We start from the raw sequence: 72,089 nt of genomic DNA, 5'->3' as shown, positions 1-72,089 counted from the left end.
CTATGAGATCCATGAAGAACAACTTAAAGCTGCTTAGCAGTTAATCTGCCTCCAATCCCGTGCTCCATTATTTCTAATCAAATCCTTAGGACCCAGAAGAGTGTAGAAGCAGAGAATTAAAGGTGCTGGAATTGGAGTGGATATGAATCCCATTAGGCTATACTCTGTGGGAAAAGAGTGGTTCTTCCTTACTTGGAAGTTTCATGATTCCTGGAAGTTAAAATACGCCGGAAAATGGATAGGAGGACCTACTCCCAGGTCTAGTGCCCCCGCCCTGTGTAGGTGGGTAGGAGCAGGATCAAGTAGGAGCACTGTGCTCCACCTCTGTAATCCATGGAGGTGATTGTAAGAGATCTTTTCCTGAGTCCTTGACCTGCCAGTGAGAGTTCACCTGATGTCTCTGTAGTTGCTGACTTTCTCTGCCACAGGTCTCTGTTTGTATCCTATGGTTCATATAGGTTCGCAGCTCCCCGGGATGCCTGGTCAGCATTCAGAAAACTGGATCAGAGAGCCTTGACCAATTGATGAGAACCTGAATAGTGACTTTGAAGTCCTCGCCTTGAGTGAGAATCTCCATGGGCTGCAAGAAAGGATTCCTGGTCCCAGACACATGGTGTCATTGGGATGATCACATTTCAAGTTTAGGACTGAAGATTAAACCCCTTCAAGTAAATCTTAAAAACAAACAAACAAAAACTTGAAGACAAGACCCTAACCCAAAGTCACGGGCTTCCAGAAGTATCAAGAAGCCATGAACCCAAACCTACAGTGGTTAACGTCTCACATGGGCAGAGTGGGTGACCAAAATCTTCCTCGGAACCTCTTGCCTAGGTCTGAGGACAAGGCCAAGTTTTTGCCTGGATCGATGCAGACTCCACTTCCACCTCTACCTACATATGCCTCCTCTTGCTGCCACTGGAGCAAAGCAGCCATACGGATGTCCAAAACCCAGCCTCACTCCCCTGCAGCCAGGAAACACCCTCTGTTCATTGGGGTGCTGCTCTACTGCAAACACCTCAGGGCAGGACCCAGGGTTTCCACACACTGCAGCCCCAGTGGGGTAGGGACTGGGCTGGCCCACAGCGCAAGTGCCCAGTAGCAGCCGATGGGGGCGGGGGGAGCACGTGGAGGCTCTCGGTCATTCTGAGGCACACCTGCTGTGGCATCAGCAGGCTTTCCGGGACCCCTCCTCTGCTTGCCAGAGGCTCCTGGGGGGAAAAAACCCTGCTTTTTTAGAACAGCTCCCCAACAAAGTGGAAATTCAGCAGAACACCCAACCATGAGAGAATCAAACGAGCGAGGCCTAGAACCGGAACTGCTGCTGCAATTTTCCATCAGCGAGGTGCTCTCTCAGAGGCACCGTCCCACACTGCTGTCCCCTCCAGAACCTGCGACTTGACGTCAGGACTTCCCTTCACCTCTTTATTTCAACCCCACTACCCACTTCTGAAGCGATGGGAAGTCCACAGTGGATTTGCCTTTCTAGCTAAGAGAGGGTGAGGGGATTCCCACCTGTTGGAAAACTCATCAAAGCCAGATGTCGCCTGCAGGGAACTCAGGGGCTCTGTGCGACCTTCTGATACTACTGTCTCCTTTTGATCCCTTTCCCCGGAGCGCCAGCGGGAAAGCCCCGAGTGTGCCGCTCCCAGGGAAATGCCTGACCTCCTCTACCACCGTCAGACCCTTGGCTTCCCCTGGTCCGGGGACACTCCTCCCTTCAGAGGATGGAGGGGCTGCAGGCCTGGCCCTGGGCGCCAGCAGTGCCAGCTGAGAGCTTGCGCAGTGGCAACCTCTGGGGGAAGGAGGGGCGAACTTGGCACCTTGGTCCTGCGGGAGCGGGCCACTGAAGTATGGGCGGCTGAGGACCAGCGAAGCTGCAGATACATTCTCAGCACAAGGCTGTCTACACGTCCAGGCCCCTGAAACTTTATGCGCAGCTCCATGGCTTCATCTCCTACCACAGCCTGACTACTGAGCACTGCAAAGACACTGCCCTGTGAGCTGCCGCCGTCTGGAATGAATCCAGGAGGACCTGACCTTCCAGGTTTGAGGGTTGACCCTTGGACCCCAAAGTCAGCAGTTGCAAACCCAAGACCTCTTCTGGGAGAAAGAGGAGGCTCTATAACCCCAGAAGGTTTCCAAGGCTTGCAAACCCACAAGGCCTGCTCCCCTCGACCATGTGAGGGCCCCATCATGGAAATCCACTGGAGGCCAGTGATAATGAAACTTAAAGGAGGAAAAGGTTGGTGTTCCTTTGATTTAAACATTACACTGATAACCTGAAGGTCAGCAGTTCAAAACTCCCCCACTGCACAGGTGAAAGATGAGGTTGTTAATATAAAGATCTACTGTCAGGAAAGGATTGACATGGTGGCAGTGGACTGAATTTGAGGATGTGGTACGGGGGGCACTTTGGATTTTTTCATGATGTTGGCTTTGTACAGAACCGCCAAATCTATGTCCAAATGGTTTTGATTGTATACATTTTCACCAACAATGAATGATAGCCCTTGCCGCTTTGTTGCTTAACATCGATGGGAGAAGTAATACCCAATGTCCCTTCAAGCAGGAGGAGGCTTTCCTGTATGTTGGACGCATTGTCAGCAGGAGCAAGTCTCTGTGAAAGAACATCATGCTTGGTAACTTTGAGGAGCAGCAAACCACAAAACAAAACAAGAAGGTAGCCCTTGGCAAGGCGGACTGACAAAGTGGTTGCAACAATGGGCTTAAACAGCAACAATCCGGAGGAGGGCGCAGTAAATGCGGTGTTTGGTTCTGTTGTAAACAGCGTCACTGTGAGTCCGAATTGACTCCGGGGCATATAACAGCAACAACACCGTTTGAAAGTTCTTGGAATTGCCCAAACCTGTCCAGGAAATTTAGAATCGTGTGTGAAAAAACAGCAACCACTAAAACTATTATCACGTGGATAATAGTTGATGACAATTCCATGTAGAGACTGTCAACATGTGTGAACTGGCGAACCCAAGACACAAGAGGAACCCGGCACTCAGCATCCCCTCCACCTGTTCCTGGGGGGACTCTATCTTTCCTGTGCCCTAAAATGCACCTGAAACCCAGAACCCTGTAGGTTGAGGTTTTGACCACTTTCACTCCACGGTGTCTTCTGTGCTTCCCCTACGCTGCCCTACATGCACGTACCCGTCTCCCAAGCTTGCAGACTGCTCAGCTGCACTCAAACGCAGATCATGGAGGTCCGACTGTGACAGGGCTACAGATGGGAAAGCAAGGCTCTAGCTAGGACTCCCATCCGTGTGTGTGCTTACCACCCACATCATGTAATTCTGGCTTTCCACAGCCTTACAGATCCAGAAATGTGATAATGCTGAGATGGAAGTCACGTGGTGAAGGCATTTTGAGAAAGATCTCCCACCGTTTGATTAGATTTTAGCAGCTGCAACTCTCATCTCAAACCTGGAAACAAAACTAAATTCTTATTTACATATAAGTGCATAGTTTCACAGTATGTAAAGCCATTTTCTATTCTCCTTACCTCTACGTGCACAACCACAAAATAAAGACTTCAGCTAAATGCTTTACAGTCACTGCCTGACCCCAGCTTTCTCACCATCCCCTCAGGTTTCCTGACACCTCGGGATGTGGGTTTCCACACCAGGCATGTGTCACAGTAATGGGGGACAGTGTCCTCAGGCTGCTATTCTGACTGAGGCATCAAGGAGAAGACATATCCTGGTGTGAAGCCCTGAACAAATGCTGGCTTCCCATTGTTGGCATGGATCCAGTCCATCCACTGAAGGCTTTTTCCTTTTGCCTGCTGCATCCAATTCAACCTGTAACTGATGAAGGTGAATCCTGATGCCCTACAGGACACCTTCACTAACAGCCCTGTCTTCTTTAACTCAGCCTCAGACTGCACCAGCTGGATCTGGGAATGCATACCTGTGAGGAAGGAAAATGGAAGATGAGAGCCCTGGGATTGGCACAACATGTGCCCTAGCCTTAGGTCTGGGTAGAACCTTACCCAGGGCAACTGCTAGTGGGAAAATGAAATTCCACAGCCACCCAGGATGAATAGACTTTGGTCTCAGCAGTTTAGCTGCAACCTATGTGGCATTGATCTTGCTTAGTGATGTATTAGGGGAGATGGCTTCAGCTTTCAACTCTATAAGACACTATATATTTGAATATAACTCAGATTCATGAATGCCCTGTTTCTGGTCTGTATAACCCACTGAAAGTCCTGCCCTGTAATCTGGCATGCCCAAGACTGCCAGTGGATATTGATGGTGAGTACTAAACCTGCAGGGGAAAGTTCCATATACCACCAAGGCTGCTCTAAGTATCCATCAGAGTTGTGATTATAGAGAGGGTAAAAATACTAAAGGAAAATAGCAAACAAAATAAGAATCCAATTGAGAAACTGGATAACCCACTATTGTTATGTTAATTTGTCTCCTAGTGACCTTGAAATCCTTATGGTTTCTTACACTGTAAGTCTTTATACAAGTAATCAGTTTTATTTGCCTTCCTCAGAGTAGCTGATGTGTTTAAGCAACTCAATGCACACAATCTACCATTCAACCAGATGTTCTTTCATTCACCATTATAGATATACAAATCAGAATCAGAAATTAGATATCATATCACACCAACTCAAATGGTAATTATTTTGTAAAAACTGACAAGAAGTGTTGTGTTAGGCCGGGATGACTGGAGAAAAACAATTCAGTGACACTCATATGTGTAAGAGAGAGCTTTATATCAAGAGGTAATTATATAACCAGAAAACATCCCAGACCAGTCAAGAACAAGTCCATAAATCCCCTTGAAGATTCACACAGCACCAAGCAATGATGCAGTATGAAGGGAGACTGTGGGCCAGTTGGTGCAGAGCTGTGTGGATCAAATGGCGGTGTCTAGGGCAGCTCTCTGAGTGCCTCAAGAGCAGGAAAGTGAAGCAGAGAGGGAGAGAGGAGAGGTTCTCGAGACCTTCCTTATGAGAAGGCCATGCCCATAAGGAGGCATCATCAGGCTGTGGCCTGATTGACAGACTAAAATCCATCCCTTCACTCTTAAACCTTCAAGTTGACATGAGATTTTGTAGTTACCACAGTATTGAAAGGGGTGCCTGATTAGTGAGGCCCTTCTCCATTGCTGGGAGGTTGATAAGAGGAATAGTAGCTGAGGTGTTAAAAGCTTATAATCAGCTCTCTGAGATACAACTAGTGGTACCTGCTCATTTGGAGCAAATGAGAAAGCAAAAAATGAAAGTATCAGAAAGTAAACTAATTGAGAGGGCTAATAGTCCATAGAAGCATGTCTCATGTACTCAGGGATGAGAAAAACTAGATCGTACTGACAATCACTACCAAATATCCTGATAAAGGCACAGAAATGAATCAGTATGGCAGAGAAAATGTACAACAGAAGTCAACTTCTGTACAACTTTCACAATTATTTGACTTCCGTTTAAGGCTGGTGGATAATCTGAGATTATATTTCTCAAATACTCTTTCAACCTTGAATGGAAACAGTCCCCTGGAATCAACTTTTGTCCAAAACCAAACAAATAAAGGTGGAACACATGCAAAAAGAATATTACTGTTCAGTATCTCAAAAAACATACACAAAAGGGAGTGATTACTGTAGGCAAGGATGAGAAGACCAGGTGGAGAGTAGCAAGAAATAGTAACAGCGATGAGGTAAGAAAATATATAATGAATTCACTGAAAAATATGTGAGGAAAAGGTTAAATGACAACCTGATTTGCTGAGTTAACCAATAACAAACACTCACTAAAACTTTATCTTTTAAGGGTGCAGTTGGAAAGGGGGAACCAATGACAAGGATGTACATATAACCTCCTCCCTGGGGGACGGACAACAGAAAAGTAGGTGAAGAGAGGCATCAGAGAGTGTAAGATATGACAAAATGTTATAAATAATCAAGGGTTCATGAGGGAGGGGGGAAATGAGGAGCTGATGTCAAGGGTTTAAGTGAAGAGCAAATGTTTGAGAATGATGAGGGTAACTAATGTAAAAATGTGCTTTACACAATTGATGTAAGTTTGGATTGTGCTAAGAGTTGTATGTGCCCCTAATAAAATGATTTTAAAAAAACTAACCCTAACCTCAAAAATAACCATAACCCTTAACCCTAACACTAACCTTAAACCTAACTCTAACACCTAAACCTAAGCTTAACCCTACCCACTAACCCTAAACCTAAACCCTAACCCTATGCTTAACTCACCCTAACTTCACCATCACCCCAACCTAACCCAAATCCCAACCCAAACACCAACCCTACCCCTACCCCTGTACCTACCCCTACCCCTACTGGTAACCCTAACCCCATACCCAAGCCCAATGCTTAACCCTAACCCTAATCCTAACACTGAACCCAACACCAACCACAACCACAAAAAAACCCAAACTTAACCCTAACCTCTAATACTAACTCTAACCCAAACCCTAACCTTCAACCATACCCCAAACTCTAACCCAAACCCTAATCCCAACCCCCAAACTAACCCTACTCTTAACCCTACCACAATCCCTAAATATACCCATACCCCTAACCCTACCCTTTCCCCTAATCCTAACCCCAACACCAACCCTAACACTAACCTTAATCCTTAACACTAAGCCTACCCCAACTCATACCCCTACCCCTACGCTTACCCTTACCCGTAAATCTATCCCTAACCTCAACCCCAATCCCAACCCTACCCCATCCTCTAACCCTAGCCCTAACCGTACAACCATCCCTATCTCTACCCCTACCCTTAACTCTAACCCCAAACCCAAACTCAACCCCAACCATAACCCTTAAACCTAACACTAACCCTAACCACTAACTCCTAACCCATAACCCTAATGCTAACCCTAATCACAACCCTACACCTACCTCTATCCTAACCCCAACCCTATCCCCAACCCTACCCCTAGTCCTACTCCTACTGCAGTTCTAAACCTAGCCCTATGCCTACCCCTACCCTACCCCTAAACCTACCTCAAACCTCAACACCAGACCCACCCCCAACCCTTAACACTAACCCTAACCCCCAACACCAACCCTAACCTTATCTCTACCTCTACCCCTACCCCTATTCCTACAAGTACTCCTATCTCTAACCCTACCCCTACCATTACCCCTACCCTTAAACCTATCACTAACCCCAAACACAACTCAAACCTTTACCCTAAGTCTAACTCTAACCCTAATCCTAACCCCAACCCTAATCTTACCAGTACCCCTATCTCTCCCCCTACCCCCAGCCCTAACCCTATGCTGACCCCTAACCCTAAACTAATCCTGACCCCTACCCCTAAACCTATTCCTAACCCAAACTCAACTCCAACCCCAACCCCAAAGCTAACTCTAACCCTTAACCCTTAACAGTAACCCCTAAACCCAAATCTTAACTCTAACACTAAACCCAACCCTACCCCTACCCATACCACTATCCCTAAACCTAACCCTAATCCTAATCCCAACCACAACTTCAAACCCAATCCCAACCCTAAGCCTAACCCTAACCCCAACCCTAACCCCAACCCAACCATAAAACTAAACTCTAACATTAACCATAACTCTAACCCTAACCGAAACCCCAAACCTAATCCTACCCCTACCCCTGCCCCTAACACTAACTCAGACCTTACCCCTACCCCTATTCCTACACCTATCCCTAGCTATAACCCTAACCCAACCCCTACCCCTTCCCCTAGCTCTACTGCTACCCCTACCATTACCCTAAATCCCTAACCCCAACCCTATCGCTAAACCTAACATTAACCCTAACACTTAACCCTAAGCCTAACCCTAATCCAGACCCCTAACTCCTAACCCTAACCTTAACCCCTAAAACTAACCCCAAAGCCTAACCCCAACTCCAACCCCAACACTACCTCTACCACTCCCCTTTAATGCTTATCCCTACCCCTAAACCTAACCCCACACCGAACCCAACCACAACCCTAACACTAACCCTTAACCCTAAACAAACCTAACCCCAACCCCAAAACCTAACCTCAACCCTACCCCTACCTCTACCCATACACCTACCACTATCCTCAAACCCAACCTTAACCCTAAAACCCTAAACTTACATCTAGCCCAAACCCTAATCCTAAACCCAACCCCAACCCTAAGCCCAACACCAACCACAACCACCATCCTAAAACTAAACCCTTACACTAACCATAACTCTTAACTATAACTGAAACCCTAACCCCAATTCCCAACCCCAAGTCTAATCCTACCCCTTCCCCTAACCTACCAACACCTCTACCCATACCCCTACACCTATCCCTAACCCCAACCCCAATCTGGACCCCAAATCCCTAACGCTAACCCCAACCCTACCCCTACTGCTACTCCTACCCCTTACCCTAGCCCCAAACCCAACCCTAACACCAACCCAATCTCAACCCCACCCCTAACCCTCTCCCTACCCTTACCCTTAGCCCTATACCCATCCCTACCATTACCCCTACCCTACTCTTACCCTTATCCCTAAACCTAACCCCAACACCAACCCTAATATTAACCCTAACCCTAAACATAAACTTAACTCCAACCCCAACCCTAACCTTAATCCTAAAACCCTAACCTAACCCTTAGCCATAACCCTAACCCCAACCCATAACCCCTTATCCCTAACTCCTGACTCTAACCCTAACCCTAAAACCTTCACCCTCGTGCTAACCCTAACCCTAACACTCTAAAACCCTCACCCTAAACCCTAACCCAACATTAACCCTAACCCAAAAGGCCTAACCCTAAACACTGACACCCTGACTCCGTGACCCCTGACCCCAAACCCTGAACATAACCCTAACCCTGACCCCTAAACTCTAAACCCTTAACCCTAAAAAGCTTAACCCTAACAACCCTAACCTCTCTAACCCTAAGAACCCTAACAACTCTCACCCTCACCCTAAACCCTTAACCCTAGCCCTCACCCTAACCCCTAAACCTAACCTGAACCCTTAAACCCGTACCCAAACCCCTAACTCTAAACCCTAACCACTCACCCTCACCCTAACAACTCTAACTCTAAACTCTATCCCTAACCCTCACCCTCACCCTAGCCCCAGCCCTAACCCCTAACTGTAACCTTAACCCTAACCTTTGGTAGCCTGTCAGGCAGTACATTTGTGCAGGTCAGTCTGTGTGTGAGGCTGTCTGAGGGGTGGGGGGATGGGCTTTGGGGAAGAACTATCATCTGAAACTCAGTTTCCTGTCATGATCTCTCCTGCCCAGATGGTGTTCCAGCAGCTCTCACGAGTATGGTAGTCCTGATTTAGTCACCTGCTTGCCATAACATTCATGACCAAAAAATGTGTACATCACACCTCTAAACTAACAGTAATTTAATATCCAATGTGTGCCTTGGAGGTGGGGGTAGGGCGGGCATGTTCTTTTTAAAAATAAATATAAGAATCTGTTCAAAGAAACACAAAACTAACCCTAACCCTTAACCCGGCCTAATCCTAACTTTTAACTCTAACCCTAACCCTTAACCCTAGGGTTAACCTTAACCCTCTTAACCCTTAACCCTTAGCACTTAAAATTAACACTAACACTAAATCTTAATCTTCTCCCTTTCCATTCACCAGTATGTTTAATCCAAACCAAACTCCTAATACTAACCATTAACCTTAATGCTTTAATTTTTTTTATTAAAAGATCATTTTATTGGGGGCTCTTACAACAATCCATACATCAATTGTATCAAGTATATTTCTACATATGCTGCCGCCATTCTTTTCTAGACATTTACTTTCAATTGAGCCCTTGGCATCAGCTCCTCTTTTTTTCTCTCCTCTCCCCACTACCCTCGTGAACCCTAGATAAATAATAATTATTTAATATCTTAACACCAACCACTGTCTCCCTTCCCCCATGGTTTCTGTTGTTCCTCCTCCTGGAGTGGAGGGGTTGTGGTTATGTGTCGATCATTGCCATTGATTCACTCTTCTTTCCCTCCTCTCCCCTACCCTTTTAGTATCAATACTCCTGTTCCTGGATTCCATGTGTCTCTTATCTGTACCTGTGCATATGTGTACCTGTACCTGTTTTGGTATAACCCACAGTGAAAGGCAATACTAGGGTCGTAATAGTGGAAGATAGATAGGACCTCAAGGAACCAGAGGAATCTTGCATGTTGAGAATGAGGGGTATCAGAGCAGAGAACCAAAACCCACGTGTAAACAATAGGACATCTCCTCCCAGAAGAATCACAGGGAAGGGGTAGTCAACCAGGGCTCAGTAAGGCACCAATGAAACCCTTAACTCTTAACCCTAACCATTAAGTCTAACCCTAAAAATTAACCATAACCCTAAACCTAACTCTAACCCTTAACCCAACCCTACACAAGACTAAGCCTAACTTAACTCTTAACATTATCCTTAACCATAACCTTAAAACAAACTGCAACTCTCCACCTTAACTTTAACCCTAATCCTTAATGCTTGCATAACCCTAACCCTTAATGCTAACCCTAACAATAACACTTAACCTTAAAACTGAACCCTAACCCTAGCCCAAACTAACCATAACACTTAATCTTTTTTAACAGTTAATCCTAATCCTAGTCCCTTATCCTTAATTCAGACTCCAACTGTAAGTTAACCATTAACCCTATCCCTAACTATAACCCTAAAGGTAAACCATAACCCTTAACCATAACTTTTAACCCTAACTGTAAACTTGAACCCTAGCTCTAACACTAACCTTTAAACTTAACCTAACCTTTCCGCTAACCCAAACCCTTGCCTACCCTTAACACTTAATCATTTTCCCTCAATGATAACCCAAATCCTAACACTAAACCTAACCCATAACCCTAAACCTTAAACATAGCCTTTAACTTTAACTCTAATCCTAATTCCTAACCCAACCCCCTAACCCTAAAACTTTTAACCATTTACTTTAAACCTTAACCTCCAACCTAACCCCAACCTTTAATTAGAACCCATAACCTTAACCTGTAACTCAACCCTGATTTTAACCCTAACCCAAACCATAACCCTTAACTCTCATCCTACCCCTAACGCTAGAACTACGGCTACTGTTAGGATTAAAGTTGGGTTAGGTATGTGGTTATGGTTAGAGCTAGGGCTAAGGTTAAGACTAGGTTTAGTTTTAGGGTTAGGGCTATGGTTATGCTTGGGGTTAGGTTTATGGTTAGGGTTAGCATTGGGACTGGCACTGGGGCTAGGGCTTATCTTAGGGTTAGTTTTAAATTTAGGGTTAGGTTTAAGCATAGTGTCACAGTTACAGTTAACTTTAGGGTTAGTATTAGGGTTCAGACTAGGGTTAGCTTCAGTGCTGGGATTAGGCTCAGGGTTAGGGTTAGGGCTAAGGCTCAGGGTAGGGCTAGAATCAAGATTAAAGTTAGGGTTAGGCCTAAGGTAAGGGTTGGGGATAGGTTTAGTTTAAGCATTAGGATTAGGGTTAGAGTTAGGTTTAGGAATAGGGCTAGGCTTAACACACGTGAATGATGATGGATTGCTATAAGAAGAAAAAGAATAGGGTTAGTTGTAGTGGTAGAGTTTAATTAGAGTTAGTTAGATTAGATTTTCGGTTAGGCCTAACAATAGGGATAAGAATAGGGTTCCTGTTGGGGTTAAGGTTATGGTTACAGGTCGATTAGATTAGGGGTTGATTTAGGGCTAAAGTTGTGAGTTTGTGAGAGGCTGCTTTCTTAGTTTCTGTGTGGCAGAATTCTTGGTAAGCCTATGTGTGTGTGTGCTTGGTGATTTTGTGTTTTTCCATTGCTTGGTGAGTTTGTGTGTGACCCATATGTCCTGTGCTCCGTGTCATGTGTCTGCCATGTGTGCCTTGTGCCATGTTCTTTGTCCTTGTCATTTGCCATTGATCCTGTCATGTAAGCCATGTTGACTGCCATGTGTCAAATGTGCCGTGTTCCATGTGTGCCCAATGTGCCATGTGTGTCCTGTGTTCTGTGGCATGTACCCTGTCATTTGTGTCATGTGTTTTTCCTGTGTTGCCTGTCATATGTCCTGTGTACTGTCATTTTTTGAATTTTTATGTGTCCTGTGCCATATATCCAGGGTGTCCAGTGTGTCCTGTCATGTTTGTCATTGGTGTCATGTGTCCTGTGCCATAGGGCAATGTGTCCATTATGTCCTGGGTGGCCAGTTTATACTCTGTTGTGTCTCTTTTGTCATGTGTCCTGTGCTATGTGTGTTCCATGTGTGCCATATGTCCTCTGGCATGAATGTCATTTGTACCATGTGTCAAATGTGCCCTGTCCTCTCATCTTTTGTCCCATGCCTGTGTCGTGTGTCATGTCCTGCATGTCATGTTCTCATGTGTGTGGAGTCCTGTGACATGTTTGCCTGTGTATCCTGTGCATTTTGTGTCACCTGTATGGTTCTGTGTGCCCATCATTTTTGTTTTGTCCTGTGTTGTGTGCCATGTGTCCTGCATGCCATTTGTAACAATGTCAAGTGTCCCCTGTAATGGGTGTCCTTTTTGTCGTGTCATGCATCCTACATGTCATGTATGTGTCGTGTCATGTGTTCTGTTATTTGGGCTATGTTGTGTCAGGTGTACCCTTTGTCATGGGTGCCATGTGCATGATCTGTGTGCCATGTTTCCTGTGTCCCATGTCATTTGTATGATGTGTCCAATGCTATGTGGACTGGGTCTCCTGTGTGTCCACTGTCATATGTGCCATTTGTGTTCTGGGTGTTGTGTGCTGAATGTCCAGTGGTCATGTGTGCCCAGTGTCATTTGCTATGTGTTCTTTATCCTGTGTCATGTGTGCCTGTTTCTTTTCCATGTGTGCCATCTGTGTCCTGTGTTCTCATTTATGCCCAGTGTAATTTGTTATGTGATCTTTGTCCTGTGCTGTGTCATGTGTCCTGTATTCTGTTATTTATATCATGTGTCCTGTACAATGTGGTCCACATAGCCAGGGTGTCCTGTCATTTGTGTACTATTTCCTGTGTGTTATGTGCGCCAAGTGTCATGCATTCTTTGTCCTATGTCATGTCCTATGTGTCCAGGGTGGTTTGCCATGTATCCTGTGTCCTGTGTGCCATATGTCCTATCATGCATGCCATGCATATCACCTGTCCTGTCATCATGTGTCAAGAGTGTCTTGTGTCCTGTCATATAGCCTGTGCCATTGGTCTAATGTATCTGTGTCATGGGCCATATGTCTTCTGTCCTGTATCATGAGTTTCATGTGTGCCGAGTCCTCTCTCCAGGGTCCTTTATTCTGTCATGTGGCCTGGGTGTCTTGTCATGTTGTCAATTGTCATGTGTGTCAAATGTGCCATGTGTCCCCAAGTCCTGTTTCCTGTGTCCAGTGTCATTTGTACGTGTCCAGGATGCCAGTGTACCGTGTCCTCTCATTATCTGTTGTCACATATCCTGTGTCCTGGGTGTGTTTGCCATGTATCCTGTGTTGTGTGCCATATGCCCTTTGTCAAGCATGCCATGTGTACCATATCCTGTCATTTGTCACCTGTCAAGTGTGTCCTGTCATATGACCCATGCATCTTTTGTCCTCCCATGTACTGTGCCATCAACTGTGTCATGTGTCCCACTTGCCACGTGACCTGTGCCATGTCATTTGTGCCATGTTTTGTCCTTTGTCATGTTTGTACTCTTTCGTTGTGATAGTTTATTGTGCCAGCCTGGCCAATAAACACAAGTAGGATTAATTGAAGGGAGGAGAGATAAATGGCTTGTTGAGCCTAGCCTTGCTTGTCTCTTGCTCTTTAATCACCGGACCTGCATGTGGCTGCCTTGCTTGTTCTGTGCCTCAATTTAAAGGGTACACTACCCTGTGGGATGCCTAGCCTGTGGACTATGTCGCTGTAATTTAAGGTCCCTTTAAGCCCACATGATTGGAATGTTCATCTCTGGAGCTGGGGAACGACAGTTGGTGACCTGCCTTGCTGTTTGCTGCCTGGGTATATATAGCCCAGCTCTCTCTACAGAAAGGAACTGGTGGCTCTCAAGACTTAAAGGACTGCTAGTGTCTCACTGCTTTATAATTTAACTGTTAATTTCTTGTATTATCTATCTGTATATAATTTAATGGTTCACTTTCTTGTGTTATATATCTATCTTTTAAAAATATACATATATTACTAGCAATCTGGTTTTGTCTCTCTAGAGAACCCTGTCTAATACATTTGTCATGTCATGTGTCCTGGGCCAAGTTTCCCATATGTCTCATGTTGTGTTCTCATGTGTCCCTGTGTTGCCTTTGTATCATGTGTTCTGTGCCATGTGTTCCATCATTTGTATCGTGTCCTTTGCCATGGGTGTTGTGTCATTTGTATGTGTTAAGTGTGTCCTGATGTGGGCTCCAGCTGTATATACGGTTTGGGCAAATCACTTACTCTGGAAGGCTTCACAATATAGGAGAGAGGGAGAGGCTGAGCCCTCACATCCTCTCACCAGGCAGGCAGGAACAGTCTCCCAAGGCTCAACACACTTTTACCCCTTGGGTTTGGGCATCCTACCTCCAATTATGCTCTCTTACCAGTGGTCTGCTTCCTGTGAAGGTGAAAGCAAGGCTCAGAGAACGGTCACTTTGGATGATTTGTTTTTATTTTGCATTTCATATATTATCCAGTTTCACATTCTCACAGGATCAGCAATTAACAATAATCACCTAGTCTCCTGCATCTGAGCACATCAAGGCAGTCCCAGCTGCAGCAAAGGGTCTGCTCACAGAACAAAATATTTTGCACAATTCCTTCATCCCATTTCTTAAAGTAACACCACACACACACACGCACACACGCACACACGCACGCACAGAGAGAGAGAGAGAGAGAGAGAGAGAGAGAGAGAGAGAGAGAGAGAGAGAGAGAGGAAGGCTTATTGCTGAAAAACACAGAAAACCTTTTTCTCCTTCTTTATACCTCAAACTAAACATTAAACTCATCTGACAGGGTGAACGTCTATTTAAAAATTGCACACACACATGAAAAATCCTTTATGATGCATAAATATTTTGTTACACGGTGTACAAAAACACTGTTTCATTTTTTTGCTTGTCTGGTACTCTGGGAAGAATAAAGACTGGTGCCAAGGAGGGCGCACTGCAGTGAGGTAAAGCAACACAGCCAGGGAGGCTTCTCACAGTGGTGGGCTGTCAGAGAACAACCCCAATTTGACAGGGGAAATGCTATATCCTGGTTGGGTTTTGGTTGTAGCTGTTCAACCTGGAAGTGTGTGGGTGGGCCCTGGGGAAGAACTAGATGCAGAGCGGCAGGCAGGTATAGGGGTGAGAGATGCAGGGCATGGGAAGAGGACTAGGAATGATGAGCCATGAGTGGCCGGGACCTGTTGCTATAGCGACACCCATGTGAGAACTGTACACTCACGTAAACCCATGTCTTAGCTCATGCTAGAAAACATGCGAAATTAAATGTCATCCTTTCCTTGAAGTGGAGCTACCAAAGCAAGTTTTGAAAGGAGGTTGGGCCTTGCTTGGTCCTCCTGGGAGGACCTTATAGAAGAGCATTGGGGGAAGGACAGCATAGGGGGAGACAGGCAACGGGAAGCACTCCACTGAGTCAGGCATAAAATTCACTCTTTGGAGAAAGCAGCAACTCCCCACAGGCTGCCCAGGGGCAGTGGAGAAGCTCTGCGTGCCACCATAGAGATCCCCAGACTGACTTCCAAGGGGTCCCCACATGGTCAGGGCTTTAAGCTGCACTGGCAAAATCTGAAGGGCGAGAGAGGTTGCTGTGGGAAGGTGGGCAGCTGAACCAGTCCTCTGTGTTTTCAGGGACCCTGAGGTGCTTGTGTAGATGGAAGACAAGGGTAGAGGGGTGGGAAGAGACAGCAGCCAGTGTCATGGGAATAAGCCTGGGTCCATGGCTGGCCAGGAGCACGCACAGGAATTCCATGTCTAGCTCAAGCACTCTTTCAGGCCCAGGGAGATGGGAGCAAGCTCTGAGTGCTCAGCAAGGAGCCCCACTTTGTGGGAAGCCAGGATTCTATGAGGCTTTTGTCCTGCACTTTGGAGGCAGCACTTCCTGAAGAACTAACAGAATTGGCGATACTTCCATTCTGGCTGGGTGGCATCAGAGGAAGGGTACCAGCGCACCTGCAAGAAAAGCCAGAGTAAGAGCTAGCTGTGTGGTCCTTTACCACAATAGCCAGGCTGAGTCACCTGGTCTCCACTGCCCCTGCCACAGGACTACTTCTGTTACTCGCTGGCTGGCACTCTCCTCTAAGCACCAAACTCTTCAATCGGAAAATGAATTGTATGCCACCTGACCTGCCTACCCTCAGGACAGAGGTTCACATGAGACAAAGTTGATGGCATGTCTTACACACACTAGGCTGATTTCAAAGGTGCCAGGGAGTCAGCGATCCACCCTTTGAGTCAACCATCCACTTTTCCTCAGTTTATCAGGAGAGCAGGAAGTTCTCACCTTAGGAGAAACGTGTGCTTCAATTTCTTTGTGTCTCAAAGTCCTCTTATCCAACCACACATATGGATACATCACAGGGTGGTCAGAAAGAACAAGTTGGAAAAATGCATTAAAGATCCATTTTATATATATAAATACCATAGTGAATGAAGGGGGAAGTGCAGAGTGGAGACCCAAGGCCCAAGTGTCCGCCACTGGAGATCCCCTCATAGAGGGGTTTAGGAGAGGAGATGGGTCAGTCAGGGTGCGAGGTAGTACCGATGAAGAACACAGCTTTCCCCCAGATCCTGGATGCTTCCTCCCCCCAACTACCATGATCCGAATTCTACCTTGCAGGGCTGGATAGGGCAGAGGTTGTACACTGGTGCAGATGGGAGCTGGAGGCACAGGGAATCCAGGGTGGATGATACCTTCAGGACCAGGGGTGTGAGGGGCGATGGTGAGAGAGTGGAGGGTGAGTGGGTTGGAAAGGGGGAACTGATTACAAGGATCCATGTGTGACCTCCTCCCTGGGAGATGGACGGCAGAGAAGGGAGGGGAAGGGAGACTCCGGATAGGGCAAGATATGACAAAATAACAATCTATAAATTATCAAGGGCTCATGAGGGAGTGGGGATCGGGGAGGGAGGGGAAAGAAAAAAGAGGACCTTATGCAAAGGGCTTAAGTGGAAGGCAAATACTTTGAAAATGATTAGGGCAAAGAATGTACAGATGTGCTTTATATAAATTGATGTATGTATATGTATGGATTGTGATAAGAGTTGTATGAGCCCCTAATAAAATATAAAAAAGGAAAAAAAAGAAAATGATTAGGGCAAAGAATGTACAGATGTTCTTTATATAATTGATGTATGTATATGTATGGATTGTGATAAGAGTTATATGAGCCCCTAATAAAATGTTTAAAAAAACAAAAAAAAAGATCCATTCTGATCTGTGTGTGTGTGATTCCTAATGAAGTCAGAGATGAGTCCCAGGGGTCAGTAAACTGCAGCTCAAGAACCATATGCAGCTCTTTCAGTAAGTGGCTCTGAAGTAAAACTGAAAAAAATTTAAAGGATGTCCAGATAATGGTGGTCTCATTTGTTTGTAAAAAACTTATTTATGAATTGTATGAGCCCCAATAAATTGTTAAAATAAAATTTTAAAAAAGGAAAAAAAAAACTTTTTTATGACTCTCAAATAATTTTTTAATTATAAGGGACAAGATTGGCTCTTCAATCTCAAAGTTTGCTGAACCCTGGTCTACAACATAGGTTCCCAACCTACCACCCCCTTTCCTTAAAACAAACAAACAAACAATACCTCTGTACCTGTTGGCATTTAAAAATGTTTATACTAAGAGGAAGTGGGAGAAAGGAAGGTAGGGGTGGGAGTGGAGGGGAACCAACCCAGGGACAAGGGAACAAAAAGTGAACTAAAATCAAGGGAGAGAAGGATGTCTAGTGGGGCTTAATTAAGGGTAATGTAACAGGGAGGAATTACTACACTTGAACGACGGATGAACATGATGGTGAGACAAGAGGAAAGTAAAAGGAAATAGAGGAAATAATCTGGAGGCAAAAGACATTTATAGAGGTCTAAATACAGGCATGTACATATGTAAATATATATAACAAGAGGAGAATAGATCTATGTACTTATATCTATATGTTAAGAATTAAGGTTGTAGATGGACATTGGGTCTCAATTCAAGTACTCCCTCAACACAAGAACACTTTGTTCCAATAACCTGGCATTCCATGATGCTCACCTTGCTGGCACGATCACTGAAGACAAAATGGGTGCATAAGCAAATGTGGTAAAGAAAGCTGATGGTGCCCGGCTATCAAATGAGATAGCATCTGGGGTCTTAAAGGCTTAAAGATAAATTAGTGGCCATCTAGCTGAGAAGCAACAAAGCCCACATGGTAGAAGCACACCAGCCTGTGTGATGATGAGATGTCGATGGGATCAGGTATCAGGCATCTAAGACTCAGAACAAAATCATACCCAGTGAGAATGGGGTGGGGTGGGGCGGCTAGAGAGCATGGAATGGAGACCCAGTGCCCATCTGTAGACAATTGGACATCCCCCCTCATAAGGGTCAGAAGGAAGAGATGAGCCAGTCAGCGTGCAGAATAGCACCAATAAACACACAACTTTCCTCTATTTCTTTAATGCTTACTTCCCCCCACTAACATGACCTCAAGTCTACCTTACAAATCTAACATGCACACTGCTACAGATAAGAGCCTGCAACACAGGGAATCCAGGATAGATAAACCCCTCAGGCCCAACAATGCGAATAGTGAGACCAAGAGGATTAGGGGAAGGTGGGAGGAGAATCGAACTCAAGGATGAACATATCACCGCCTCCCGGGGGGACAAACAACAGAAAAGTGGGTGAAGGGTAACAGAGGACGATGTAAAATATGAAAATAATAATCTATAACTTATCAAGGGTTCATGAGGGACAGCGGGTGGGGGAGGGAGGGAGTAAAATAAAGAGATGACATCAAGGGTTCAAGTAGAAAGAAAATGCTTTGAAAAGGATGGCAGCATATGTGCTTGACACAATGGATGAATGTATGGATTGTGATAGGAGATGTAAGAGCCAATAAAAGTATTTAACAAAAATTTAATATTCTACCTTCGGCTGTAAAGGTCATTAAGCAAATCTGTATGATTACTAGACTAGTAGGCAGATGTTAAATGCTAGTGAATTAGTTCTGGCTTATAGCAGCCCCTGTACAATAAAATTAAATACTGCCTGTGTCTGTGTCATCATCACAATAATTACTATATTTGAACACACTGTTGCAAAAAAATAATAAAATAAAATGTTTATACTCTAGTCCATCCAGTACCCCCAGGGGGCAGTGTTGCCCGCTTTAGGAAACACTTGTGTGGAAGCTGGGACTCTAGCAGCCAAGGCCTGGTCAGCAGGAGGCAGCGTCAGAGCATCCTCACCAGTGCTCCTTGGGTGCCTCAGCCCTGGCTGGGACCTGTCCCCACAGAGCAGCAGTCATTTCTCTCCATCCAGCCCCAAAGCAAGACTCCAGAAGGCGGGTCAAAGAAATTACATGCTCCCACTGGCTGGTGGTAAGGGACGGTGAGCAGGCTGTCCTAAAAAGAAAGGCACACCGTGTGGCAAGGAGCAGAAGCAGGCAGGTGCTGTTACCCGTGGGCTGCCTGCAATCCTTGCTTCTTGGGTAAGCAGAGATTTGAGCATCACCAGACATGGAGGCTGGTGGGAGACAGGCTCCCAAGAGCATGCCGGCTCCATACTTTAGAAGCTGTATCTCATAGTGCAGGGAAGGTTCCTGACATCACATCCTCCCAGGCACTCAGCAGGAAGTTAGGAGCTGGCCAGGATGCTGGGCACCTACACACCATCACCAGGACCCTCCCTGGGCTGTGAGGATCAGTGGACTCTGGAGAGAATGGACCCACCTTACTACCCGAGCCCCAGACCACGAAGAAGGAAGGCCCTGTCCTAAGATGCAGGAAGTTCTTCACACCTTTGAGCTGGCCAGTCCGAGAGGCCATATTTCCAATCTGTCCCCTACATCTGAGGGTGGTTTCCTCTTTCCCTGCTGTCAGCCGAATAGGAAGAAGTCTTGTCCCCTGGACACCAGCTCTTACTTCCTAAGAGGGATATATAAGCACCAGTGATGCAATGACAGGGAAAGCACATGGAATGTGCCTGCTCAGGGCCCCCCCTTGCTGGGCTTATTTCGTTTTTTTTGATGGGAGGGGGATAGTGCATTTTGAATTCATTCTACCAGGTCACTGTCAAGTTTTCTATTTAGAGGTTCTGAAAAGATTGCATATAATAGTGTGCCTGATTTGTGGCAGACGGGGGACTGGTTTTGCCAACACAACAATGCAAAAACAAAAACAGCCTGGCTCTCTTGCCCCATGCAACTTACTCACCTGACCTTTCTGAGAATGAAGAAAGGCATGAAAGGACAGGGATTTGATGACATAAAAGAGGTAAGGGAAAAACTAGGGAGATGCTGTCAGCCATCCAAACAGATGAGTTTGAAAAATGTTTCCAAGAATGGAATCGCAGATTAAACAAATGTATTAAATGTAGTGGAGAGTACTTTGAAGGTGATAAGGTTGTTTGGGTGGGGGGGATTTCATGTTTTGGGTATCCCCTCGTATATTAAAACAAAAAATTAATAAAGCTACTAGGCTTAATAAATAAATCATAAAGTTGCAGGGGCTAAGCACAACAGAAACCGAAAGCAGTTTTTTTTCTATACACCAACAATGAGTAACCTGAGGAAAACCTCTCATAAGAGCATATAATACAGTATGTAGAAAGACTATCAAGGAGGCAAGATCCTTACAATTGCAAAACACTGCCGAAATTTAACTCTCAAATAAATGGAAAGTCATTTTGTGTTCACAGAGTGAAAACCTAGTAATATATATTTAACTTTACTATGAATCACTTTTCCACTCAATAATTCATACTTTTTTCATGTCATTGATTGTGATCCCTAAGTAATAATACATATCCCCTTTCCTCTATGTTTCTCACTTCCATGCCTCCTGCATTCCTAACCCTTCTCTTGCCTTCTGAACTTTGTCTTTGGACAAATGTCCTTTCCATCTCCAACATTGATTATCAGGAGGGTAAACCTCCTACTGCAGTGATTCACCACACAGACCGATCACTTGATGGAAAACGGAGCCACAGGGGCGAGTTCAGTTCCAGGCCCGAGGAGTAACTAAGGACCACAGTCTTGGGATTTGAAGATGTAAGATGTCAGTTCTACCACAAAGTGATCTGTAAAGACCCAAATCTTATATAAAATCCCAGCAGTCCATTTTGTTGACATGGAAAACCAATCTTCATATTCTTATTAAAATTGCAAGGGGCTCCAGATAGCCTAAACCATCTTCAAAACAAAGAAAAAGGTAGTACTCACACTGCTTTCATCTCAAAGTATGTTACAAAGCCACAATGTTCAAAACAGTACAGTACTGGTATAAATAAAGAAGATAGACAGGCCAATGGAACAGTTTTTGAGAATCGTGACACAAACCCACACATCTATCTATGGTCAAGTAACTTTGACAAAGGTGCTGATCCACACAATAGGGCAAGAGGAGTCTGCAACAAATGGGTGTCTTGGGTAACTGACATTCCATCTGCAAAAGAATGGACCTGAACCCTACTCAAATATGCAAACAATGGAATATTTTTTAGCCATGAAGAGAAATGAATTTTCGATACATGCTACAGGTGTAAAAGAACCAAATACTGTACGACCCCATGTACATGGAAGATCCAGAAGAGGCAAAGGCATAGAGACCAAAGAAGACTGGTGGCTGGCAGCAGTGGGAAGAGGAAAATCAAGGAGGAAGAATCTGTAACTCTTGCATGGCTTCTTGTGGGTTGTGCATAATCCTAAAGAAGTCCCACGGGAGGTTTAAGCAAGGAAGAGGAATGGAAAGGAGAAACACAGGGGGAAAGTGGGATGAGTGTTATTACTTAGGGTTTGCAAGCAATGGCATGAAACAAAATGTGCATGAATTATTGGATGAAAACAGATTCATAATATGGGTCAAATCTAAGGGTTTACTTGCATAAACCCTACCTGCATCCTCCCCACCTACCAGGTCTACTAGGAGAGGGTTTCTAGGGAGTAAAATTACAATCTAAAGAGGGAAAAAAAAAAACGTGCTTCTGTTTTTACCCTGAATGTACAACCATAGCAGCAGCAACAGCCGATGCTTTTCAAGCACTCAGCCCTGTGCCAGACCCAGCTCCTGGGTAATTTTCACACTGAACTCATTGAATGCACATCGAACCCTCTGATGTTGTTGTTCTTAATACCTGTACTGTGCCATCTCCCTCATGCAACCCCATGCATGTCAAGAGTAGAACTCCATGGGTTTTCAATGTCCAATTTGATAGAGCAACCAGGCCTTTCTTCCAGGTGCTTCTGGGAAGATTCAAAACTTCTAAGCTTTCAGTTAGCAGCTAAGCATGCTTACATCATCAAGATTCCATCCCCATTATACAGGTAAGAAAACAGAGATAAGGAAGTGTGTGTCATCAAGGTTAGAAGTAAATGGTTCATGGAGGAAAGTAATTTCCCCGGATCAAGGAGGACCCTAGGGTGAAAGAGGTGGTGGAAAATCCTTGCTTTGAGGCTAAAGATCTCTGTGTAAGAGCACCCAGTATACTCCTGCTATGCACACCTGCCTGCCTGCCTGACCCTCTTAAAAGAGAAGATTCTACCAAGATAATTAGGAGGTCAAGACTGAATGACCCGAAATAATAAATAAATGAATGAATGAAAGACTGAATGACTCGACCCTTTTCCTGCTGGCCTGGTTCCAGGGACCACAGACAGCATGTCACCTCTGCATAGGCTGGGTAGCAGCACAGGGTCTGCTGCCACGGGGCATGTGTTGGGGTAGAGCACCGGGGTACTGTTCTCACCTCCTCTTACCATGTCTGCCTGCTCTTAGACACTTGCTTGCCTGAGGCACAAAAGGGCCAATTCATCTTTTCTTTGGTCCTCTGGTCTCCAGTGGCCACTCTCTTTAAGCCTTTCCAACCTCCCTCTCTGGGTCTCCTCACCGAGAGGCTGGGGGCAGGGGCTCTGGCAAGGAAAAGAAGGACAGCCACATGCAGTGTGCTTTTACACCTGTCTCTGTAATTGGTTCAAACAGCCTGTGTTACAGACAAGGAACCGGCCATTCAAAGAGCGTAGGGAGCCAAAGCAGCACTGACCATCACCTGACGTGATCTCTTGCTGTCAGTCTATCTCCTGCAGCAAATGCCCAGAGTCAATATTCGCCTGCACGGAGGTCAGAAGAGAGTTCAGACACGATGGGGTCCTCCAGACTCAAAGGGGACTGAGGGGAAACCAGCCAACAATGACAACAAATTAACTTTTTTTAACTGAAAGCTTGAGGTTCTGAATCCACCCTGAGATGGGGATCCGCTTGTGAAAAGCCACAGCCTTGTAAACGCTATGGAATGGCTCTTCTATGTTCACACAGGGTCCATGAGTCAGACTCGAATTGACAGCAACCAGCAGCAGCAGCTGGAGAAGAGCCAGAAAGCCCCGTGGATAGGGTGGGAGGAAGCTAGAAAGGGAGGCAACAGTAAAGAGACAGTAAAGGTTGGTGTGGAGCTGATAGAGGCAGGTACCAGTTCTAGCCAGCAGGGGCTGAGGAGGGCCATTTTGGAAAGGGCAGAGGTCCCTTTTGATTATTTAAGGTACTCTGTCCCTGTCACCCAGGACCCCTGGTGGGGCATGTGGGCTAGGCACTGGGCGGCTACCCACAAGGTCAGCAGTTTGAACCCACCAGCATGCTTGGGAGAAAGATGAGGCTGCTTTTGCTCCCGTAAGATTTATAGCCTCAGAAACCCAAAAGTGGACAGTTCTGTCACTGTCAGCAGACTGAACTCCATGGCAGAGAGGATGAGTCCCTGTCCTTCAACTTCTGCTCTTTCTTCGCCAAGGCCTGGCATCCCAAAGCAGATGGGCAGAACCTCTGCAGCTGATCTGATCTAACCCTCACCTTTTCGAGACGAGGACACATGGCCAGAGGTAACGTCACTTCCCAGAGACCCGGCTGCTCTCCAAGACATCACATGGCCTGCAGCTCAACCCTCCAGTTGTGGGGAGTGCTCGTATAGCTGTCAGAGTCCCTCTCATGTTCCAGGTCAGAGGGCAGGAACCGTCATGCTGACTCCCCAGGCTCTTACCATTACCGAGCCTGACCATTTTGGGTAAACGCTCATGCACTCCACCCCACCCCAAGAGGTCTGTGTGCCGAGGTAGAGTCTTTGTATGACTCCTCTACACATCTATATAGCCCCCCACATCAAATGATTGGCATGGCTATAAAAACAGAGTGTGTTAACACTAATGGAGGGGACTGGTCCGTTTCTGTCACCACCACCACCCTACCCACCCACCCCACCTATATGGATGAGCCATCTTTGAAGCAGCAGCAGAGAGAGAAAGCGCAAGATCATTTGGTAGAGCATGTTCAAGATCTTGGTCTGAAGTGGCAGAGGCCACTGAGACCAGCTACATCCGAGGCTGCCATGGAGACTCAACAGCAGCACTAAGACGAGGCAGACCCCTTATCCTCATCTGGCCTGAGATTCTAGTGTTGTGGGGCAGAGTTGACAACTGGGCTTAGGCTCAGAGACTAAGAAGTGAAGAGAGACTTGCCTACCATGTGACTGAGAGGCTGAGCACCAGAGAGACACTCGGCTGTTGCCTAAGGAAATCACTGGCTGTGTCCTTAGTGTTTGTGAATTCTGACCTGTGATAACCTATTGACTTCCTTACTAAACCCCCTTAATGAGTATTGTCTGAGTTCTCTGTGGCCATCGCAACGAATTATCGAACTTAGTGATAGATACAGGTTGGTGTCAGAATAGGTATAGGACGATGGAGCATGGAGGCTTGCCTGACCGCTGCCAGAGGAGGTTGGCTGTGTCCACCTCCACTGTTGTTTACCACAGTCTGTAGCACCTTGCTGCCTCTGATCAACTTCCTGTTTGTCTGATACTCTGATGGGGAACAGTGCCAAATTTAACCCCAATCTCACCCTCATACAGAATCCTGTCAGGGGAACCAGATGGACAAGGGAGACACTGAACCTGTTTTCTATCTTGTACAGGGAACCCAAATGTCACTGTGCCCAAGGCTAGGGGGCACTCAAGTGTCTGCTCAGAGAGCCGACAGCTCCCACCCCTGTCCACCTCCAGCTTCCAGTTCCTCTGGGTGCTCCCTTACTGGTTCTCACAGACTTCTCTTCACTTCCTCTCCAGCCCAATGGTCCCGGCCAGGTGCCCACTCAGGAGCACAGAACGCCTTGGCTGGCCACTCAGCTCTCTCCGCCTTCTCACTGCTCCCCAGCCACCTCCTGTGGCTGCTGGGCATCATCCTCCCCATACACTGTCTAGCCCTTGATGATGTGAGGTGCTCTCTACTACAATGGAATAAGAAACCCTATAGAACAGTTGTTCCTTTTGAGGGAGGGTCCTGTATGTCAGGCCAAAGCAGACCAGAGCCAACATGTGCGAGATCAGGGCAGTGCCTGCCCAGGCTGCGCCTCCCTGCCCCATGAACCACCAGTGCTCACAGTCTCTCAGATACCCGGCCCAAGCCCTGGCACCTCGCTCTGGGTATGTGGAGCCCTCCTGAGGCAGCTCTAACTCATCCTTAGGTCTCCTCTAGAAATGCTTGTGTGCCCCACCATTCACAATGGAGGGGTCCAGATTTTATGAAAGCAAGAATACACAGATATGCCAGGTAAGGTTCTAGCACTTAAGGTGTGTCAACATTTAACCCCCAGCAACCCTGAGGTATGTATCTGCTATACAAAATCAAGGTACAGAGGTGACTGAATCTGTCACCACAGGTAAAACGCAGTCGTGGTGTCCCAGCAGGTGGGACCCAACAGGCCTCTGTCAGCACATGGAACATCCCTAGACCTCCTCTCCAGCTTAGCTTACCTTCTTCCTCAGCCAGATCAGACAGCCATGCCTGGGCTTTCCTCCCATCCTGGAGACAGCAGTGGGGTGCTTTGGGTACCAGGTCTCGCCAACTTACCCAGAGCCTCCTCTTTCCACTCCCCACCTCCAGGGGCTCACCTGAGCATGTAGGGCTGCAGCAGCAGTGGCAGCTGGGTAGGTGAATGCAGCATGTGAGATAGCTGGGGTCAGCTCTGTAGTGTACAGAGGGTAGGGCGCCCAGGCCTCTGGAGACGCAGGGATCAGAGCAGCCCCCATCAGGTCATCTACAATGGGGGACAATGAGCCAAACCATCAGAACATAGCTGGTCTCTTCCTCTACCATCCATCCCTTTTCAGACCAAAGAGGAGATTCAGCACTGTGCTTCAGCCACTGTCCTCCCAGCCAGGTCAGACTCCAGATGTCCTGAGGCCAGGAGGGAAAATTGCATTAACCCAGCCTCACCTCATGAATCTCCCCATCTACTTCTGAGATGCTCTCAGAGGGCCCCAAACCACCCCAACTAGAGAAATCACAGAGGACTTCAGGGAGGTCAGGCACCCTGACAGACAACTCAGGTCTTCAGTCCTTCCTAGGGAAGAGAGGAAGTCAGCAGGCATCAGAGATGGGTAGCCAGGAACCCATTGGGAACAGGCAGAACCTGAGTGTCTGCTGTCTATAAGCAACTCCACAAGGGCTCCCGCAGGCCAAGCACCAGGGCGGCGCTGAGAGCTACTCACAGGGGTCCCGTGCAATGAAGTGTGCTCCCAGGGAGGGGTGAGCACTGGAGGGGTTGGGTGTCGCCATGAGCTTGCTCTTGGCCATCTTGGTGTTGGCCCTGGCAAACTCTAGCCTCAGGGTCTGCGGATTCTCTGGGTCAAAGCGAATACCCTATACAGGGAGGAAAGAAAAGGAAAGACTTGACTCTGCAGGATCCAGCCTAGCAACTGCAGTGGCTATAGGAGACCCAGAGGGACTGAGGGAGGAGAAACACTGCCCGGGCCCTGGGGGAGAAATGCCCTTGCGTATGCACAGACCTTGCAAGTCCAGGACTCTGCTGGGAGGGTGAGCAAGGAAGTATACGGCCCTTCCTTGATCATGGAGGTTGAGGATGGGAGTGAGGGGGTGCCTAGAGAGGAGCAGGGTCACAGCTACCCAAGAAAATGTGGGTCAGAGAAAGCTCCAATTGCCCCTACTTACGTTCAATGCATTCTTGGCCGCTTCTGCGCCTGCCCGGTTATCAAAGATCACAAAACCAACAGGCTAGTGGGAAAAGAGAGAGAACACCCTGCATCTCTCCCAGCACCCTACCCCTTCCCAGAGGAGACCTGCCATTTAACTACAAAGCACATTTGTCCCATTGACAAAAGATAATCAAAAGGAGGTCTAAGCACACTGCAGCCTAGAGCCTTCTCTCCCTGGCAGCGCCCCGTGGGGAGCACTCCTGGGCCATCAAGGCATTACTTTCTGCATCAAACACCACCTTCCTTTAGCAGACAGGGAACATCCCAGTGTATCCCAGGGAAGGGGACCTCAATGCATCAAGGAGATGGGAAGGTCCCAGGTTCAATTAAAGGACAGCAGGTTGAAAATATCTCCAACCTCATGTCAACTAGACCCTGTTTGGCCTCAGAAAACTCTGGGCACTGGCCCTTCCTTTTGGGGGCCAGGTTGTTTGGTAAAGAGGAGACATCGCCAATAGTTGTCCTTCCATCAGCCCAGAACAGAGATGGCCCCAGTGGCCAGACGCCTCAGTGCCCTAAGCAGGCAGTCTGGGCTGGGCATTACATTACCTGTCTTGATGTGAGCTTGATCAGGGACCCTTCGTACCCCTGTGGAGAGAGGGGGCCGTGAACAGGAAAGGTCAGAGCCTGTGGGGATATCCGGGTCCCTCCCCAGCAGCCTCATGTTTCCCCAGAACACACCTGCATCCTTCTCATCCCCTACTTGCCTCCCCCACCCCCACCGCCACCCCACCATGCTGTGCATCCCAGGGCCCTGCACACAGGCAGCCAGCACGAGACCGTGCTCACCAGTGCATGGGTAAACACCCATGTGCTACACTGCTTGTAATCCTGGATCACAGACCATAACTTTCTCCTTTGTCAACTGAAAAGGTTATAACTGAATCTCAAAGATCCCTTATATGATAAAGGCTATTAGATTCTCTGTTGTCCCCACTTTACAGAGAGAGTTTCAGAAGGGCACTGTCTATGAAGGAGTACCACCAGCACAGAGACCCAGGTCTGTGACCAGATTCTGACATGCTTTCCTTCTTGCTGCCCCAGCCAAGCAGAGGCTGCCCGCCTATTAACCTCTGCCCCAGGCTCACCTTGAATGGCCGGAAGAGTAGGTAGAGTTCTCTGGGTTTAATGTCCACCGGGAGGCCACTGACAAATAACGTTCGGACCTGGGAACAGAATGGACGTCATCAGACCAGGGACTTGAGTCCTTCTCCTTCTGGAGCCTAGAGAAGAATTCTGTCTACTTCCTGGGCCTCCTTTGGGTATGGAAGCAAATTCAGGATGAGTCAAAAAGTATTGCCACAGTGGGTGGGAAGGGGCATGTCTAGTTCACATATGCACGAGTGGATGGCTGCAGAAACGTGGTCCCAGTAAAACACTTATCTTAGTCTGCCGAGTGTGCCTTCATAATAAGAAAAAAAACAACAAAACTTCCTAGCAAACAGTGGCTCCAAGAGGATCTGTGGGCCAGTTAGAGGCAAGGCATTCAGTCCAGAAAGTTGTGGAGCCTGTTCTTTTAGAATCAAAAAGGGTTATCTTGATAAATTTTCTCAAAGGACACAAGACAATCCACCACAGGTGATTATTAGGAAGTTTTAAGAAAATCAAGAACTTTGCAGGTGAAAAAAAGCGGGCAGGAGAGTTACACTGAGAAATTTTTCCATCATGACGATGTACCTATTTATTTTTCAAAAGTAGTTTTGCTGTTCTCTCAAAATTCCATGAGGGAACCTTATGCCATTTACCCCAGATTTCTGGTCTTGCCTTTTCAGACTACCGTATATACTCGTGTATGAGCCAAGTTTTCAGTACATTTCTTATGCAGTTTTTTGGTAAAATTAAATGCCTCGGCTGATATTCGGGTAGTCTTATACTTGAGTACATATGATACTTTGTTTCTAAACTCAAAGAACATTTTTAAAGAACATGATTCAGGTCTCATGAGGATGCCAAAACTGCCATTTTAATGAGCTAAACATTGAAGAGTACAGAATTCTTTGAGGAAAGGCTAGAAGGATGGAGACCCTGTTTTCAACTGTACAGACTTTTCAGAGGGAAGACAGTAATGGAAACCATTCGTTCACTGACCAAAAGAACTCCAGCCTCTACAACGGATACCAGAAGGGGTGTACAGCTACCACTACCAACCACCATGGTGGGTTCACAATAGGAATATCCTGGAGATGGGAGGAGGAAAATGTGGGACAAAATCATAAACGAGACCAGACCTCCTAGTGAAACAGAGATAGGTGGAACCCGCACAACTACGCCCTTAGTCACCCTTCCTGATCTGGAAAAGACCTCATCCCCAGCTCAATTTCCAGTCAACCAGTAGACGGGTCTCTAATGGGAACAGCCATGCTTGTGTGGTAAGCACATCTTTAGCCTAACCATGTAAGACCGAGAGGGCACTATGGACCCGAGGACAGAGCTCAAAGGGCTAAACACAGGGAGAAGTGGGATAGTACATTGAGGGGATTGCAGTTAGTGAAATAAAACAAAATGTGTATGAAATGTTGACATAACGGATAATTGAGTGTGTAGACCTAGACAGAGAGTATGTCAAGAAACAATAGAATAGGGAGGTATATTGGGGGGGTGTGTGTGGCTGGAATCAAATATTTTTGTTATTTTTAGTGTCTGACTTACCCCAGTTTCATGAGCAAAAGGCCCTGGTGGTTTCTCAGTTAAGTGCTGGGCTGCCAACTGAAAGGTTGGTAGTTCAAGCCTGCCCAGTAGCTCTGGAGAGAGACCTGAGGATCTGTTCCTTGATTCTCTCAACCCACTGCTGACTCAACCTAAAAGGGCAGTTCTACTCACACGGGGTCACTGTGAGTCAAGAGTGATCAGCACTTCCCAAAGTCCTCCTTTCTGTAGGCTCACAGTACCCTAGAGGAGGCATTCTCAAGTGCCTGATGCCTGTGTGGGTGTGGACAGTGTGCCTGAGAAGAGCATGTCCTGGTTCAGTAAGGGCACAGCCCAAAGAAGGTTTCCTGAAGAATGATCATTTCCACTTCACCTAAAGCCATCAGCCAAGCAAGAGTAGGTCTCAATGCACACTGGCCCTACCATGCTACATCAACAGAACCAAGACTTCAAACCCACTGCCACTGGGTCAATTGTGACTCATAGCAACCATACAGGGTAGAGTAGACCTGGTTTTTGAGGGTTCTGAGACTGTAAATCTTTGTAGGAGCAGACAGCCTCATTTTTCTCCCTGGGAGCAGCTGGTAGGCTTGAACTGCTTACCTTATGGTTAGCAGTCCAAAGTGTAAACCACTATAAAGCTAACCCTTTGGGACTTCCGGGAAGATGGTGACTGAATAACACATACCAGAAGGACTCTGCAGATATCAGCCCAAGAGAGTTGCTTAGAGGGAATTTCAACACCGCTGGATCGCAGGAGGAGCATCATAAAAATAAGTAGGCACAGACCCACAAGGTTTTGAGGGGCTGGGGGCTTTTGACTTACCACAGTGGAGGCCAGCTAGGGCTTGATCTTAGCCCCACCATTATCTTCGCTGAATCCAGGACCATTTGGAGCCGGGGGTGGGGGTGGCTTAATAACAACACAGCCGCAGCTTGCCTCTGGGCCGGGACTAAACCCTTGCAGGTCCATGGGCAGGGACCGTGGCTCAGCTACACTGTTACTTTTGTCTCCCTCTCTTCTCTATCCCCCCCGCCCCAGACTTGGCTGGCTTACATTTTTTTCTCTTCTTTGTCTCTTTCCTGTTCTCTCACACTCCACTGTCTACACCTCCAGACCACTCCCCTTAGCCTAGGGCATTTATACCTGCCCCACACCCAGTTAGGTGAGGTCCACCCTGTGCAGCTAACCCAAGGGTGGGGAAAGCCCTGCCAACCTCCACCAGGGGATACTCCACCCACTTCTTACCTGAGAATTCCTGCCTGTGTGCCTGGGGAAGCTCTTATTTTTCCTCTGTTGCCCCACGAGACTGAGGGAACTTCCTCCTGCCTACCTTAGTGCCACATACAGCCTAAGGCACCTCAGCCAACACTCTAATGTTCCAAGCTTCTGCAAGAACCGCTACCCAACCTCGACAACACCAAAGCAGGCGACCCACCAGCCTTCTGGGGCACTCCCCTTAAATGGAAGCCACAGTAGGATAAAGTGGTAGGTTATTTCCATAGTGAAATCAGCTGTAGGCAGTTCAAATAAGCATTCCTACAAGTATAGCAGATAGAGCCAGTGCTCTCTGGCTCCCTGGAAAATGGCACCTGACTCCTCTGAAACAATGCAACACAAACAGCCATCAGCCCCAATGACCTCAACCAAAAAAAACCAGGAGAAACAAAATGCAATGGCAGAAGATTTCCTGAACATAACAACATGCATAGAAGAAGCAGACATTGAGCTGGAACAAAAAGAAATTTTCAGAGCGGCTTGGAGTCATACAGGATTTGAAGGAAACAATACAGAAAGAGGATGAAGTGATAGAAGAGATAAAGGCCATATACCAAAGGGAAATACAAGAGCTTAGGCAGGAGATAACAAAAACCAGTAGCAGATACATGGACCTCGAGAATCGACTGGTGGAAGCAGAGAAACCGCACCAGTGACTTGGAGGACAGCCAGGCAGATTTTAACAAGTGCGAACAAAAATCTACTAAGATCATCAGAGAAGCTGAAGAAAACCTAAGAGCTATGTCTGGTGCTATGTAGAGGAACAACATTAGAATTATTGGCTTGCCAGAGGAAGATACAACAAAGAAGTCATCTGCAACAATAGAGAGAGAATTATTGGAGAAAAACGTCCCCAGCATAATGAATGAAAACCAGGCAACCATTCAGGAGGCTGAAAGAACACCAGCTAGACTGAATCCCAAGATGTCACCAAGGCACATAATAGTTAAACTATCCAACTTTGAGGACAAGGAGAAAATCATGAGAGCAGCTAGGGAAAAACAATCACATATAAAGGCTCCCAAATAAGAATATGCTCAGACCTATCAGCAGAAGCTGTGAAGAAGAGGAGAGAGTGGAGGAACATACTTTAAAAATTTAAGGAAAGCAATGTAAACCCAAGAATACTCTACCCAGCCAAGTTATCGATCAAGATAGATGGAGAAGTAAGAGTCGTCCCAGACAAGGAAAAACTCAAAGAATACGTTAGAAGAAACCCAGCCCTACAAAAGATCCTTCCCGACCCAGTATGGGCAGAAGAACGACACTCATCAAGCACACATAAAAGACCACCACATAGAACAACCTGGCCGATAAACACAAGTAGGATTAACTGAAGGGCAGAGGGATAAATGGCTTGGTGAGCCTCACCTTGGTTGTTCTGTGTCTCAGTTTAAAGGGGTACACTACCTGTGGGATGCCTAGCCTGTGGACTGTGTCGCTGTAAGTTGAGGTCCCTTTAAGCCCACACGATTGGAATGTTCATCTCTGGAGCTGGGGATTGACAGTTGATGACAGTTGGGGACCTGCCTTGCTGTTTGCTGCCTGGCTATATATAGCCCAGCTCTCTCTACAGAAGGGGACTGGCAACTGGCAGCTCTCAAAACTTGAAGGACTGCTAGTGTCTCACTGCTTTATAATTTAACTGTTAATTTCTTGTATTATCTATCTGTATATTATTTAACAGTTTATTTCTTGAATTATATATCTATCCTTATAAATATATTTTTATATAATTACTAGCAATCTGGTTTGTCTCTCTAGAGAACCCTGTCCAATACACCAAGAATACTATACCCAGCCAAGTTATCGATCAAGATAGATGGAGAAATAAGAGTCTTCCCAGACAAGGAAAAACTCAAAGAATACGTTATAAGAAACCCAGCCCTACAAAAGATCCTTCCAGACCCAGTATGGGGAGAAGAACAACACTCATCAAGCACAAACAAGAGACCACCACATAGAGCAACCTCACCCAGAGGGCAACAAAGAGAAAACAGACCCCAAGATAGCACTGGCTTAAAGATGAAAAGAAGTCAAGAATAACATGCACACACACACACAACACACTAATGAAAAAGGAAGGTAGGAAAACACCCAACACAAAAGTTATAAGATGATACCATAGAGTCTCCAGATGGAGATAATAACCCTGAATATCAATGGCCTGAACTCGGGCATTAAAAGACAGGCTAGCAGACTGGCTTAGAAAACACAACCCATCAATCTGCTGCCTAACGGAGACACAGCTCAAGGTTACAAACAAAAATAGGCTGAGAATCAAAGGCTGGAGAAAGGCATGCCAAGCAAACAGCAATTCAAAAATAGGAGGGGTTGAAATCATAATCTCGGATAAAATTGACTTCAAAGTAAACACCATAAAAAGAGATAAGGAGGACACTATATAATGCTCAAGGGAAAGGTAGACAAAGAACCACAAGCATTGTAAACATATATTCCCTGAATGAGAGACCCACTGAATACGTCAACCAAACACTCCAAAAGATTTAAAAAGAAATCACAGCCTCAATTATAGTGGGTTTCTTTAATATGCCGCGCTCTGAGAAAGATAGGTCACAGGGAAAGAAACTCAACAAGGACGCAAGAGATCTAAACACCACAATTAGACAATTTGACCTGATATTTACAGAGCTTTTCATGCCAATACAAAAAATTCACATTTTTTCAAGCCCACATGGCACATATTTGAAGATAGAAAACATCGTGGGATATAAGGCTAATCTACATAAATTTTAGCACATTGGTACCATACACACCTCTCCCTCTGACCACTGTGCCATAACACTGGAAGTCAACAAAAGGAAGACAAAGAAAACAAGAGCAAACAATGGGAGGATGAATAACTCCACTGCAAAAAGAGTGCGTACTCACACAGATCAGAGATGAAATGAGGAAATTTCTAGAAATCAATGAGAATGAGAACATGACATACCAAAACTTATGGGACACAGCAAAGGCAGTTACCAGAGGAAGATTCATAGCAATACATGCACACCCGAGAAAAGAGAAAACTCATGATTGTTATGCTGGCACAAAATTTACAACAACTAGAGCAGAGTCAGCAGGACAATACTACTAAGAGAAAAAGGAAAGAAATAATAAAAATCAGGGTTGAGATTCAGGACAGGTAAAATAAGAAAACTATGGAAAAAATAATGCTGCTAAAAGTTGGTTCTCAAGGGGGTGAAGGGAGACGCCGGACAGGGCAAGATATGACAAAATAATAATTTATAAATTATCAAGGGCTCATGAGGGAGAGGGGAGGGGGGAGGGAGGGGGGGAAAAGAGGACTTGATGCAAAGGGCTTAAGTGGAGAGCAAATGCCTTGAAAATGATGAGGGCAAAGAATGTACAGATGTGCTTTATACAATAGATGTATGTATGGGTATGATAAGAGTTGTGAGTCCCTAATAAAATGTTTTAAAAATAAATAAAATAAAAGTTGGTTCTCTGAAAGGATAAACAGAATTGATAGACCGCTGGCAAACATAACCAAAGAATGGAGAGAACAAATTTCAACAGCAAGAATAAGGGATGAAAGAGGGGACATTACAACAGACCCTAATGAAATCAAAATGATAAGTACACAGTACTATGAAGGATTGTACTCCAATGAATGCAATAACTTGGAAGACATGGACAATTTTTTAAATCATTTTATTAGAGGCTCATGCAACTCTTATCACAATTCATATATACATCAATTGTGTAAAGCACATTTGTACATTCACTGCACTCATGATTCTCAAAATATTTGCTCTCCACATAAGCCCCTGGCATCAGCTCCTCATTTTTCCCCTCCCTCCTTGCTCCCCCTCCCTCATGAACCTTTGATAATTTATAAATTATTATTTTGTCATATCCTGTGACGTGGACAAATCCTTGGAGAAACACTCCCTCCCTAAACTGACCCAAGGGATGTCAAGAATCTCAACAGCCCCATAGCAATAGAAGAAATACACAAGGCTATCAACGGATTACCAACAAAAAATCCCCTGGACCAGAAGGCTTCACTGGGGAATTCTAACAAGCATTTAGGGAAGAATAACACCAATCCTACACAAACTCTTTCAGAACATAGAAAAAGACAGCAAACTGTCAAATTCCTTCTATGAAGCTAGTATAACGCTGATACCAAAACCGGGCAAGGATCCCACAAGAATCGAGAACTACAGACCAATATCCCTAATGAACAATGATGCAAAAATCCGTAACAACATACTGGACAATAGAATACAAAAGTATTCAAAACAAATAATTCACCATGACCAAATGGGATTGATACCAGGGATGCAGGGATGGTTCAACATACGAAAGACCATTAATATCTTTCGCCACATTGACATGAAAAACGATAAGAACTACATGATAATATCAATAGATGCAGAAAAAGCATTCTACAACATTCAACACCAATTCCTGTTTAAGACACTTGAGAAGATAGGAATGGAAGGAAAGTTCCTCAAGACAATACAAGCTACATATGAAAAACCAACAGCCAATGTGGTAAGTCAATGGAGAAAAGACTAACACAATCCCACTGAAAAAGGGGACCAGACAAGAATGCCCCTTGTCCCCACTCTTACTTAGTATCATGCTGGAGGTTTTAGCTAACAGCATACGGCAAACAAAAGACATCAAAGTTATTTGTCTGGGGAAGAAAGAGGTGAAACTATCGTTATTTGCAGATGATATGATTTTACATATGGAAAATCCCAAAAGCTCCACTGGAAGCAATAGAGGAGGTTGGCAGAGTGGCAGGATACAAGATCAACAAACAGAAGACCACCAGACTGTTATACACATCGGATAAGACCACAGAAGAGAAGATCAAAAAGGTGGTACCCTTCACAATAGCCAAACACAAATTAAAATATCTAGGGATATACCTGACTAAAAGAACAAAGATCTATACGGGGAAAACTACAGAACACTATTACAAGAAACCAAGAGCGACCTCAACAAATGGAAGGATATCCCATGCTCGTGGATTGGAAGACTCAATAGAGTCAAGATGTCAGTTCTGCCCATGGCACTATATAAGTTTAAAGTAATCCCGATACAATTACCCTCAACTTTCTTCAAAGAAATGGAAAACCTGATTACCAACTTCATATGGAGAGGAAAGAAGCCCAGAATTAGCAGAGAACTCCTCGATAAGAAGGACAGAGTGGAAGGCTTGCTGTACCTGACGTTAGCACATACTAAACAGCCACATTATTGGTACAATGACAGATACTCAGACCAATGGAAAAGAACTGAAAGCCCAGAAATAAAACCATCAGCATACAGACAACTGATCTTTGATAAGGGCCCCAAGAATATCAAATGGGAAGCAGATGCCCTCTTTAACAAGCGGTGCTGGAAAAAGTGGATATTTACCTGCAGAAAATGAAGCAAGACCCTTATCTCACTCCATGCACAAGAATAAACTCAAGGTGGATCACAGACCTTGAAGTTAAACCCCAAACTATTAAGGCCATCAATGAGGGAATTGGGACCAAATTGAGAACTTTGGCACAGGAAATAAATAGGTTATCAAAAATAGGGAAGGACACAAACACAGAGGAGGCACAAATTGACAAATGGGATATACTAAAGATAAAACACCTGTCAACATCGAAAGAATTCACCAAGAGAGTAATATGAGAGTACACGGACGGGGAAAACATCTTTAGGAATGACACATCAGACAAAGGCCTTATTACTAAAATCTACAATACTCTGCTAGTTTCCAAAAAGAAAAAAAAATTAATTGCCCACTGAGGTGGTAGGTAAAAGACCTGAACAGAAGTGGCACAGGGGCAAATATCCGAATGGCTAACAAACATATGAGAAAATGTTCTCGATCTTTAGCCATAAGAGAAATGCAAATTAAAACAACAATAAGGTACCACCTAACATCCTCAAAGACAGCCCAATTCAAAAAATCAGAAAGCAACAAGTGTTGGAGGGGCTGTGGGGAGACAGGAACTCTCATCCACTGCTGGTGGACTTGTAAGTATGTACGGCCACTATGGAAATTGATCTAGGGATATCTAAAACAGATGGAAATCAAGTTACCATATGACCCAGCAATCCCCCTACTGGGCACATACCCAGAAGAGGCAAGAAACGAACCAAGGCCAGACATCTGTGCTCCAATTTTCATTGCGGCACAGTTCACAAATGCAAGGCAGTTCACAATTGCAGGGAGTTAGAAGCAACCCAAATTTCCATCAATTGACATTTGGATTAAAAAACTGTGGTATATACATACAATGGAGTACTACACATCACTAAAAAGCAGTGATAAATGTATGAAGCACATCGCTGCATAGAAAGAACTAGAGGATACCATGCTAAGCGAAGTAAGTCAAGTACAAAAGGACAAGTACAACATGAGTCTGCTGAGGTAAGCTTCGGGGGGGTGGGGGGAATGCAAAAGGGGCATAGAGAAAAAGCCACTGTATACAAAAATTCCTGGGATGAGGACCAGGTAATATGGCAGGGACCAGAACAAATACAGGGATACACATGGTAGACGACTGAAAAAGAGGTGGGGAAAGAAAAATAATAATAAAGAAATGGGTAGCAGGGGCACAGGGCACTAACCTACCCAAAGGGAGGGTACTGTTAATATCTCCACAGGGAAAGAGGGGCCAGACTTCAACCCAGTGCTCCAAGATGTGAATGCAACATGTTGGCATGGAGTAGGGAACCAGTGGAGAGGTCTGGGGAGCAGGCCCCAATCCTAACTACTTAAGTGGACACCTGCCCTTCCACCAGAAGAATTTATTTCAAAATTTATTTTTGTTCTTACTGGAATAGACACCTACTCTGGATATGGATTTGCCTTCCCTGCACGTGATGCTTCTGCCAAAACTACTATTCGTGGACTTACAGAATGCCTCATCCACCGGCATGGCATCCCACATAGCATTGCTTCAGATCAAGGAACTCACTTTACAGCAAATACAGTGCGGCAATGGGTCCATTCCCATGGAATACACTGGTCGTATCATGTTCCTCATCATCCTGAAGCTGCCGGCTTGATAGAACGATGGAATGGACTCCTAAAGACACAATTACGGCGCCAACTAAGTGGCAACAACTTGTGGGGCTGGGGCAGTGTTCTCCAGGAAGCTGTATACGCTCTAAACCAGCGGCCAATATATGGTGCTGTGTCTCCAATAGCCAGAATTCATGGGTCCAGGAACCAAGGGGTGGAAGCTGGAGTGGCACCACTCACTATTACTCCTAGTGATCCCCTTGAAGCATTTTTGCTTCCTGTCCCAGCAATCCTGTGTTCCTCAGGCTTGGAGGTCCTGGTCCCGAAGAAAGGAACTCTCCCACCTGGAAACACAGCACGGATTCCACTGAACTGGCAGCTGAGAATGCCCCCTGGGCACTTTGGACTTCTCATGCCTTTGGATCAACAGGTCAGGAAGAGTCTCACCGTACTAAGTGGTGTGATTGATCCTGATTACCAAGGAGAAATTGGACTGGTACTACATAATGGAAGTAAAGAAGAATATGTCTGGAATCCAGGAGATCCCATAGGCCGACTCTTAGTGTTACCATGCCCTGTTATTAAAGTAAATGGTAAGTTGCAGCAACCCAATCCTAACAGGACTTATAATGACCCAGACCCCTCAGGAATGAAGGTCTGGGTCACCCCGCCAGGCCAAAAACCACAGCCAGCTGAGGTGCTTGCTGAGGGCAAAGGTAATACAGAATGGGTAGCAGTAGAAGGCAATTCTACCTATCAATTACGACCACGTGATCAATTGCAAAAGCGAGGCTTGTAATTGTCGATGTATTTTCTTTGTATGTGATTATTGCATATATTTCCTTTGTTCAAGTATGTTATATCAGATATAATTTGACTCAGTGTGTTTTCATCTATATGTATGATAGATGATTGATGATAAGTATAAGTGTGATTTCATTAATATATGGAAATTATATAAGTATGTATTGGTAAAGAATTGTGTACAGATGCCAGGCTGGCAAGGGGTGAATTGCTATAGTTTATTGTGCCAGCCTGGCCGATAAACACAAGTAGGATTAACTGAAGGGCAGAGGGATAAATGGCTTGCTTGTTCTGTGCCTCAGTTTAAAGGGGTACACTACCTGTGGGATGCCTAGCCTGTGGACTGTATCGCTGTAAGTTGAGGTCCCTTTAAGCCCACACGATTGGAATGTTCATCTCTGGAGCTGGGGACTGACAGTTGATGACAGTGGGGGCCTGCCCTACAGTTTGCTGCCTGGGTATATATAGCCCAGCTCTCTCTACAGAAGGGAACTAGTAACTGGCAGCTCTCAAAACTTGAAGGACTGCTAGTGTCTCACTGCTTTATAACTTAACTGTTAATTTCTTGTATTATCTATCTGTATATTATTTAATGGTTTATTTCTTGAATTATATATCTATCTTTATAAATATATTTATATATAATTACTAGCAATTAGTTTGTCTCTCGAGAGAACCCTGTCCAATACAGACGGCATTGAATCTGCCGCTCCGGGAGAGGGGCATATCTGATCGGGGCACACGGATGCTGATGAAGGGGGAAGAAGAGAGAGTGGAGCACATCCTGGCCCACCAGGCCTTGAGGATGATGACCCCAATTAGAGCAGCCAGTCCACAGAGAGGACCACATGGCCGGCCCCACTATGAGACACAAGGCTCTTTACTGATCCATAGCTCTACAGAGGACAACACCAGAGACAGTGTGGGAACTGCACCCGATCTGAACCCGCCACACTGAGGCAAAACACTAAGGGGGTGCAACAGAACAGCAAGGGAATGGAGCAGCTAGGTCCCCAAGGAATGCTGAAGGTGGACTTTGGGGTCAGGGCGTGGTGCCCCAACAGACTGGACTGGAAAACACTCCTAAAGGGCTACAAACAATCCTTGAACTAACTACAAGCTTTTCTTTCTTGTGAATTCAATTTTATAGAAATCCCATATAATAGCATTTACAAGGCTATAAATCTTTGAGAGCAGTTAGCCTCAACTTCTTCCCTCAGAGAAGCTGGTGGGTTTGAACTGACAGCATTTCAGCACTTAACTGACAGTGCCATCAAGGCTCCTCAAAAACACTAGCCATACAGCTACAGTAAACAAAACAGTTTGGTACTGGGATCCCTGGGGACACATTGATCAGTAGAGAACTCAGAGTGAGAAATAAACACACATATCTATAGTCAACTGATTTGACAAAGGTGCTAAGTCTTTCAATGAAGAATAAAGTATCTTCAATAAATTATGCTGAAAGTTCCATTTCCACATTTAGAGAAATTATATAGGATCCTTGCTTTGTATCACAATTAAGAAATTCAAAATAAATTAAGGATCTAAGTGTGAAAACATAACCCAAAAATTCTTATTTGAATAAGCAGAGGCAACATTTTCAGGCATACCTTGAATACCTTCAGAAACCATAAAACCAACAAGAATCTATTAACCAAAATACACATTTTTTAAAAATCAAACCAAAGGTTTGTATTCATACAAGCAGTCATCTAAAGCGAGGAGTCAACTAAGTCCATACAGAAGAAGCACAAAGATTTGATCCAAAGATGGCAATAACAAAATTCAAATAAGACAAAGGGAAAAATATCAGCTACAATGGTGAACCCCCAAACCTATCTGCAGACCGTCTAGTCAGACTGAACCACTGGAAGATCCCCTCTAGCCACAGGCAAGTCTCAACCAGCTTTACTATCAGGCAGAGACCATTTTAATCTTGAACATGCTGGATTGAACTTTATACATGGCCAATTGAACTCCCTATAGACCCAGCCTGAAATAGTTCTGGGTACAAGTATCTTTTACTGGTTCCATGACAGAAATTTCTTCTCTGGATTTTTGAATGTTGATCAGGGTCTTTCCTTTCTTACTTATCATTTGTTTTATACTTACCACCTTATTTCAATTTTTGTATTGTTCTGTTGGGCTTCCCAGTTTGTGAAGCACGGGCAGAGTGGATACATAGTGATAATAATGAATACAAGGCTTTCAGGGGGTGTAGGGGTAGGTGACAGAAAAGGAAAGGGGATTTGGGGAATAAACAAGGAAGAAGGGTGTGGGGAAGGAGCACTAGAACTGACTGTGATTGCACAACTCATTTTGAAAAATGATTTACCCATGGGGGAGGAGATGTTCTACAATTGATTGTACAATTATGCTTGATATGATTGAATGATTGAACTATTGAATTATATCTTATATAAATTATGTGCCAATAAAACTGTTGAAAAAAATCAAACCAAACTATCAAATCGAACTGCCAGTGAGTTGTTCCAACTTACAGAAACCCTATGGGACAGAGTGGAACTACCCTGTAGGGTCTGACACTAAATCTTTGGCAGAAGCGGACTGTGTCATCTCTCTCCCTCAGAGAGCTAGTGGGCCCCTGAGGCTGGCTCTTTGGGTTAGTGAGCCAACACTTAACTACCCACTATACCACTTCCATTGCCCCTAACTTAACAGTAGAACGCTAAATAACTCAATAATATAACAGGCAAAGGTCTGAATAGACATTCCATCAAAGAAGACATTCAAACGGTCACTAAACACATGTTCAGTGCCACTAGTTATCAGAGATGACAGACAAACAAACAAAACAGTGAGATTCCATTACACTCCCAGTAGGATTTCTTGGTGTTTTTGTTTTGTTTTGTTTTTAAGAAAAGAACAAATGAAAATAAAAAAGAAAGAAAAGAGCAAATGTTGTCAAAGATGTAGAGAAATTGGAAGCCTTAACCACTCCATGGTGAGAATGCAAAACTGCACAACTGCTATGGAGAAGTACGGCAAATCCTCAAAACTACAAACCAAACTACCCCAGGACCCAGAGATTCCACTCAAAGTACACACCCAGAGGCACAAGCAGCAGAGACTCAGAGACTTATACACCAGATGTTCATTGTAGCACTATTCAGAATAGCCAAAAAGTGGAAACAACTTAAATGCCCATCAACTGATGACTGGGTCAGCTGTTGGTCAAAATTTGGCACATACCTACCATGGGCTACTCTACTCAATCAGGAGAAATGAAGTCTTCACGGATACATACAAGGTGTTACCCAAAATACCACATTTATGCTAGCCAGAAAGGAGTTTTATATTCCTTTAAGAACTACCTATTTAAAAAAAAAAAAAGAACTACCTGTTTGACATCACATTGACATCAGCAACTCAAAAGAGTACACAGGAACCATTCCTTCTCCCCCACCCACTAGGTGAGCATCAGCAACTTTCTCAGAGTTAGTGCACCCAGTGGCATTGCCTGGGAAACTTCTCCCTGGTCACAGTGAATTTTTTTGTAAAAGCAGTTTCACTCAAACCTCATTTTTTTTTTGTAATGGTCAATTTAAGAGAATAGCATGTGGCTATGAAATTTTGTTTCCTGCTCAGGAAAAATGCCGCACATTGTTGCGATGTTGAACACACCTTACAAGTGTACCACTGGTTTTCTCCTTTCAAAAAAAGGGAAATGTGGATGTGAAATGTGGATTGATGACAAACCTCATTATGAACATCTGTCAACTTCCCCAACAGATGAAAATGTCGACTTGGAGTTCATTCCACCAAGTCAGACTCTTAATCAAGTTTTCGATTTAGAGGTTCTGAAAAGACAGAGTAACAATGTGCAACAAAAATGGTCTGTTTTGTGGCAGATTGGGGACTGGTTTTGCCAATACGACAATGCACCTGCTCACACAGCCATCTGAGTGTGCCAGTTTTTGGGCACACAAAAAAAAAACAGTACAGCTCTCTTTTTCCCCAAGCACCTTAACTCACCTGACCTCACTCCATGCGACTTCTTTTAATTTCCACAAATGCAGTGGAACATGAAAGAACAGCAATTTAACAGTGTAGAAGAGGTAAAGAAAAAAGCAAGGAAGGTGCTGTCAGCCTTCCAAACAGATAAGTTTTAAAAATGTTTCCATGAGTGGAATTGCAGGTTTGACAAATGTATTAAGTATAATGTTTTATTTTTAAAAATTAAATACATAGCTTTGAAAAATAATTCCAGTTTTGGGGGGGGGCTACCCCTCATTTCACAATATTGATGTAGCTTGGAAATATTATGCTGAGTGAAATAAGTCAATCACACAAAGAATAAATACATGAACTCACTTACATAAAGACAAGAAAAGGCAAGCATACAGAGACCACAGTTTATCAGTAGTTACCAGGGGCACTGGCCATTATTATAATTGTGGTTAAAAGGCTGAATTGATGGAAGTTGTGGCTGGGGGGAGAGGGGGCAGGAAGTAACTGTTGAGCTGCTTCTGCACAACTGAAAACCTAATGAACTTGGTTTCTTGGCTTTGGAGGTTTAGGGTCACAGTTTATGACTATTAACTGGCCTAATTAGTGCTCTGTCTACCTTCTGACTGCATAACGCCTAAGGTATTAACAACTTACAAGTGGCCATCCCAGGCACACTGCTCTCCACTCACTTGAACAGCTGAAGAAAGAGGAGAACCAGGAGTAGGGAATAGGAGATTTACTAGTAGTCTCCTTTGCCATGAGACCCAAAGAACTGGTAGTTCCCAGCTGCCATTTACTGACCATGTGATCAAAGATGCCATAGAAGAATACTGGTCATCTCTGACTGGCAGGAGTCACAGTGAAAAAGGGATGAACCCCTGAAACGATTTCCCTTAATCTTTAAACCTTACACCAAAAATACTCGATGAAATCTTCTTAAAACTGATCAGTTATCAGGCATCAAAAAATCATCATATCATTGGCTGCACACCTCCATGATAGGATCGCTGAAGACAAATGGGTGCATAAGCAAATGTGGCGAAGAAAGCTGATGGTGCCCGGCTATCAAAAGATATAGCGTCTGGGCAGGGCAAGATATGACAAAATAACGATGTATAAATTACCAAGGGCATATGAGGGAGGAGGGAATGGGGAGGGGGGGGGGGCGGGGAAAGAGGACCTGATGCAAAGGGCTTAAGTGGAGAGCAAATGCCTTGAGAATGATTGGGGCAGGGAATGTATGGATGTGCTTTATACAATTGATGTATGTATATGTACGGATTGTGGTAAGAGTTGTTTGAGTCCCTAATAAAATGTAAAAGAAGAAAAAAAGATATAGCATCTGGGGTCTTAAAGGCTTGAAGATAAACAAGCGGCCATCTAGCTCAGAAGCAAAAAATCCCACATGGAAGAAGCACACCAGCCAGTGCGATCACGAGGTGCCAAAGGGACCAGGTATAAGGGATCATGCAAAAAAATGTCTGTGTGTGTGTGTGTGTGTGTATATATATATATATACCACATTGAATGAAGGGGGAAGTGCAGAGTGGAGACCCAAGGCCCAAGTGTCGGCCAATGGAGATCCCCTCATAGAGGGGCTTAGGAGAGGAGATGGGTCAGTCAGGGTGCAAGGTAGTACCGACAAAGAGCACAGCTTTCCCCCAGATCCTGGATGCTTCCTCCCTCCAACTACCATGATCCGAATTCTACCTTGCAGGGCTGGATAGGACAGAGGCTGTACACTCATACATATGAGGGCTGGAGGCACAAGGAATCCAGGGTGGATGATACCTTCAGGACCAAGGGTGTGAGGGGTGATGCTGGGAGAGTGTAGGGTGAGTGGGTTGGAAAGGGGGAACTGATTACAGGGATCCACATGTGACCTCCTCCCTGGAAGAGGGACGGCAGAGAAGGTGGGGAAGGGAGACTCCGGATAGAGCAAGATATGACAAAATAACGATGTATAAATTACAAAAGGCACATGAGGGAGGGGGGAGCGGGGAGGGAGGGGAAAAAAAAGAGGACCTGATGCAAAGGGCTTAAGTGGAGAGCAAATGCTTTGAGAATGATTGGGGCGGGGAATGTATGGATGTGCTTTATACAATTGATGTATGTATATGTATGGATTGTGGTAAGAGTTGTTTGAGTCCCAAATAAAATGTAAAAAAAGAAAAGGGAAAAAAAAAAGAAAGAAAAGAAAATGATTAGGGCAAAGAATGTACAGATGTGCTTTATACAATTGATGTATGTATATGTATGGACTGTGATAAGAGTTGTATGAGCCCCTAATAAAACGTTTAAAAAAAACTGACTACTCACTAGTTTGGTTAATCAGTAAATAAGCTCTGTCTTGAGCGTTCGATTCTTTGAAGAACTACCTATGCGGCATTAAATTGACAGCAGCAACTCACAGGAACCTGGGGGGGGGGGGGAGAAGTAGTGAGTTTATTTTAATGAGGAAGGAACAACTCAGAAAATGAAGGTAAGAGTGGTAGGCACAACTGGAAGATTGTAATCAATGTTACTAAATTGTACATGTAGAAATTATTGGCATATTTTAAATAAAATTTAAGGGACGGAAGACTATTACTAAGGGAGGGGGGAAATAAACTGGAGAGAACTCATAGCCTACCTATTCTACAAGTTTATGGCCAAAATGTTTTGCAGTGTTTGAAGAACAAAGTGTTGGTCACACAACTTCCAGACTGTTGGAAAGTACCAAACTCATTCACCCAGACTCATCTCTCCTCCTACACGGGAACCATCGCTTTATGAGTACCAGCTAACCCACGGGACTGCCTCCTCTGTCCTGAAATGTCAGTATCTAATGGTCATCTTCATGGAAAGTAGGAGTAGAAGTTACAGAACCAAGACCAAGACCAAGACCAAGGCCAAGGCCAAGCCCTTAGTCTCACAGGAAAGTAAATTAGGAAAGGCTGGGTACTAGGAACAAGTGGAAAGGGCAGACACACATCAGCTGAATATAGAAGCCTTTTAAAAACAACAACAAAACCAATCATCATGACCCCAATTCTACCTTGCCTTGCGGACCTGGTTATACCAAAGGATGTACAGCGGTGCAGTGGGGATCTGGAGGCACAGGGAATCTAGGACAGACGAACCCCTCAACACCAGCAGTGGGAGTGGCGAAACCAGGAGGGAAGAGGGTGTAGAAAGGGAGAACCGATCTCAGAGATCTATGTGTAACCTCCTCTCTGGGAGATGGGCAATGGGGAGGCGGGGGTAGGGGAGACGCCGGGGAGTGTAAGATAAGATATAATAATTATTTATAAACTATCAAGGGACCAGGGGTGGGATCGGGGAGGGAGGGGGACGGGGGAAAAAAGGGAAACCGAGCTGATTCCAGGAACCCAAGTGGAAGGTGAATTATGAGAATGACGAGTGCAACGAATGTATAAGGGTGCTTTGCTCAATTGATGTATGTACAGACTGTGAGAAGAGCCTTATGAGCCCCAATAAAAAGATTTAAAAAAGAAAAAAAACAACAAAAAAAAAACCACCCCGCTGCCACGGAGTCTCACAGTGACCCTAAGTAGCATTTCTGAGGCTATGAATCTTTACAGTGGCAGACAGCCTCAACCTTCCCTACTGACTGCCAATCCAGCAGCTCCACCAGGATTCCCTGAAGAATCCTCAGCAGATACACTTCGAGAGCAGTTCTTTTGGTGAAACTTCTAGAAGCACTATGTTCAACAGACAAAGAACTTGGTCATAGGAGCCCTGGTAGCAGTTCAAACCTACCAGCAACTCAATAAGTCTGTCTGCTCTTGGAAAAATTATAGACACGGAAGCCGGAGGGTCCTATTAGGTTGCTATGAGTTGAAATTTACTCAATGGTAGCAGGCAGGTATCCCTATACAAAATATCACAGACATGACTGTGTGGCCTTCTTGAATAAGAACCCCAGCCTGGGGGTCTGACTAGCCTTTAGCACAATTTTGTCACAGTACAGGGGGCTCCTGAGGCTACTAGTCCCTTGGGCAAGTGTGCTTGGCTTTCTTCTGACTGGAATCACAAGGGAAGAGCAAGGACACTGTGCCCACGCCACAGACTACTGCTTGTTGTCTGTGTCTGTTCTCGACGGTCCCTATACCCCACTTCTGAAGAAAGGGCTTTCCTGTTCTTGGGTATTTTCCCTAGTGTCCAAGTTGGACCCAAAATGCCTGGGGACTCCCAAGGATCTCTCCACACTTCATCCATTGGGGAGCACCGGAGTCTCACCCCGTGTCAGGATCCAGTTCTCAGAGGAGGGGAAGGATAGAGAAACACAGGAAGTAGAAACCCTCTCTCCCTCAGCCTTGTCCACTCCCTCTAAAGACAGGGTTAGGGAGGGGCAAGCTGGGGTTAGGAAGGAATGGAGGAGGGAGGGAAGAAAAGACAGTGGGGAGAATAGAGGGACAGAAGGGCTGATGGGCTCCAGGGGGTCTGTCCTTCTCAAAAGATGTCAACTATAGGTCTACACTTAAGTTTTTACCTTGCTCCTCAGCAGCCCTCCCCAGGCCAATTTTAGGTAAATAGGGAGAGGGGGCTCAGATAGGAAGAGGGGACTTTGACAAACTCCGGCACATTTAGGGTCCTTCCCTCATACAAATTCACATTTGTTTAAAGATGAGACCCCGCCCCCATTATTTTTTCTCCAACACAAAAGCTTTCAGAAGAAAAAGGAGTTACACCGAAGGCATCATCATCAACGAAACAAGCACAAATTCAGATTTCAGCACAGTGGTCATCAAGCAGAACTCAAGTTCTTACTGTCAGACCAGATAGACATCCTACCTTGACCGAGAACATCCCAAGCCAGCCCTACAGGCCTGTCCCCCAGCTGTCTCCAGCAAGGCCAGTTTCCTTGGTGGTCAGCTGCTCAGGAACCCCTCCTTTTGGGGGAGTTCATAGGGCCTAGCTCACACTAAGGGGCCTGCAGCCCCTACTGAGCGTGGCCCACTGTGTTGGCCAAAAGGCTGAGCAAGAAGGAAAAGGGTACACAGGCAGCACCTACTCAGTGAACCAGAGGGAGTACTAGGTTGGGTTCTGGGGAGAAATCAAAGCACCCTCGGCTGTCTCCTTGCCAACCTCCAGTCTGTTCAGTGAGCACAGCAGAGCAGCAAGCCCTAGCTATGTACCCACAGTAATGGGTTGGCCTGGGGTACTGGAATTTCAGTTGCCCAGGAAGCTTCCAGAACAAAGGACTTGCAGGAAAGAGTGAAGGGACAGGAGGATGAGGGCTAGTTCAGGAGGCTGAGGGGTGAGCAGTCCATCAAAAAAGTAGCTGAGCAGAGGCTGTGTGTGGAACAGATGAAAACAGTGAGTCAGCTGTGGGCCTCAACCTTGTGGAGAGGCCCACCACCAGTCAGAGCCCCAGCTCGGGCCTGATCCCCTTTCCCCTCATAGGATACAGTTCTCCTCAGTGAGGGAAGGGGGTGGACCATCTTCATGAGAGAGTGTGAAACACTTGACTTTTCGGTGAGGGCAGGACCAGGGTACTGTGATTAAGACAGGCCCCACAGAGCTAGCTTTTATTAAAGATGAAAAAGTAAACATTGCTTGCAAAAACTGAGATATGCCTATGGTTATTAAGCCCTCTTATCCTGTAACTCTAACATTTGTCAAGCTCTAAGTCTTGGAACTTCAAAGACAGAATTCTGCATTTCGGTGATCAGCCCTGCCCAGAAGACAGACCGATGGAAAACACTGGAGTCACTTTCTGCCCTCCCTGCTCCACATGGTCCCATCAGCACACCAAGCAGGCTTCTGGAAGACCAGAATTGGCCTCACAAAAGTTGGACTTGAGGGAGAACCCAGCTTTCTTCTGAAGAGCAGTCAGGGGCTTTGAACCGCCAACCTTGTTAGTAGCCCGATGCTTAACCACGGTGTCACTAGGACTCCTTGAAGTCAGGCCTGAGGCACTAAAACTATCTGAGAAGAAAACATACTGTTGCCCTTGGTTGCTGGATTCCTGGCAAGCCGAGTCTGTCATAGGAGGACTGCCTGCCATAAGGTTTTCAGTCCTCTGCCCCTTTACTCCTGCTCTGAGTACCGAGTTGCCTCTGAGGGGCCTCTGGGCGTTTTCTAATCATCACCCTTTGAACTAGCACATCCACTGCCATCCCTCAAGTTGATTCTGACTCATAGTGACCCGAGGCTATAGATCTTAGCAGTCACACTTTCTCCCATTGTCCTTCTGCTTAGCAGCTGAACCCTTTTAACCACAGCCCCACTAGGACCCTTTCTTGAGTAGCAGTGGAGTACATAAGACACGTGCAAACCACCCCCACCCCTGTAATCCTTTAGCATCTCTAAGTTAGGATTCTGTTTAGAAAGCAAGGAAGAAGGAAACCTTTCAAGTGTTCATCAAAATGGTCATGTAATGCACTTGCTTCAAAATTCCCAGCCCACTGGCTGCTTGGTGTGGACTCTTGTCATCTGGGTGTAAAACACTGCTCAGGGAGGAGGCGGGGAGAATAGGGAAATTCAAAAAGGGAAAAACAAGGCTCTCGCAAGCACCTCCCACATCCTTCCCTGACTCCCTGCTCTAGGCAGCAACCCAGATACAGACTATCCAAGCTGTACGAAACCTGGCTGCTAAAGGAGGAAACCAAGGCCCAGAGGCCCCATGTCAGAAACAGGGCCCCAGGGTGCAGGTGCTTGGCTCCTAAATCTGCTCTTTTGTGAGCCTCTATCTCACCAACCCTCAGGCCCTTTCAATGTGTAAGCGAGGATGGCAGGAACAACTACAACGCCTCCCCTCCCCACCCCACCCCCCTAGGAGTTTACAGAAGGCCCTGTCGATGGCAAGGCTCTTGGGCCTCATGTTGGTGGCCATGCTGCATCATGGCAGGGTGGGGTGGGGGTAGTGATGGTGCGCCAGTCCTAAAAGCACAGTATGTTACAGGAGAGTTTCCAAGAAAAGATCGACAACCAGACTACCAACTTCCAGCCACCTGTGTGAACAACACTACCCAGCTGACAATGGGACAGGTCCAGGGAGGCTGGGAGCGGAGTAGAAGCGCCTCTGTCAGGTCCAGCTTGTCCAGCTCGAGGTGGGGCCACACAGACACGGTTATATCTTACTATCACTGTCCCAACACCAAGACCATGAGGTTGACGAGATACAGGCTGAATTTTTAAATGTATAGCTTTCCTGTTGCAAAAATAAATAATGTCCATGTACGAGGGAGACTTTAAAAAGTTTGTGGGAAGATTCTGTAGTTTTCAGTTCTATTTTTCCATGAACTTTCAAAGCCCCTAATAGCTAGACAGCATTATACCCAGAGTCGATCTGGCTCCATCCAGGGAAAGAAACCCCATGGAGAACTGAAAACACGAGCCTCAGGGATCAACAAGTCTGCTGTCCAAATGTACAGAGGAAAAAGCCTCCAATCAACCACTAGAAAGCCACAGGCCTGGGCAGGCAGCTTCCTGGTCTTCTCTCCTGTTGGATGTAAAGAGGAGGAGGCAGTGGGCTAATCTCAGGTTCCTTCACAATCATACATTCTTTTTTTTTTTTCACAATCAGACATTCTAAGACACCATTCATTGTCCAGAAGTGGAAGGAGGTGATGGAATCTCAAGACATGTCCTAAGCATTGCCCTCCCTCTGCTTACAATAGGGTGAAAGATATAGTGAAGGATTCAGAGGCCAGTTCCTGGGGTCCTAGGCCAAAGTGAACCTGGGGTTTGAGATTCTCTCCTGGGACAGTGCTGGGGTTGTTAGCAGACAGTTTAATAAAATCATATCCACTCTTGCAGAGATGTGGGTGGGAGATTTGTAAATTTGTGTGTGTGTGTGTGTGTGTGTGTGAGAGAGGGGGGGGGGGGGTCCTGCCTTGTGTCCTATGCTTAGGCTTGGCACTAGCAGATTGCTCTTAACCCTCCCAGGGGAAAGAAGTCCCTCTGAGTGAGGCCACTTGACACGAGGTGGGTGGAATGTGGCTACGCGTCCTGCAGACCCAGGACATATAAGGCATTGAACAAGCACAGAGGGGAAAAGAGCAAGATCCAGCCAGGTCTGTGAACCAAGATGCATGTGTGCATTCCTGGGCTCCTGGTGCTCTCAGGCCATGCTTCCCACACTCCCATGGAGCTCCCCTAGACTGCCCCCACCAAGGTGCACATGGACATGACCCTTGTGAGCAGCCCCCACCTGTGACAGACACCCTAACCAGAACCCAGCTGACTTGGTATGAAGAGGTTACAGGTGCTATGTCTTGCCTGCCCCTGCAAATTCTAGCCTGTGTCACACAGTACAGGGGGTGAGCGCTAGAGGCTGCCTGGAGGGGTAGTACTTTAGCTCCTACTCTCAGACATGCAGGCTGATTCTCCAGTCCTTTGATGCAGGGGCCCCATTGACTCAAGGATTAAGTGCCTAGTGGGCTAGTAGATGAGTTGGGGATCCCCTGAAAGAAAAGAGATTGGGCCACATGGCCAGCCCCACTATGAGACATGACGTCCCTCACTGACCCATAGCCCTACAGGAGACACAGTGTGGGAATTGCACCCGATCTGATCCCGCCACACTGAGGCAAAACACTAAAGGGGTGCAACATAACAGCAAGGGAACAGAGCGGTGAGGTCCCAAGGGAATGCTGAAGGGGACTTTGGGGCCAGGGCATGGTGCTCCAACAGACTAGACTGGAAAAACACTCCTAAAGGCCAACAAACAGCCCTTGAACTAACTACAAGCTTTTCTTTCTTGTTGTATTTTGTTTTTTGTCATTGGTTTGCTATTGTTGTTGTTTTGTTGTAGATTGTTGCTTGGTTTTGCTCTGTCTTGTTTTTGTGCATGTTACTATCTCTGCAGGTCTGTCTAAAGAAGATACGCTGGATGAACAATCTGGAGGAGAAAACAACAGGATCGACAGTTCCGGGGGAACATGGGAAAGGGGGAGGGGAGGTGAAAGGTAGTGGTGTTAACAAACCCAGGGACAAAAGAAGAACAAGTGATCCAAATCGGTGGTGAGGACGGGGTAGGAGGCCTGGTAGGGTGTGATCAAGGGTAATGTAACCAAGAGGAATTACTAAAACCCAAATAAAGGCTGAGCATGATAGTGGGAAAAGAGGAAAGTAAAAGGAAATAAAGAGCTAGGAGGCAAAGGGCATTTATAGAGGTCTAAATAAAGGCATGTACATATGCAAATACATTTATATTTAAGGATGGAGAAATAGATCTATGTGCATATATTTATAGGTTTAGTATTAAGGTAGCAGAAGGACATTGGGTCTCCACTCAATGCAAGAATACTTTCTTATAGTAAATTAGCATTCTTTGATGCTCACCTTCCCAACACAACAGCTGAAGACAAAATGAGTGAATAAGTAAATGTGGTGAAGAAAGCTGATGGTGCCCGGCTATCAAAAGATATAGGATCTGGGGTCTTAAAAGCTTGAAGGTAAACAAGTGGCCATCTAGCTCAGAAGCAACAAAGCCCACATGGAAGAAGCACACCAGCCTGTTACCTAAGGAATCAGTTATCAGGCATCAAAGAACAAAAAATCCTATCACTGTGTGCTCACCTCCCTGATACGATCGCTGAAGACAATAGGGTACATAAACAAATGTGATGAAGAAAGCTAATGGTGACCAGCTATCAAAAGATAGTGTCTGGGGTCTTAAAGGCTTGAAGATAAACAAGCGGCTGTCTAGCTGAGAAGCATCAAAGCCCACAAGGAAAAAGCACACCAGCCTGTCTGACCACAAGGTGCAGAAGGGACCAGTTATCAGATATCAAAGAACTAAAAATCATATCAATGGGTGCCCACCTCCCTGATACGATCAATGAAGACAAACGTGTGCATAAGCAAATGTGGTGAAAAAAGCTGATGGTGCCCAGCTATCAAAAGACATAGTGTCTGAGGTCTTAAAGGCACAAAGATAAACAAATGGCCATCTAGTTCAGAAGCAACAAAGCCTACATGGGAGAACACACCAGCCTGTGTGACCACGAGCTGTCGAAGGGGTCAGATATCAAGCATGAAAGAACAAAAAATCATATCATTGTAAATGTGATTGAGTGCATAGTGGAGACTCAAAGCCCATTGGTAGCCATTGGTAGCCAACCGGACACCCCCTTACTGAAGGGTTGTGGGAAAGAGATGAGCCAGTCAGGGTGCAGGGTAGCAACGATGAAACATATAACTTTCCTCTAGTTCTTAAATTCTTCCTCCCCACCTCACCCCCATCATGATCTAATCCTACCTTACAAATCTGGCTAGACCAGAGGATGTACATAGGGACAGAATGTAACTGGAAACATAGGGAACCCAGAACAGATGACTCCTTCAGGACCAGTGGTGAGTGGAGATGCCTGGAGGGTGGAGGGAATGTGGGGTAGAAAGGGGGAACTGATTAGAAGAATCTACGTATAGCCTCCTCCCTGGGGACAGCAGAGAAGGTGGGGGGGGGGGTGACTTTGGACAATGTAACATATGACAAAATAAAAATAATTTATGAATGATGAAGGGTTCGTGAGGTAGGGGGGAGTGGGGAGGGAGGGGGGAAATGAGCAGCAGATATTAAGGGCTCAAGTAGAAGGCAAATGTTTTTAGAATGATGATGGCAATAAATGTACATATGCACTTGACACAATGGATGGATGTATGGATTGTGATAAGAATTGTACAAACCGAGGCAGCAGAGAGGCCACAGCAAGGAGACCATGAGACAGAGCAGAGGGCAGCAAGGAGACTGGGAAGCAGAGCAGTGGGCGGGCTTCCAGGCCCATGGAGAACGAGGCCAAGGGATCATGCAGTGGAGCGGCTCAGAACAGAGAGAGACTTGGCTGCAACTGAGGAGAAGCATATCTGAGAACCAAAGACTGTATCCTTAATGTTTGTGTTTGTTTTTATCCTGACTCATGGTACCCTGTTAACTTCCCAAATAACCTGCCAGAATGAGTGTTGTCTATGAGTTCTGTATGGGCATGACAATAAATTGTCAAACCCAACAGAAAAGCAGAGCGGGAGAAGCAGTTGGTGTCAGAATCAGGTTGGACCCTTTCGTTATATTTATTTGATCTGCATGGTAAGCACGTCATCTGAGAAGCTGGAAGGAAAGCACCAACCTCGGGGTCACAGGAAGACTTATTAACGATCTACCATGGGAATATGATACAACTTTGCTTGATGAAAACAAAGAGCATTTGAAGCACTCAACTGATGAAGATCTAAGACTACAACCTTCAGTAAGGATCGCACCTCAACATCAAGCAAACACCAATTCTCAGAAATGGATCAGTCAGCAGCATCGTGATAAATGGAGAAAGGTGAATGTTTTCCAGGATTTCAGTTCCTTGGATCCACAGTCAATATTCATGGAAGCAGCAGTCAAGGAATCAAGTGACACATTGCGAAAGAGTACAAAGGAGCAAAATGGCATGGTTAGTACACCTGACTCAAGCCATGTATTTTCAATCACTTCACATGATGTGAAAAGTGGACAATGAATAAGGAAGATCAGAGGCAGATTGCCGCCTTTGAGTTACGGTCTTGGTGAAGAGTAATGAACATACTATGACGTGCCAGAAGAGCGAATGCGTCCGTCCAGGGAAAAGTACAGCTGGAAAGCTCGTCCTTTGGACTTATTATCAGGAGGAATACATCCTCAGGGAAGAACATCATGTTTGGGAAAGTACAGTGTCGGTGAAGAAGAGGAAGACCTCAAACAAGAGGAACTGACAAGGTTCTGGCTTCCCCCTAGAGAAGACCCTAAGGCTGGTGCCGGCTGGGCAGCCCTTTGTTCGGCTGTAAGCGCAGGGGCGAGGAGTTAGAGTGACTGCACAGGAGCTAACAACAAGAACAATCGCTAGTGTGATAACTTGAAAGGAGCTGTGAGGACCAGGGGTGTGAGGGGCGATACTGGGAGAGTAGAGGGTGAGTGGGTTGGAAAGATGGAACCCATTACAAGGATCCACATGTAACCTCCTCCCTGGGAGACGGATGGCAGAGAAGGGGGGGGAGGGAGAGTCCGAATAAGGCAAGATATGACAAAATAACAATCTATAAACTATCAAGGGCTCATGAGGGAGGGGGGAACGGGGAGGGAGGGGGAAAAAAAGAGGACCTGATGCAAAGGGCTTAAGTGGAGAGCAAATGCTTTGAAATTGATTAGGGCAGAGAATGTACAGATGTGCTTTATACAATTGATGTATGTATATGTATGGATTGTGATAAGAGTTGTATGAGCCCCTAATAAAATGTAAAAAAAAATAAATGCATTAAAAAAAAAGAAATGAGCTGTGATGGAAGTATTCCACCCACAGAGATTGGAAAATACTACAAATAAGAGCTTCATCTTTACGCCTTGCTGCCCCACTCCCTGCAGACACCTGTTCATTGATACACCGGGAGAAGTAGAGCCTTCCTGTGTCCCAGAGGATATCCGATGATGATCGCCACGTCCGTCATGCTGATTCTCGTCATTTGCAAGTTGCTCCCCACTGGACCCAGACAGTGGCCTCCCTTGCAGCCTTGGTCACTGACCCAAGCACAGTGTGAGACTCAGCATGCCTGTTTCAGGGCTCAAGTAGAAAGCAAATGTTTTGAGAATGATGATGGCAACATATGTACGAATGTGCTTGATACATGCATGGATGGATGGGTGGATGGATTATGATAAGAGCTGTAGGAACCTCTAATAAGATGTTTTTTTTTAAAAAGAATCAAAGGCATAAATCTGACTTGAACAGTTAAAACTTTGTCAGTTGATCCCCTCTCTGATGAAGGCTGGGCCTAACCTGGTTTTCAACATTTCCTGTATTTTTGTTTTGATTGTTCATATTAAGGTGTATTTCAGAGATGTTATGTCTTTGGGGTCACGCTCTTGAAGTTATGCTATGTTTTCCATTTTTCGGTATATGAAACCCAGGATTGATGAACTTACAGGGAAAACAAGTACAATAAGGTTGTTTGTTTGTTTGTTTTTTGGGGGGTGAGTAGAGTGGAGTGGTGGTAGAGGGCTAGAAGGGAGATAATATCAAGAGTCCAGGAAGAAAAAGAATGTTTGGAAACTGATTATGATAGCAGTTGTAGAATTCTACTTGATGTGATTGAACTCTGGAATGACATATGTATTAACTCCCAATTAATAATAAATTAAAAATAATTATTACTGTAAAAAAAAAAAAGAATTGTACAAACCCCCAATAAAATGATTATAAAAAAAGATATAGCATCTGGGGTCTTAAAGGCTTGAAGGTAAACAAGCGGCCATCTAGCTCAGAAGCAACAAAGCCCACATGGAAGAAGTACACCAGCCTGTGCGATCACAAGGTGTCGAAGGGATCAGGTATCAGGATTTTTAAAAGTGATCAAATTAACATGAAGGAGTGTAGACAAAGTGAAGACCCAAAATCCACCTGTAAGATAATTGGACAGTCCCTCACAGAAAGGCCACACGGAAAGGATGATATATCCAGGGTGCAGTATAGTACTGATGAAATATATAACTATCCTCTAGTTCTTTAATATTTCCTCCCCTTACTATTATGGTCTTAGTTTTACTTCATTAATCTTGTGAAACCTGTGTATGTTCATTTGTACAATTAAGGTCATTCGATGCATGAAATCCAAGATAGATAAACCCTTAAAAAATACAAATGGGTGTAATGATTCCCTGAGGTTACGGAAAAAGAGGAGAGGGTAGAAGGGGGAACCAACAGTGATGATGACTCTAGAACCCTACTCAAAGGGAATGAATAACAGAATTGTGAGTTAATAGATACACTGGATGGTGTAAATATGGCAAAAATAACTCATATGGCAATAAGGGTTCGGGAGCGGGGAGGGGAAAGGGAGCTGATACAAAGAGTTCAAGAAGGAAATGTTCTGAAAATGATGTTGGCAGCAATTGTACAATTACATTTGACCTAACTGAACTTTGAATTATTATAATATCTGTAGAGCTCCCAATTTAAAAAATAATAATGAAGAGTTGGGGGTCAAGTTCAAGCCATGTGGGGAGTTTGGAACACTTCCTCTATCACACGTAGCATGTCTTACAATGCCAACCCAAAGTGTATGTGCACAGGGGTGCAGAGAGCACAGAATGAGGGGAGTCAAGCTGGGTGATAACAAGTTCTCTATAGGCAGGGACAAGAGCTGAGTAGGTAAAAGTAGTAAATGAAGAGGTTTCCGAACTCGGGCTCCAAGCTACTTCTAGACCAGCAGCAACAGAAGGCTTAGTCTCTGGGAACAGACCGGTCAAAGCTTGTTGTGTACACCAAGCTACACTTCATTTAGAGAGCCAGACTAAACAGAGCATGAACACCCGCAGTGAGGTAGCAGACTGGGGCACAGGGGGAAGGCCCACTTATCCACTCAGCTTCAGGGCTGGCAGGTGTCCAAGGCTGGGTTCTCAGAACAGGCTCAGGGAACCCCCAGCATGGAGGTCTCTGGGTAAGGCTCTCTGCCCTTCTCTGCCATCCAATGCCCCAATCCTTCCAATGTCATATGGGTAGCTAACACTGGTCTATCACCTGTCCTGTGTGCCTGGCAATGGTTGCAGTTTTTGAGGCTCAAAGCATTGGGCTAGGGAGATTCTACACCCCCACCCCAAGCCCCAAAATTAATGCCTCCAACCCTGAAGCCCCTGATGTCAGTGTCTGTGAGCACACAGCACTGAGCTGACTACCCAATACCTGCCCTGCTCGGGCTGAGGCAGGTGTAGTCGGCAGGCAGAGAAGGTCTTCCCAAGCTGCTGCTGGGAAGGGCTCTGCTCAGGGATGGAAGCCGGTCCCAGCACCAGCACTGGCGCTCCCTCGCTGCAAGCATCCCTAGCGGTGCCTTGATAGGACTACAGATAAACATCAAGAGTGCAGACTGGGGTTCACTTCCTAGCCTATGGACTTTATGTACAATCACTACCGACCAGCCTGTCAGCAGAGACTTGTATATTGCTATGATGCTGGGCACGTTTGTTTTGCAGCATACTTCCGGAGTTAAACAGACTAGGAAAAAGATCTGATGATCTGCTTCCAACAGCAATGAAAACCCTATGAATCAAAGCAGTATGATTCGCAATTGATCATGGGGATGGCGCAGGACTGCTATCATTTTATTCCATTGTGCAGGGGTCGCCATGAGTTACGGGCCACAGCACCTAACAACATACATCAAAAACAGGGACCGCCAGGGCAGAATTTGAAGGGAGAAACAGACTGAAGCCTTCACAGCTGCCTGCAAAGGTCCTCAAAAATGGTATCAGATCTGAAATTTTGAATTGGAAAATGTCATGTCACATATGTTTTTACAAGCTAATTACCATCAAGTCCATTCTGACTCATAGTGACCCTACAGGATGGGGCAGAACTAACCTGTGGGTTTCCAAGGTTGTAATTTTACAGAAGCAGAAAGCCTCGTCTTTCTCCCTCAGAACAGCTAACCAATCAATGAATAACCACTACACCACCAGAGCTCCACATTTTTACTATAATTTTTTTTTTTTAAGATCTCAAGTCCTAATCCAGTAACCATTTCCCGCTTCCCCAAGAAAAATCCAAGCAGCAGTTGGGGAGGAAAGGGTTGGCAGAGCCCAAAGCCAGGCTAAGAAGCCCAGACACTCTAGCCTGGCCTGGTCTAGGTCAGGCTCTGTCCCTTCTCCTGGGGGTAAAGTGCATACTCAAAACTATACAGATGGCCTTGAATGGCTTGTCACAGCAAACTGCCTCTGCTCAGTCAGCCATGAATGAACTCTGGCAGATAGGCCCAGGCAGACCTTTCCTCCCACCGTCCCCTGCTGCCCTCTGGAAGCCTCCAGAGTCAGCTCCACCAGCAGACTCTTCCCACCTGGGCCCAGGAAGGGAGGTCCCAACGATCCTGCCTGGCACATGCCAAGAACCGGCACACTCAGAGGTAGCCTTATTCTCCCCACTCAGGGAGGGATGTGGACAGACGCAGACTGCAAGGAGGCCGTGCCGGTCTCCAGACAGAGAGTGGAAGGGTTCTGTAGTGCTTATAGCTTCCCCCTCACAGTAGTATGGTTTCTGAAGTGTGGAGGACAGGCTCCATCCTGAAGCTCTGCCACGGAGTAAGAACCCCACTGGGGCAGCCATGGGCAGGGGATGGCAGAGGAACCAAATAGTGCTGCTGCCCATGACCAAGGGCTGAGCAGGCAGCAGTTTCTCAACCTTAGGTCTCAACCCCTTTCACAGGGGTCACATGATTCAGAAGAGTAGCAAAATTATAGTTGCAAAGTAGCAATGAAAATAACCTGAGGAACTGTATGAAAGGGTTGCAGCATGAGGAAGGCTGAGAACCACTGGTCTAGGGGCACGGGCCATGTCAGGACCCAGTACGCTCCAGTCAGTTGTGGAACCAGAGGTGGTCTTGGGCAAGAGCTGGCAGAGACAGCTCTTCCTCGCCCTCCCAGGGCTGTCTAGAGGCCACTGGAATGGATAGATGGGAGAACAACAGGAGAGCAACAAAACAAAGTCTCATCTTGCCTCTCCCCCTGGCGCTCACCTGCCTGGAGAAGGGGATGAGAAGGAGCCACCGCTCACCAAGCCATGGGTGTGATTTCCAAGCTGGTTCTCACTGGGGCCAACCTATCAGGCTACTACAAGGTGACTTAAGTAAGGAGGGGGTAAGAAGGCCCAAGTGTATGACACCACCCCCCCAAATGACAAGCAGTCCCTTTAGTAAAATGCCTAAGTAGTAATGGGGTACCAAAGGGGCAGCCAGTCAGCAAAATAATAAAGAGGCAGACTATCTGGAGAATTTAAGCAGTGAGAAACCTAGTTTGCTCATTTGATCTTTTATCAACATGCCTGCAATTATAAACTTTGTGATAAAATGTTCCTCCCTGCTGGAGTGGATCACTCCCATCCACCAGTCATGGATGTCACCATGCTCCCAAAAACTAGCATTGGGCCAGCCTCTGGGGTGCAGTCTGGGACACTGGTATCATCCATAAGCTGATCCCTCAAACACTCTCTCCTTCTAGCCCCAAGTCTCACCAAAACTCCTAACACAAAATAGAGCAGCAGGGGTAGGGGCTAAGAGCATAAACTCAGGGCTTATATCCCAACTCCACCATTTAAAAATGCCACACGAGTTACTTAACCTCTCTGTGCTTGTTTCCTCCTTCATAAAACGGGCTTCACAGCACTGCTATAAAGGTTAAATGAGTTAAAATGGTAAAGTGTTTAGGCTAGTGCCCTGAACGTAATACCATATATGGGTTTGCTATTATTAGTACAGCCTCTCCGTTAAATATTTGCGCAAAGGGGACACAGCAACCCCCAGGGAAGCACAGACCCTGACTTCTTAGCAAAACCTGCCTGGATCCATCTGCCTGGGCCCTGTAATTTGAGGAAAGAGTCCTGATGCAATAGAAACCCCAGGTCCCATCCTAACACACACAAAAAAAGCCTACAGACAGTGCATTAAAATGTGGAGGGTTCCCAAGTTCCTCAAAAGTCCTTTCCATACACCTAGAGGGCTAAGCTGACCATTTCTTGGTACCCTGGGGAATCAGGCCTGCTCAGCCAGCTACACTGGGCGCAGTGGACCAGCAAGATAGAGGTAGGAGGGCAGGAAATAGCGGGTGAAATTGCAGCCACCTCCACTACCATAAACCCCTATCTGGTTATAGCTCATCATTCCCTAGTGTCTTGCTCAGCCCCTGACATGTTAGAGCTGCTTAGTCAACATTTGTGGAATGAACGAATGAACCCACAGGGTGGAAGGGTAGTTCTTGATCCCGGCATGACAGAAAGATAAAAAAACTCACTGCCATTGAGTAGATTCCTACTCATAGTGACCCTATAGGGCAAGGTAGAACTACCCCCATGGGTTTCTGGGACTGTAACTCTTTATGGGAATAGAAAGCCTCATTTCTCTCTCTCAAGGAGGGGTTGGTGGTTTCAAACTGGCAACCTTGCAGTCAGCAGCCCAACAGGTAACCACTGTGCCACCAGGGCTCCTAGCTCACCACTAAGCTGCCGTGAAACTTCAATTCTGAAAAACATGTGCCTGTACTCCAACCTAAATACAACCCTCCTCCCTAGAGTATCCCCCAATTAAAAATTACTCCAACTGACTTTCCACACTGCCAACATAAAATGTTCTCAAACCACATGCACCTTTCCCATCATTCCTCAAGGGTTTGCCTAGAGCAAGATTTTTACCTACTGAAATTCTAGCAACTGGAACCACCGCAGGGACAGCACCATCTTTAGTCTTGTTTTAAGATCAAAAATAGGCTCTAAGTAGCTCTCCCTGAATTCCTTGTCCCCCAGAACTTCCCACTTACTGTCAGCAAGTGGACTCTCACTTAGAGTGACCCTATATAAGGCTTCAGACTACTGTAAATCTTTACCAGAGGAGACACAGCCTCAAGCATTCTCCCTCAAAACTAGTGGGCTCGAACCCGCTGACTTTGTAAAATTAGCAGCCTGACCTAATCCACTAAACTACACCACCTAGACTCTTACCTTTTTATCTATCATCACATTTAACATACTACATCTCTTCCCAGCATCTCTTCCCTACATCTCTTCTCATTTACTAGTCTTTGAACTTTGCACCTGTACCCTTAACTCTGGTCCAGAGAAGGAACCTAAGGCCTACGATGTAGAACGGTCCCAATGTCCATGGGGAGGGTAGGCATGAAAGTCAAGGTTACAAAAAGCAGATTAAGGAGGCAAGGCTGTACCTGCTATCACTGAGTTGCTGCTGACTCATGGCACCCAAATGTGCAGGCAGAACTGTCCGTCATGAGGTTTTCAAGGCCATGACTTTTGGGAAGCAGATTGTCAGATTTTCTTCTGAGATGCCTCTGGGTGGGTTCAAACCATTGACTTTGCAGGTAAGTTAGTGGTTGAGTCCTTAGTCATTTGTGCACCCAGACTCCAGACAACAAACAGTCACGCTGTTAAACCACCACCCTAAGCCCCACCCCCCAGTCCCCACACAAAACCATGAAAACACACCTCCATCTCTAGCAACAGTAAGAGCTGAGCCACTCTGTTGGACAGTCCGGCCACTTGATTTGCTGCAGACTTGCACTTACAGTCAACTGTTACAGTCCATTGGGATCAGCCAGCGTGTATCAACCACAACAATCATGCCAGCCAATACAGATACCCGCAGATGGCAGCTCTTGAGGCTTCCAAAAGTGCCTAGGGACCATTTCAGCTGAAAGGAGTCTAGTTCTAACTCAAACCCAAGATAGTGACCAGCAGAAGTAAACCTTGGCTATGGTTCAAAAAGCTGTTGGGGTGCTCTTACCTAAGCAGTGCAGATACTGGGCGCCAGGGAATCCTCAGTCCTTTAGCTTTAGACCGCCGTTAAACCGGAGCACCACTCTACAAGCACCAGCCACCACAAAGCCCTAGTCCACCACTCCACCAGTGCTCCAGCCTACCCTGCCCTCACGGAGAAACGACAGGGATTTCACTTCAAGTTGACCACCACCTACCTCACTGCTACCTCCAAGAGTTTAGCCTGGCCACATGGCTCACCCTTCCCACTCCAGTAGATCAGAGTGTCAGCCCAGCCCAGTGTCTGGGATAGTGTGATGTCAAGGAAGTAGAAGGAGTGCTCTGGGACCTTTCCCAGCTACACAAGAGGTCATGTGTACCCCAAATTTCAGCTCAGGTTTGCCAAGCCAAACCCCTTACTCACTCACTGACAGTGAGTTGATTCTGACTCATGGTGACACTAAGAGAGAGTAGAATTGCCCCTGTGGGTCTCTGAGACTATCAATCCTTCCGAAAACCAAACTTAACGTCATCGAGTCAATTCTGAATCATAGGCACCTCACAGGGCAGGGTAGGACTACTCCTGTGAGTTTCCAAGACAGTAAAATCTTTACAGGAGTAGAAAGTCTCCTCTTTCTCCTGCATAGTGGTTGGGGGTTTCAAACTGCTCATCTTGAGGTTAACAGCTCATCGTGTAAACCACTATGTCACCAGGGCTCCTAGAGCTCCTTACACTGGCAACCATGGTGCCCTCCCCCGACTCTCAGGAGAGTTGTCAACAACGAAGTGGGCTCAAGATGCTGGGCTCAAGATGCGTAAAGTCCCCCAAAACCAACGGCTGTCAGCTTCCAGGTCCATGAAGGACAAGGCTTTTCAGGGTCAAAACAACTCCCATAGTCTAAAGCCATCACTGAGCACACACCTCTGGGTAAAAAAATGTTTATCAGTTTCCTATCTCCCTAAAAGCAGGACCCTGACCTGGATTCTCAAGATGTCATGCCACGGTTAGCCTTCCCAGCCTAGGGCCATTCTGCACCAAACCCTGAGCACAGCCAGGCACTGCAGGAGGCAGCCCCCAGCCCCCACAGGGATCGGTGGTTTCACCCCCACTATCAAGGGGAAAAGAGCTCGGTGTAGATAGCTGGCCCTTGTTTCCGGGTAAGAGTATGCCCTGGTGGGGCAGGAAGGGTCTCCAAGGCGATGGGACAGGGCGGAGGTCAGAGGCCCAGGGCAGCTGGGAAGCCCAACTCCCTCTCCAACCAGCTCTCCTTGGCTAGCCAGGTCCCTGGTCCCGCTCGCTGATAGCGTCCTGGCTTTTTATCCACGACTCCACCCCCACACACATCCTTCCCGATTTCACCATCCCAATAACCTCCCAGCTGCGGATGGTTCCAGGAAAGCTCCTCCAGACTCCCTCCTCTTAGCACATGGCTGGCGGACAAGCCTTGGACAAGTAGTTACTCCCGTTCACTTCGGGGTCCTGGTTTCGCTGCCAGAGCAAAGTCGCAGGGAGGAAAGCTGGGCGCTCCGTTTCTTCAGTCATCTCCGTCCTAACTCCCGGCTGACCCCTCAGCCCAAACCCAAGTTCCCGGGGCTGGAAAGAATGTCCGCCCGTTCCGCAAGACCACATTTCCAGGGAACCGAGGGGCCCAGCTGCCGGCCGGAGCTCCCAAGGTCAAGGGGCGGGGTCAGGGTGGAAAGGGCAAGTTGGTGGCGGCGCTTGCCGCTCGCCGAGCTAATCCAGAGGAGCCCCCACTCCCAGCCGCGACGGGAGTCCGGGCTCGCAGGGGGAGCGTCTCCAGGAAAGGCGGGGAGCTGGGGGCCGGAAGGTGAGCGAGGGCGCCCGGGCAGCCGGCGCGGGGCCGTTCGCCCACCACGAGACGCACAGACCCGGGAGAGCCCCCGAGCTCCAGAGCGCAGGGAGACAAAGCCTGCCCGGCGGGGCGTCCAGGCCGAAGGCCACCGGCCGTTCTCCCTGGGGCAAAGGGCAGTGGCGGGAAGGCGCTGGGAGTGATTGCCAGGCCAACCCCGCGCGGCGCAGGGCGCCCTAGCGCCCTCCTCCACGTGCACTTGGCGGAGCAGGCCGGAGACCGCAGACCCACCTCCTCCTCTAGGGTGCCGCCGGAGGCCGTGCCGGTGCCCGTGCCCGTGCCGGTGCCCGTGCCCGTGCCCGTGCAGTGCTCGCCGTCCGGCTTCAGGCTGCTCATGGTGCGGGGGGCGGGGGAGAGGCAAGGGGACGCGGAGGGCGAGCGCGGCGCCGGGCCGGCGGGGAGGTGGGAAGGGCGAAGTGAGCGGTGAGCTCCGGGAGTGCGGGGCGGGGACGTGAGCGGGCGAGCGCCGCGCCGGGCTGGGTTCACTTCAAGTTAGGCGGGTGTGGGAGGCGCTGGGAACCGGAGCCGAGCCGGCGCGGCTGCACCTCCGCCTTTTCACTGGGACCCGGGAATGAGCCCACTGGCGGGGGGCGGGCGCCGGAACCGGCCTCAGCTGGGGCCGGCCCAGCCCCCCTCCCCCTCCCTCCCTGCCGTCGCTGGGGGAACCCGCAGCCAATCCCCGCCGCCCACTGTGGGCTCGCCCCGGCCCGGCCTGCGACGCGCCGGCCCCGAGCGCAGCGTCCCACCTCCCGTGCTCGCTCGCTCTCCCTGCCCCGGTCCCTTCGCCACAACTTTTTAAACTTGGAGGAACGCTCGCCCGGTTAACTTTCTTAAAGGGCCCGCGCGCTGCGCGCCGACCCAGCCCGCGGGAAGCGGAGCCGGGTGGCCGGCGCCCCACGGTCCCTCGACGTTCCCGTTCCCCGGTCCCCCACTCCCCGAGGGACGGCTGCGGCGCTGAGCCCGGGTCTTTGACCTTCGGAAGAAGCCCCCCTTTATATCTCGAGCTGGGTAGGCGCACTCCTTTAACCTCCAAGTCTAGTCGCCCAGCTTTCTCTCGCGCTCTCCTCCCTCCCCCAGCACAGGGCAGCGGGGTACCGGGTTTGGGGACCACGGTAAGTGGATTGGACACCTGGGGTCTGACCCTGGCTCTCCAGTTTTGCGACGTGACCTTGAGGAAATCTCCAGCATCTGCCCAGAGGGTGGACGCAGTGCCTGAATAGGACTCTGGGTCCTTGTGACCCCAAAGGATAATAGTCTCCGAGAGGTTCCTTGGAGGGTCGAGGAGGTTCTAGTCGCCCTGTCCCTCTAGCTCCTGGGCCCTCGCTGTCCCGGCCCATCCGGTCCCCGCCTCGTATTCAGATCCCTCCCCAACCCCCCCAACCCCCACCCCAGGCGCGGGGAGGGGTAGGCAGCTTGAATGCTCATGCTCGGGCGGGGCTGTGTTGACTCCCATTGCCCTACCACCGGTCGGGTTCCTCCAGCTTTGAAACATGTCCACGGAGGTCACATTTTCGGCCACCTTGCCGAATTGGTAGACACCAGAGCACAGTCTGAAGTGGGCTGGTGCTGCTGTACCCTTTTCCTGCTGAGAACTCAAGGTGTCCTGGGACCTTGGGGTGCTGCTGGTGTGGAGGTGAGGAGAGGCCTGTGGTCTAGCACTTCGTTTCTGCCCTGCTAAGGTTGCAGCACATGGGTTGGGTGAAAGCTGCAGTTGAGTTGACTTGATCCCGCCCCAGCTTCCTTCATTTGCCAACCTGCTAGATGGGACTAGTAGCACGATACTGGATGTGTGCATACATGTTAGCTTTAGTCTCACCCAGAATTTTTCATCTCCATTCTATCCTGCCATTTCACAGTTGAAGAAACTGAGACTTGGAGGTGGCTTTCCTAATAACATAGTCATTCAATATGTACAGAGCACCTACTGTGTGCTGGTGCCCAGCATCACTTGGTCCATTCAGGCCCCATCACAAGGGAAGCTGCCTCCTATACGAATCGGGCATTGCTAGTCCACGGTGTGTGCTCCAGGGCTTTCCAGGTGTTTCTAGCCTTTGGCACTTTCAGATGGCACACCACCACCGCTTTATGAACCCTTGGATATTCTGGCCAGCCTTCAGTGACCCTCTTTTTCACAGGCCTAACTCCAATGTGCCTGTCATCCCCCATCACTCCCCCAAGTTCCTAGAATCATGCATGCCCCCAGACTGGCCAACCTCTGCCCTCTCAGCGCTTCTCCTCCTGCTCTCAGCCCATCATTCCTCATCTTCTCCCCACCTTAACACAGTGCTTCTCAGCCTTCCTAATGCCGAGACCCTTCAATACAGTTCTTCATGTTGTGGTGACCCCAACCACAAAATTTTTTTCATTACTACCTCATCACTGTGATTTTGCTACTGTTATAAATCGTAATACAAATATCTGATATGCAGGATGTATTTTCATTGTTAAAAATGGAACATAATTAGAGTATAGTGATTAATCACAAAAACAATATGTAATTATATATTGTGAAGTAATTATTTTGAATTACAAATAAACTAAATTTGTCTTGAAGCATGGTGTAGCATGGGTAACTTGCATGTGGGCATATCTGCATGTGGGCGGACCCGCCTGGAGACAGATAGAGGAGCAGTATCTCAGTTCCTAAGACAGTCAGAAATATGCGTTTTCTGATGGTCTTAGGCGACCCCTGTGAAAGGGTCGTTTGACCCCCAAAGGGGTCACAATCCACAAGTTGAGAACCGCTGCCTTAGGACCTTGCCTCAGCTTCACCTTTTCCATTTAGATATGAATTTTAAAGGTGAGGAAGCTGAAACCTAGAGAGACAAATTATACAAGGTCAATGATTAGCATGAAGCTGAGGATGAAAATAATGTGCACCAGGGGGCTTTAAGAACTTCATGAAATTTTTCTATTATCTTTCTATTCCATTTTCCCCATGAACTTTTCGAAGCCCCTTTGTATTATTCTGCTGCTTACAGCAATATATGCTCATTACTGAAGAGTAGGAAACTGTAAAATAGTTTAGGAAATCCTGCCATCTAGAGAGCAAGATTACTTATATTTCTCTCTACTCTTTTTTTTTTACTTCTGTGTGTATATTTTTCTAAAAACAAAGTTGTACTCTATGTTGAGCATAAAATTATTTTCATTTAAAGAACATTTTATTGGAGGCTCTTACAGCTCTTATAACAATCTATACATCAATTGTATCAAGTGCATAAAGTTTAAAGTTACTCTTTTTTGTGTTTCAAAGTAATCAGGAGTGTCTGTTTTTACTCTCAGGCCCCAAAGGGCATGGGAGATTATGTCAATGCGTAGTTCCCAGTGTAGTGAGTGCTGGTACACACAGGACTGGGAAGGCCCTCGGACTTCACCAGTGTCAATTGTGTAACTAGAGAGACTGCTTGTAGAGTGGGAACTTGTTTCCTGTCTCCCATCTCCCTCAATTGTGACCTAGTTGGTCCAGCCTCTAGCAACTTCACCAATGTCCCCCCTATGCCAGGCTCCTTGTGACCTTGGAATTCTCACTTTTCTGTTCCCTCTGCATAGAACCCCACACAAGTCCCAACACACACACACACACACACACACACACACACACACACACATCTTTCTGTGGCTCTGTTCCTTCATGTTAAACTAAAGATGCCTTCCTGGGTCTCTGGATGTGGAGATCCTGTGACTGAAGGTTCTTTACCAACCTCAAAACTCCCTGTCCCCAGGAGGGGTGCTTATAAAGTTGGCAAAGGAGCCTAACCTCCACCTTGACCTCCCTGAGGGGTGGGTCCAGCTACATCCCACCACCCCCAACTGATTTCTCTTGTTTCAGCCCACATGGCTGAACATCAGGGGAATCCGCTTGAAGACAAAAATAATTTCATTTTAGATTCCTGATGCCCATTCCAGGTCCTGGCACTGCGAGTTAAGTAATGACCATCAAGTGAGTGACAGAGCAGGGTTACTAAGAAAAAAGCCTTAAGAGAAGTAATTTATATGGCCATGTGAATGACTGCCTTTCCCCTCCCCCAAGTGGGCACCCCAAGGGAAAAGACACAAATCATTGAAAAACAATAAACCCAAAAGGGCCTGCCTCAGCAGACCAGAGGTTTCTGGCCTGAACCCCAGGCTCTCCCCTTAGCCTTCTCTCCCAGCTGCCCTACCGCCAGTCCTTACCCCACCACTAGGACATTTACCCTTGCAGGTGAAAGACTCCGGGTCTGAGGCCGAACTCAAACCTTCTAAGGTAACACAGCAATGTAGTGGGAAACCTGGCTAAATTTACCTCATACTTTGTTTTAATGTCAAAATCAGGTGGGTTGGAAATTTTCTAAGCTAAACTAAAACTAAAAAGCTTTTCCTACCCAGGGAGGTCCCCAAATGGTTTTGTTATCTCTCAGCAGGCGTGTGTGTCGAGCAGTGGGAGAGGAGAAGCATGGATTTTAAATTTTGGCAGCAATTAAATGGTGCTTGCTAAACTTTTACTGACTTGAGCCCTTCCCAGAGAACCAAAGGTCACTGAATGCCTCGCTGGCCACCTTCCCTGCCCGAGTTGAATCCCTAGTTCCCAAAGCCGGACAAGCTCTGCAGAATTGCCCAACATGCCTCCCAGAGCTTGGCCTGCTGGGAAGAGTGGCTGGGGAAGACCAAGGGGTTAAGAATAGGAATCTTTGCCCTTGACCAGATTCTGGAAGGTCTTTGGGGGATTGCGTAGAACACTGCCTGAATGAGGAGGGATGATGATGATGAGCTGCTTCTACCTTTGCCACTACAAGGTGTGGCTCATATGTTGTCCATCGCTTTGTCACCAAAGAGCCTGTGAGTAAAAGGAAGGGGGCAGGTCCAGGTAGTCCCTGCTGGGTTACAAATGTCTGTCCATTTTACTGGCAAGTCATACCCATCCTTTAATGTTAACCTAAGTTTGCCCTCACTCAAAAAATAACCAAACCAACTGGCTACTCAACAAATTCTCCAAGGTAATCACCTTTACTTGCTGCACCTGCACTTTTAAATCATTGGAAAAGCTTTGAGCTGTTGCTTGCACTAAAGCAAACCAAATCCATTGCTTCTGAATCAGTTCCAACTGATAGCAACCCTGTAGGACAGAGTAGAACTGCCTCAGAGAGTTTCCAAGGCTGAAGATCTTTAAGGAAGTGACTGCCTCATCTTCCTCTCACACTAAAGTGGAGCTAACTAAGAACTGTCTGCACCTGCTGCCATTTACCTGCAGTTTCTTACAACACACTCAGGACTGATCTGGCCCATAACCTGGAGCCTGCCTGTACTCGCATTCTTGCTGAGTTCATAGGGCCTTAAGAAGGCCTTAGAGCAGTGGTTCTCAACCTTCCTGATGCCGCGACCCTTTAATACAGATCCTCAGTTGGTGACCCCAACCATAAAATTATTTTCTGTAATTTTGCAACTGTTATGAATCTGGTGACCCCTGTGAAAGGGTCATTCAACCCCCAAAGGGGTAGTGACCCACGGGTTGAGAACTGCTGCCATAGAAGGGGAACTTCCTGGTCCATGGAAGTAGAGACCAAGGAACCACAGGGCTGAGAGGCTGCGGACCGGAAAGAGACTTGGCAGCTGGCTGAGGACAGATGTTGCTGTGGACCAGTGATTGTATCCTTACTGTTTACTGATCCTGTCTTTTGGTAACCTGTAATAAAGAGCCTCTACCCTACCTCCACCCAATCGTGAGTATTTTCTGTGAGTTCTGCAGGACCTCTGCAATGAATTATTAAACCCAGCATAAAAGTAAAGTACTGTGGGAGGATTGGTTGGTGTCAGAATAGGTGGAGAAGAATGGAGCATGGAGGCAAAAGCGAAGCCAGAGGAGGTCGGGTATGTATCTACCACCACCTTCACTACCTCCACTTCCACTGCCCTGTCCACTCCACCTTCTCCACCACCACCACGGTTTATTCAGTCACTACGAGTGAGAATGGACTCCGTAGCGGGGTTCGTTTTGAGAGTGAGAGAGACCTAGCTCAGAGTTTGTGTGCAGTCAAATGACAGGAGAGTGCTTGGTATAGTGCCTGGCATGCCCTCTCAGATAACATTTAAATTGTTCCTCCAGTGTATCCCAAATGGTCACCTCCTGCCTAACTCTCCCATATACGCTGGTCTTGGCCATGGCATCCAAAGCCCCACAAAGCGAACCTATACCCGTTCTCCTAGGACAGCCCTTCACAGTTACCGGGCTCCTGGCCCCTTCCACTCTGGTTGTCCCCTCCCCTGGACTCTGGCAGCACTGGGAGGAGGTGTTCTTTCCAGCATGGCCAGGCTTCCAGGAACTCCTTGAGCAGATGGGGAATCTGAGCAGCTTGTGTGGTAAGAGGGGATAGTGGTTTTCCCACCCCCACCCTACTGATGCTCTAGGCCATGAGCTGTACTGAGGCTGAGGCAGGGCTGAGCATAGCCAACACTGAGCTCAGTCTGCTCCCACAGCTGTCCCAGGAGAGATGGTTTCCCGATCCCCGTAGTTGACAGGACTGAGATCTGAACTCAGGTCTCCCTGTACCCTTTGGGAACTAGAATGGAACAAGGAAGTGAGGCATAGAATCCAAAACAATTTTCTTCCAGGATCATCATTTACTTATTTATTTGATATTAACAAAACTAATCTTTGAATTTATAATATGATTTTCCCCCAACCCCAAATGTACACCTTTTGTTCACCCTCTCTCAATATTTGACTTAAAGTTCACAAAGCACAAAAGAATATTGAAAACAGTGACAGTTCCTTAAAAAAGTAAGCATAGAATTATGTGATCTAGTAATACTAAGTCTAAGTAGATATCCCAAAGATTTGAAAAACATTCACACGGAAGCTTGGACACAAACGTTCATAGCAGCACTAGTCACAACAGCTGGAGGGAAACAACCACCACATCCAAATGCCCGCCAACTGATGATGGTAAACAAAATATGGTATAATATTAATACCATGAATCTCGCCCAGCTGTGAAAAGAAGTGAGATGCTGATTAGTACTATAACATGACTAAACCTAGAAAACATGTTAAAGAGAGGAAAGCAGACACAGAGGAACACATACTGCCCTAGCAATCTACTGCAGAAATGGCATAGCCATTGAAACGGGATTGCCAAGCTGAAGTGTGAAACACATGGGGCCACTGGGAGTTAGGGTAGACCAAAAACTGATTTGATTTGGTTTTGATAAAGGCACTGCGGTGGGGGGAGGGGAGGGGAAATAGAAAAGAACTTCCTTCGTATCATAAAAAGGATCTATGAAAAAAACCCACAGCTAACACTGTAAAAACATTATACTCAAATCTAAGTAACTCAATTTAAAAATGGGCAGATCAAAATAGTGTATCTAAAAAAAAAAATAGAAATACAAGTCATTGCTAAGAAAAATTTAGAAATATCTTCAACATCATTAACATAAAACACCGCAGTGAGGTGCCACTTTTTAACCAACTAAGATGGCCATATAACTAGGCCAGTAATGCGTTTGTGAGGATGTGGAGAAATTGTGAAGTGCTGAAATGTAATATATAGTCATTTTGGAAAACTGGCAGCTTCCCAAAAGGTTATACTTTGGCATATCATGTAACCCAGCAATTCTGCTCCTAGGTATATATCCCAAGTATTGAAAATATATGTCCACACAACGTGTATACAAATGTTCATAGCAACAAATAAATAAATAAATGAATAAAATGTTCATAGCATATTCATAATATCCCCAAGGTGGCAACTACTCAAATGACTGTCAACTAGTAAGTAACTGAACAAAATATTATATAGCGGTACAATAATAACTATTTGACAATAAAAAGGCATGAGCTGTGTGCTACAACATTGATGAACCTCGTAACATTATGTTAGGTGAAAGAAGCCAGTCACAGAAGACCACAAATGGTATGATTTTACTTATATGAAACATTCAAAGGAGGCAAATCTTTAGAGATTGTACCAAGATAAGTAGCTATCTAGGGCTGAAGGATTGAGGAAAATAAGTGACTTCTCATGGGAATGGGGTTTCTTTGTAGGGTGATGAAAATATTTTAGAGTTGAGCTGTGGAACAGAGCCCTGGTGGCATAGTGGGTTATGCATTGGACTGCTAACTTCAAATTCTGCAGTTCAAAAC

The 72,089-nt window shown here is 46.4% G+C and overlaps 1 protein-coding gene across 1 annotated transcript; it reads right to left on the bottom strand.

The window, feature by feature from the left end:
• Nucleotides 1-14,582: 14,582 nt before the first annotated feature.
• On the bottom strand, nucleotides 14,583-64,540 carry RBPMS2 (RNA binding protein, mRNA processing factor 2). Its single transcript, XM_075535283.1, has 7 exons — nucleotides 64,199-64,540; nucleotides 28,255-28,332; nucleotides 27,716-27,754; nucleotides 27,123-27,185; nucleotides 26,663-26,813; nucleotides 26,063-26,208; nucleotides 14,583-16,100 (listed from the first exon to the last, which is right to left on the bottom strand). The coding sequence occupies exons 1-7, from the start codon at nucleotides 64,301-64,303 to the stop codon at nucleotides 16,038-16,040; spliced, it is 645 nt and encodes a 214-aa protein (XP_075391398.1). The 5' UTR covers nucleotides 64,304-64,540; the 3' UTR covers nucleotides 14,583-16,037.
• Nucleotides 64,541-72,089: the final 7,549 nt, after the last annotated feature.

Source organism: Tenrec ecaudatus, chromosome 17, assembly GCF_050624435.1.
Source record: "Tenrec ecaudatus isolate mTenEca1 chromosome 17, mTenEca1.hap1, whole genome shotgun sequence".
Classification (NCBI taxonomy): domain Eukaryota; kingdom Metazoa; phylum Chordata; class Mammalia; order Afrosoricida; family Tenrecidae; genus Tenrec; species Tenrec ecaudatus.
The sequence above is the reverse complement of the archived record's forward strand: the minus strand, read 5'-3'. Positions and strand labels throughout refer to the sequence as shown.

Excerpts from the sequence above, each read along its gene's own strand:
- RBPMS2 (XM_075535283.1), bottom strand. The coding sequence starts at position 64,303 with ATGAGCAGCCTGAAGCCGGACGGCGAGCACTGCACGGGCACGGGCACG. Across the intron at positions 28,333-64,198 it reads GCGGCACCCTAGAGGAGGAG|GTCCGAACGTTATTTGTCAG; the intron begins GTGGGTCTGCGG and ends TTCTGTTCCCAG. Across the intron at positions 26,209-26,662 it reads CTTCATTGCACGGGACCCCT|ATGACCTGATGGGGGCTGCT; the intron begins GTGAGTAGCTCT and ends CCCCCATTGTAG.